The 72089-nt window shown below is 44.8% G+C and overlaps 1 protein-coding gene across 1 annotated transcript; it reads left to right on the forward strand.

The window, feature by feature from the left end:
• Positions 1–6494: 6494 nt before the first annotated feature.
• On the forward strand, positions 6495–35796 carry LOC120055011 (desmocollin-2-like). The gene is made up of 16 exons (XM_039002842.1): positions 6495–6759; positions 9956–10046; positions 19177–19376; positions 19647–19811; positions 20080–20235; positions 20394–20538; positions 20626–20780; positions 21190–21324; positions 22635–22820; positions 23776–24023; positions 24514–24656; positions 27428–27655; positions 33554–33775; positions 34035–34144; positions 34315–34653; positions 34898–35796. The coding sequence occupies exons 1-16, from the start codon at positions 6721–6723 to the stop codon at positions 35105–35107; spliced, it is 2772 nt and encodes a 923-aa protein (XP_038858770.1). The 5' UTR covers positions 6495–6720; the 3' UTR covers positions 35108–35796.
• The last annotated feature ends 36293 nt before the right edge of the window (positions 35797–72089 follow it).

Consider the following 72089-nt stretch of genomic DNA (forward strand, 5'->3'; position numbering starts at 1 on the left):
TCGTTGTACATTTCAAAAGTGCTGAACAAATAGTTATATTGACAACGTCCGTTCTAGCTTGCTCATTAATGTCTTAATCGGAATTACGGATTGCCTCTTATCCGCTTGTCGTCCCCTTATGCCATAGTTTGTACATCTCAATTGTCAGTAGAAACCACATTTGTTTAAGCAAGTCAGCCATATCAGCTATGTTTTTTTTAAGGGAGTAAATGAGGTCTAAGGAACTGTTTTGCTGCCAGACAAGGCTCCGCTGATAGCCAGGTGTAGCAGTGGTAAGGTGTTGGGACTGCTGTTGGGACTCTGCTGTTGGAACAGCTTTATGTAATTAATGTATTGTTTAGGGTTGTGTTGTGTAGTGGCTTTGCTGGCATGCATCCCACATAGTTTATTTTTTCCCCCACCAAGATGTACATGCTAAAATCGCCACTGGTCATACGGGGATGATAGCTGGTCTGTTGATCCCTAGCCTAGTTTCGTGGTCCCAAATAGCACCCTATTCCCTACATAGTGCACTACTTTTGACCACAGCCCTATAGGAAATAGGCTGTAATTTGGGACGCAGACAAAGTTTCTCTGATCTGCTGGATGAAGTGGACTTTCCCTTTCAGCAGATCAGCGGTTGCGTTTCAAATGGAACCCTTTCCCCTACACTATAAATGGAACATAGTGCCATTTGGGACAGACCAGTAGTTGAGGTTTTCTTTCAGTTTCCTCCTTCTTTCTGCTAATGTAATTGGACACCACTGTGGGAGGTTGTCCTCTCGTTGCCACTGGTTACAAGCTACAAGTCAGAAGGGTGGAGGCCCGGGGGTGGGAAGCTAAGGATTGAGTTGGACCTGAGGGAAGGACGGGGGAGAGAGAAGGGAGAGGAGGGAGGAGGGAGACACTCCCCAAATATCAGAGTAGTGCTACATTTCAGGCTCTGCTGGAGCCGCACCCTGTGAATCCTGCGGCTCTGCCCTGGCAAATCTCTCTGTGTGTGTGTGTGTGTGTTTACCGGCACATTTATTGTGTATCTGTGTGTGTTCTCTTTCGCGGTGTGATGATATATGCTTCAGAATGACTGGAATAAAGTGTTGTTGGGAAACAAATTGGATTTGCAGGCGCAGTGCCAGGATTCACACACACACACAATCTCCTCGACCTCGACCTCAACTGAAAACCCGTCAATCTCTCAGTTATAATTTTCGCAAACAATCATCTGGTTAGATAATATGTTCCAGACAGTTATTTGGACCAGGCTGCTGTGATGATTGTCATGCAGATTGCTGTTTTTGTGTTTATGCTTTTTCATAATGAAAGGACAACTTTTTTGCCGGACAACAACGATAGAATGTTAAAGAGCGACTGCCCCAAAAAGCAACAAATCCCTTTGAAAACGGCTTATGTGGCATCTATATGAGTCAGAAACATTTTGACTACAAAGTGTAAATAGGATCATTTTGGTCATAAGTTCAGCCTCGTCTGAAACAAAGTTTGGAACCTCAGTTCATCACAAGAGTAAATGAAGGTTGGGTTTGGATTAAAATTATGTCAACAAATCATGCCCCCTTTTGCTAAGCTCCACTTTCAAATCGCCCCTCCGCCCACTTTGCTTCCCTGCATTTAATGGGGCTCCGTTGTTTCATGGCCCCCAACGCATTCAAAGGACGGCAGACTGAAAAGCCCTAAACGGATTGACCATGCCTCCACAGCCAAAGTTCTATTTTCTGCATGCCATGCCGAAGGACCCTAGTATGCAGAATAGGTGGTTGGAGTTGGTCAGCCCCCAAGTCTGCACCAGTAACGGTAGCTTTGTGTGCAATGACCGGTGGTGGTGAGTATAATCAGGGATACTGGAATATAATGACCTCTCTGGTATAATTTAGGTAACGACGTTAGATAATGTTATTGCTGGTTATGTAGGTAGCTATCTTTTGATAAAGCAGGCAGGCTAGCTAACGTTAGCTAGCGAGGCAGGCTAGCTAATGTTTTAGTTAACGTTAGCTACCTAGCTACCTCATTACAACTTAGTTAGGTCGTAGCTCATACGAGTTTATTGTGTATTGTCTAGATACTGCTGGTTATGTAACGTTATCATTTGATAATGCTAGCGATGCATACTAGCTAGCTAGCTACAAGGTAGTTTGTTGCTCATAAAGTGTATTCTGTATTGTCTAGGGCAAAACAAAATAATAGATGCAGCTATGGCGGCAGCTAACTCATGTCTGAGTCTGACTAATACACCCAACTAGCCAAAAGCCCCAAAACGAGGCCAAATCACCGGGTGCAGTTCCCCTTTAATAATTGAATGCGTGCTAACGACGGTAATATGAAAGTTGACATTTATACATTACCGCAATCATGACTAGGCCAGATGGTGGAAATAGAAGTACAGGCTTTGTGGCGGGCAATACCTTTCACATATAAAGAAAAGTTGGTGGAATGTTAAAGTTGGCAGGTTTTCGTCTCTGTTTGAAAGGAATATTAGTTTGCTCTCTCTCTCTGCTCCCTCCAGTGTCATGCACCCTGATCAGCTCTTCATAAAGAGGTGGGAGTGAGGTCACCATTCTGCTTTCTCACTCCCTCTCAACTCCCCTGTCTGTGCACCTCACTTAGCCTACCACACACATTGACACACAAACACACACACTTATCACACACACATATGAATGTAGATACGCACACATATTCCTCACACACACTCCTCAAGGGCCTGGAGTGGTGGATGTGCATTCCTGGAGTCTGGGCTATGAGGGCTAGGTGGTTTATTTTCTCTGTGGAAAAGTGTGCGGTACATGAATAAGAGGCTAGAGCAGTAGTCTTTGTATAGACACCTTAATGCACAACCACAAACAAAGATTAACATGTTTTACTGTTGTAACAGTATAGCTTCTGTCCCTCTCCTCGCCTCGAACCAGGGACCCTCTGCACACATCAACAACTGCCTCCCACGAAGCATCGTTACCCATCGCTCCACAAAAGCCGCAGCCCTTGCAGAGCAAGGGTCACAACTACTTCAACGTCTCAGAGCAAGTGACGTCACCGATTGAAACGCTATTAGCGCGCACCCCACTAACTAGCTAGCCATTTCACATCGGTTACACTGTAATGACACATAATAATGAATTATAATAATTGATTGGAATAACTTTTCCACCTAGGTGCTCAAAGCGCTTTACATAGTAATGGGGAAACTCGCGTCATCCACCACCAATGTGTGGCACCCACTTGGGTGATTCATGGCAACCATTTGTGCCAGGATGCTCAGCACACATCACATTTGTACTCTCCCTCAGCAGGCTTCTTTCTGTATGTCTGTATTTCAAGGTGTAGACTAGACTGTGACTCATGTACTATTGTTCTGTCTGATACACCTGTATGAATGAATTAAGTAAAGTTCAACCTGTTTATGTCTGGAGATAATGTAACGCATAACAACATAACTAAGGTCAGAACGTGACAGTACCCCCCCCCCCCCCAAAGGTGCGGACCCCGGCCGCAAAACCTGAACCTATAGGGGAGGGTCTGGGTGGGCATCTGTCCGCGGGGCGGCTCTGGCGCGGGACCCCACTCCACCAATGTCTTAGCCCGCTTAAGTGGCGTCTTTGGAGCGGCAACCCTTGCCACCGACCTTGGACTGGGGACCCTAATAAAGGTCCCCACTGGACTGAGGAGCGCCTCAGGACTGAGGGGCAGCTCCGGACTGAGGGGCAGCTCCGGACTGAAGGGCGGCTCAGGCGCCTCTGGACTGAAGGGCGGCTCAGGCGCCTCTGGACTGAAGGGCGGCTCAGGCGGCTCCTGACTGAAGGGCGGCTCAGGCGGCTCCTGACTGAAGGGCGGCTCAGGACAGACGGGCGGTTCAGGCGGCGCTGGACAGGAGGGCGGCTCCTGAGAAGGGCGGCTCAGGCGGCTCAGGACAGGAGGGCGGCTCAGGCGGCGCTGGACATGAGGAAGACTCTGGCAGCACTGAACAGGCGGGAGCACCTGTAGGGAGGAGACGGAGAGACAGCCTGGTGCGTGGAGGCGGCACCGGATAGACCGGACCGTGGAGGCGCACTGCAGGTCTCAAGCACCGAGCCTGCCCAACCCTACCTGGCTGAATGCTCCCCGTAGCCAGGCCAGTGCAGCGAGGTGGAATAGCCCGCACTGGGCTGGGCTGGCGAACCGGGGACACCATGCGTAGGGCTGGTGCCATGTACCCCGGCCAGAGGAGACGCACTGGAGACCAGATGCGCTGAGCCGGCTTCATGGCACCAGGCTCGATGCCCACTCTAGCCCGGCCGATACGAGGCGCTGCTATGTACCGCACCGGGCTATGCCTGCGCACCGGGGACACCGTGCGCCTCACGGCATAACACGGTGCCTGCCCGGTCCCTCTCTCTCCATTGTAAGCACGGGGAGTTGGCTCAGGTCTCCTACCTGACTTAGCCACACTCCCCGTGTGCCACCCCCCCAATACATTTTTGGGACTGCCTCTCGGGCTTCCAACCGCGCTGCCGTGCTGCCTCCTCATACCACCACCGCTCAGCTTTCGCTGCCTCCAGCTCTGCTTTGGGGCGGCGATATTCTCCAGCCTGAGCCCAGGGTCCCTCTCCGTTCAAAATCTCCTCCCATGTCCAGGAGTCTTGAGATTTCGGCTGCTGCTGCTGCTGCTGCCCGTTACCACGCTGCTTGGTCCTTTGGTGGTGGGTGATTCTGTAACGCTCGTCTTCCTCCTCTTCTGAGGAGGAGTAGTAAGAAGGATCGGAGGACCAATGCGCAGCGTGGTAAGTGTCCATATTTTAATAAAGAAATAGAACACAGAACAAAAACAACAAAGTGAACGAACGAAAACGAAACAGTCCCGTATGGTGAAAACACAGACACAGGAACAATCACCCGCAACACACAATGACAAACAGGCTACCTAAATATGGCTCCCAATCAGAGACAACGACTGACACCTGCCTCTGATTGAGAACCATATTAGGCCAAACACATAGAAACAGAATAACATAGAAAAAGGAACATAGACTACCCACCCAACTCATGCCCTGACCATACTAAAACAAAGACATAACAACATAACTAAGGTCAGAACGTGACAGATAAAGGTTTTATTATGACTGATTACTTCACTCTCTCTTTCTCACACACGCATACCACACGAACGCACACACACAGACGTTATGTTATTTTATCCTCGTGGGGACCTAAAATTCATTCAAATCCTAGTTTCCCTAACCCCTAACCTTAACCCTCCCGAGTGGCGCAGCGGTCTAAGGCACTGCATCTCAATGCAAGAGGTGTCACTACAGTCCCTGGTTCAAATCCAGGCTGTTTCACATCTGGCCGTGATTGGGAGTCGCATAGGGTGGTGCCCAGCGTCATCCGGGTTTGGCCGGAGTAGGCTGTCATTGTGAATATGAATTTGTTCTTAACTGACTTGCCTAAAGGTTAAACAAATAAACCTAACCCCTTAAGGTGTCCGCATGCTTGCCAGCCGAAACATTTTGGTAGAGTTTTGATGATGATGACCTTTTGTTTGTTTTGGACTTCGGTGAGGGTTTTTTCGGTTGTTCGGGCACACACATTTTTTTCAGGAGTCAAGCCGAAGTTCGGAGCGGAAGTCTATGCCCTTCGTCTGTGATTGGTCAACAGTACGAATTCTTCAATTCTTCAATACGAATTCTTCAATAAAGACTTTATCATTCAATGAGAGACAACTCATTTTCATGCACATTTTTTCATTGAAAAATACTTCACCAAACATTTTAGTTAGATGTAAAATTGCACGATTACGATCTCTTTGGCAAAAACATCAGAATTAATGCCTGATTTCTTGAGTTATCTTAGATTAATTTGGACTTTTGAGGAACTGTATACTGGCTACGGCGTCTCAAAATGGAAAAACAGCACTATTGCGCTTTTTCAAACTGTTCAAGTGCAGGTCGGCTAGCCGAGGTTGGCTAGGCGCCTGCTGAACTGAAGCATGCTGATGCCTTTACCCTTACCCTAACCTTTATTCTAACCCTAATTGTAACCCTAAATCTAACCCCTAAGCCTTTGTCCTCATAGGGTGTGGGAAATGTTCCCACGAGGGAGAATATTCCTTGTTTTCCTATCTTTGTGGGGACTTTTGGGGATTTTAGGTCCCCACAAGGATAGAATAACCAACACACACACCTAACAAGGGAATGATACTATACATGGCTGTCAGACTTCTTACCTGCAAAGAGATAAAATCACACCTCTGGTCTACACTGAAGCCTCTGGTTCCTTTTTGGTTGGTTTGGTCAATGACTCACTATGAATCCATTAAAAACATAGGCCTAATATACAGGGTGACACTTTTATTACAATAGCACATTTTGAAATGTTGGATAATAACTTAGATAAACACTTATAGTCAACATAGACAGTAAAACACACACAGTTGGGAAGGTTTGGCGTGGGTGGAGTCCAGACCCGAGATAAGACAGGACAGGAGGCGGGACAGTCCCTCCCGGTAAACCTGTAGGTGGTGATCGTTACGGCCAACCCCAGAGCGGACTCCGTACCCCCTCACAGCCTGTCTCTCTCAGTCTCAATTCTTCCCGACACACCCTTGGAATTAATGTGTGAGCTAAAATAATTACAAAGGCTCTAGAGCCAAAACCTCACCCATCCCTCGCTGCACCCGGGACTTCACCGAACGACTTCAGTCATTTTACGTAGGGCGCGATTCTCCAGACTTCTGTTTATTCATCCCGCCGCGCCATGGCCCCGGGCGTCTTTTGCGTCAGCCTGCTCACTGTGGTAAGTGACGGAAACCGCAAACAATACTTTTGTCTTGAAAGTTGCAATAGCTGTCTTGGAGAATAGCTCTGATGTAGACAATTTAACACACAAGGCACACACTGGTTGAATCAATTTTGTTTCCACGTCATTTCAATGGAATAGACGTTGAATTGACGTCTGTGCCCAGTGGAAAGGTATTCAATCAATCAAGTTTATTTTATATAGCCCTTCGTACATCAGCTAATATCTCGAAGTGCTGTACAGAAACCCAGCCTAAAACCCCAAACAGCAAGCAATGCAGGTGTAGAAGCACGCTGGCTAGGAAAAACTCCCTAGAAAGGCCAAAACCTAGGGATCCGTTTTTTTCGGTATTTTCGGTATTTTCCCTGATAAAAGTGTTGAGGGACTTAAGTTCAGCTTTAAAAGTAGGTGGGCAGTCCAGTCCTCAATGTCTGACCACTGCGCTTATCTCATGCAGAAGTTTCGTAAGCAAATCGTTGTGGAATTTAGCACAGAAATGACAGACGTATGTTGTTGAGCTGAAACTGTGTATAAAATGAGCATGATCCGTGTTCTCTAGTCTCCTGTCCTAGTATCTTTCTCTGACGTGTGTTTAGGCTATAGGCTACTTATTTGTCAAACTGAGTAGGCCTGGGTAGATCTTTTGCAAATGCATTCATTAGTTCTACATTTCACTGATACAGCACTCTCGCTGCGAATGGGGTTAATGATTATCGAAGGCACTACGGGTTATAAATGAAACGAAGGCCTGGGAAAGCAGAATCCAGATAAGACTTTTTTGATAAACTCCTGTAAAGCTAAACTATTTTCAAATAGCCAAGTGAGTGGCGGCCCATGTTGACATATTGTTTTGAGCCATAATGACCAGGCTACTCCATATAGGAAAATAATAAGGTCATTTGGGGGCTTCATACAAACAGCATTAGGCCTACTTACTCATTTCTCAACAATGACCCACCAAAACATCTTATACAGTTTCAGAGACCTATATTAGAAATATTGCTTAAAATAACCCATATCCCAATCTGGGATTAAAAAAACAAAGCAGTCACCTCACCACTTGTTTTGATAAACAGTTGATGTGAGAAAAAAAATTGATGTACCAATCTCACATTGAAGATGAAACTTGAATATGTAGTATTGCCTTTGACTCGGGCTACATTTATCATTGTATGTTATTCACACGTCTACTGGTTTCCTCACACTTGCTAGAATTAGTCAGGCACTCTTCAGCAGTAGTATTACTATAGGCTTATTAGTTCAAACACATTTCAATGATGTGAACAGAGTGTGATTGGAAAACTGATCTGTCCAACATGAGTGTCTTTTTCCTAGCCACAGTGCTTCTACATCTGCTTTGTTTGGGGTTTTAGGCTGGGTTTCTGCATAGCTGCTGATGTAAAAAGGGCTTTATAAATACATTTGATTGGTTAATAATTTTTTTAAACTAGGCAAGTCAGTTAAGAACAAATTCTTATTTACAATAACAGCCTAGGAACAATGGGTTAACTGCCTTGTTCAGAACGACAGATTTTTACCTTGTCAGCTGTGGGATTTGATCTTGTAACCTTTCGGTAACTGACCCAGAGCTCTAACCACTAGCCTACCTGCCACTCTAAAGGTTAGGTATTTTCAGTGAAGCTAGAATCCCTAGTTTCTACATCCATTTTTGGACTTATAAATAAATGGTATATAACAGGGGTATTCAACTCTTACCCTACAAGGTCCGGAGCCTGCTGGTTTTCTGTTCTACCTTATAATTAATTGCACCCACCTGTTGTTCCAGTTATAAAACAGTCCCTGATTAGAGGGGAACAATAAACGCAGTGGAACTGGTTTCGAGGTCCAGAGTTGCGTTTGAGGGAAATATACCCTTTGATTCTTGAAGAATATAGATAAATGCCTCATGAGCTAAGTTCAACTGTCATACCCCATCAGAATCCAAAATATAAGCTTATTTTACTTCAATGTTTGTAAACAACATAAATGTGAACAAACACTGTACAGCCTCAAAACTAGTGATGGGGAAGAAATTGATACAGTTACATATCAAAATATTATTTGGGATGATATTATATTGATACTTTGACTCCAAATATAGATTTGTAGATTATTATGTTTTGGCTTGGTAGCATTAGCAAGCGCTAGTCGGATGTATCTATGCCAAAACGGAAGTATTTTTCATCCTATAGCTTTTTAAATAGTGAGCCAACAAGTTTTCAGCACTTATATTTCCATGACTGATCAATACAAATTTGTATTATGGGTCTCACTTGTCTCTCTGCAGTAGACATACACTGAGTGTACAAAACATTACAAAAACAAATATTGAGTTGCACCCCTTTTGGTCTTGGAACAGCCTCAATTCATCAGGGCATGGACTCTACAAGGTGTCAAAAGCTTTCCACAGGGATGGTGGCCCATGTTGACGCCAATGCTTCCCACAGGTGTGTCAAGTTGGCTGGATGTCTTTTGGGTGGTGGACCATTGTTAATAAACACGGGAAACTGTTCAGCATGAAACTCAGCAGCATTGCAGTTCTTTACACACTTAAATCTTTTGTCTTGCCCATTCAACCTCTGAATGGCACAAGTACACAATCAATATCTCAAGGCTTAAAAATCCTTCTTTAACCTGTCTTTTCCCTTTCATCTGCCATGAGTGACATCAATAAGGGATCATAGCTTTCACCTAGATTCATCTGGTCAGTCTATGTTATGGAAAGAGCAGGTGTTCCTACTGTTTTGTACACTGTGTACAATGAGCAATACATATCGTATCGGCACCTGCGTATTGTGATAATATCGTATCGTGAGTTCCCTGGCTATTCCCAGCCCTGATGCATGGTTAAAACTATAATTGTATGGTCAGTCCATGCATCCATAGATCTGTCTGAATTTGAGTGGTTACATTTCTCCCGGCCAATCCCTAATCTATTTAGGAAAACAGAGGCAAGGTGCCTGCTTTGTTATTGTTTTAATTAAGGATTATATCTTAAAGGTTAGTGTTAGAAGACATGCATCTGTAGCCAGTCTGTCTGCTCTCGTGACAAGGAGTTGGCAGATAGCAGAAATGGATTTGGGGGTTAATGCATCACTGCCAATAAAGAATTGAAAATATGGACTGTAGGAGGAGAGTGACAAAGACAGGATGAAAGACACACGTAAACCCTGTTCTCTCTGTTCTCTCTCAGATCATAGCTCAGTCTGTTGAGTGCTGTGTTCCTCATTCCATCCAAGCCCAGGTCCCAGTGGAGGTCAGGCCTGGCTATGTCATCTCTCAAGGTAGGCCTATAACACCTACCTATCTGTGTGTAGCCTAGTCAATGTAAACTCCAAAAAATAAATGTCCTCTCACTGTCAACTGTGTTTATTTTCAGCAAACTTAACATGTGTAAATATTTGTATGAACATAACAAGATTCAACAACTGAGACATAAACTGAACAAGTTCCACAGACATGTGACTAACAGAAATTGAATAATGTCTCTGAACAAAGGGAGGGTCAAAATCAAAAGTAACAGTCAGTATCTGGTGTAGCCACCAGCTGCATTAAGTACTGCGGTGCATCTCCTCCTCATGGACTGCACCAGTTCTTGCTGTAAGATGTTACCCCACTTTTCCACCAAGGCACCTGCAAGTTCCCAGACATTTTTGGAGGTAATGTCCCTAGCCCTCACCCTCCGATCCAACAGGTCCCAGACATGCTCAATGGGTTTGAGATCCGGGCTCTTCACTGGCCACGGCAGAACACTGGCATTCCTGTCTTGCAGGAAATCACGCGCAGAACGAGCAGTATAGCTGGTGGCATTGTCATGCTGGAGGGTCATGTCAGGATGAGCCTGCAGGAAGGGTACCACATGAGGGAGGAGGATGTCTCCCTGTAACGCACAGCGTTGAGATTGCCTTCAATGACAACAAGCTCAGTAGGATGATGCTATGACGGACACTCCACCTCCAAATCGATCTCGCTCCAGAGTACAGGCCTCGGTGTAACGCTCATTCCTTTGACGATAAACGCAAATCTGACCATCACCCCTGGTGAGACAAAACCACGACTTAAGTGAAGAGCACATTTTGCCAGTACTGTCTGGTCCAGCGTCAATGGGTTTGTGCCCATAGGGGGCGTTGTTGCCAGTGATGTCTGGTCTCTTTTTATTATTTTTTTATTTTACATTTATTTAACTAGGCAAATCAGTTAAGAACAAATTCTTATTTACAATGACAGCCTAGGAACAGTGGGTTAACTGCCTTGTTCAGGGGCAGAACAACAGCTTTTTACCTTGTCAGTTCAGGGATTTGAGCTTGCAACCTTTTGGTTACTAGTCCAACGCTCTAACCACTAGGCTACCTGCCACCCCTCACTCAGCCTATTGCGGACAGTCTGAGCACTGATGGATGGATTGTGCCTTCCTTTGTGTAACTCAGGCAGTTGTTGTTGCCATCCTGTACCTGTTCCGCAAGTGTGATGTTCGGATGTACCGATCCAGTGCAGGTGTTGTTACACGTGGTCTGCCACTCCGAGGACGATCAGCTGTTCGTCCTGTCTCCCTGTAGCACTGTCTTAGGCGTCTCACAGTACGGACATTGCAATTTATTGCCCTGGCCACATCTGCAGTCCTCATGCCTCTTTGCAGTATGCCTAAAGCACGTTCACGCAGATGAGCAGGGACCCTGGGCATCTTTCTTTTGGTGTTTTTCAGAGTCGGTAGAAAGGCCTCTTTAGTGTCCTAAGTTTTCATAACTGTGCCCTTAATTGCCTACCGTCTGTAAGCTGTTAGTGTCTTAACGACCGTTCCACATGTGCATGTTCATTAATTGTTTATGGTTCATTGAAAAGCATGGGAAACAGTGTTTAAACCCTTTACAATGAAGATCTGTGAAGTTATTTGGATTTTTACGAATTATCTTTGAAAGACAGGGTCCTGAAAAAGGGGTACGAGTTTAGTTAGTGACAGTGTTTTATGTGTGTGTGAGTTATGTCTGCCTCACTGCCTGTAGTTACCGTGGCCCGTATTCACAAAGAGTTTCAGAGTAGGATATAGGATCAGATTTCCCTTTTAGATCATACTGAATAAGTTTATATGGATAGAGAAGACCTGATCCTAGATCAGCACTTCTACTCTGAAACTATTTGTGAATACGAGCTTGAGTGTTCTGTCCAAAGTTCTGTGTTTTGTTCTGACTGTGTGTGTGTGTGTGTTGCCCAGTGTGTCAACTGTCACGATGTGCCCTGGGGGGAGGATCATAGCCCCCCCCCCCCCTCTCTCTCCCAATTCAATTCATGGGGCTTTATTTGCATGGGAAACATATGTTAACAATGCCAAAGCAAGTGAAGTAGATCATATACAAAAGGGAAATAAATAATTAAAAGGAACAGTAATCATTACACTCACAGAAGTTCCAAAAGAATAAAGACATTACAAATGTCATATTATGTATATATACAGTGTTGTAACGATGTACAAAAGGGGAAATAAATAAACATATATGGCTTGTATTTACAATGGTGTTTGTTCTTCTCTGGTTGCCCTTTTCCTGTGGCAACAGGTCACAAATCTTGCTGCTGTGATTGCACACTGTGGTATTTCACCCAGTAGATATGGGAGTTTATCAAAATCGGGTTTGTTTTCGAATTCTTTGTGGGATCTGTGTAATCTGAGGGAAATATGTGTCTCTAATATGGTCATTCATTTGGCAGGAGGTTAGGAAGTGCAGCTCAGTTTCCACCTCATTTTGTGGGCAGTGTGCACATAGCCTGTCTTCTCTTGAGAGCCAGGTCTGCCTACGGCGGCCTTTCTCAATAGCAAGGCAATGCTCACTGTGTCTGTACATAGTCAAAGCTTTCCTTAAATTTGGCTCAGTTAGTGGTCAGGTATTCTGCCACTGTGTACTCTCTGTTTAGGGCCAAATAGCATTATAGTTTGCCTAGTTTTTTTTTTGTTAATTACTTGACACGTTGGAAAGAATTATCTTTTTGTTTTCTCATGATTTGGTTGGGTCTAATTGTGTTGCTGTCCTGGGGCTCTGTGGGGTCTGTTTGTGTTTGTGAACAGAGCCCCTGGACCAGCTTGCTTAGGGGACTCTTCTCCAGGTTCATCTCTCTGTAGGTGATGGCTTTGTTATGGAAGGTTTGGGAATTGCTTCCTTTTTAGGTGGTTGTAGAAATTAACTCTTTTTTGGATTTTGAACATTAGCGGGTATCAGCCTAATCCTGCTCTGCATGCATTATTTGGTGTTTTACATTGTACACGGAGGATATTTTTGCAGAATTCTGCATGCAGAGTCTCAATTTGGTGTTTGTCCCATTTTGTGAATTCTTGGTTGGTGAGCGGACCCCAGACCTCACAACCATGAAGGGCAATGGGTTCTATATCTGATTCAATTATTTTTAGCCAGATCCTAATTCGTTTGTCGAATTTTATGTTCCTTTTGATGGTATAGAATGCCCTTCTTGCCTTGTCTCTCAGATCGTTAACAGCTTTGTGGAAGTTACCTGTGGCGCTGATGTTTAGGCCAAGGTATGTATCGTTTTTTGTGTGCTCTAGGGCAACGGTGTCTAGATGGAATTTGTATTTGTGGTCCTGGCGACTGGACCTTTTTTGGAACACCATTATTTTGGTCTTACTGAGATTTACTGTCAGGGCCCAGGTCTGACAGAATCTGTGCAGAAGATCTAGGTGCTGCTGTAGCCCCTCCTTGGTTGGTGACAAAAGCACCAGATCATCAGCAAACAGTAGACATTTGACTTGAGATTCTTGTAAGGTAAGGCTGCAGGTTGTTCAAGTGCCCTTGCCAATTCTTTGATATATATGTTGAAGAGGGTGAGGCTTAAGCTGCATCCCTGTCTCACCCCACGGCCCTGGGGGAAGAATCCTGTGTTTTTTTTTGCCTATTTTAACCGCACACTTGTCTGTGTGCATGGATTTTATAATGTTGTATGTTTTTTCCCCCAACACCACTTTCCATCAATTTGTATAGTAGCCCCTAATGCCAAATTGAGTCGAATGCTTTGTTGATTTCAAAAAAGCCTGAGAAGATTTTGTCTTTGTTTTGGTTTGTTTGTTTGTCAATTAGGGTGTGCAGGGTGAATGTGTGTCTGTCGTACGATAATTTGGTAAAAAGCCAAGTTGACATTTGTCAGAGGAAAACCAGTGGGTCCGTCTCCTCTACCATTTTTCTGTAGGATGACAATGTCTGTATTTCCGATTTCTTTGATGAAGTCCAGGTTCCTGCTCTTTTGGCCAAAGGCAGATGACCTCAGGCCTTGGATATTCCAGGATGAGATAGTGAAGGCTTTGTGTTACATAAAGTGTCCAATGTTGTTGGTCGTGTGGTTTGGCCTCAGGCCAGTAAGTGTGAGCAGAGCCGGCTGAGCATCTGGTACATGCCATTGGCTTGGGTTAGTGTAAGAATGGGGGTTGGACCTGTTTGCTTGCTCACGGTCTGAGCGTATGTGTGCCATCCATGTTGAGGCCCTCTTTGTGGGGGTGGGGTGCATGGGGTGGGCAGGGTGGGCATAGGTCTGATCTGAGGGGGCCTAAATGGGGTGTGGGTATGGTTGACTTGGGGGTGTGGATGTGGTTGGTGGTGTTGTGTTCTGGATGTAGCTCCTCTCGGCGTTGGTCCTCTGTGTAGGTCCGGGGGGTGGGGTTCCACAGGTCTGGGAGAGTGTCTCGCTGGTCTGGGCGGGGTGTCAATTGATCTGTTGCTCCTGTGTGAAGTATTGGGGCTGTGTTTGAGAGCGATGTCCTTTTGGGTCCGGGCGAAGGTGGGCACTGCTGCCTTGTATTGGTGGAACTGGTCATAAAGGCTGTTCAAGTCCAGGGAGGAGTGGTGGGCCAGGTAAACATTTGGTTTTGAGGCACAGTCACGGGAAATACTTGTTTACCCGCTGTATGGTAGCAGGGTGGAAGTATTTTCATGGTATCAGGGTGGATATAACCACTTGTGCATTGGGGAAAGTAAAAGAAGCTTTTTCAATCACTCCCTTGAGTGCTGTGCCCACCCTTTCCTGCTGTGCTCTCAGGTCGTTTGTGCCTGTGTGTATTATTAAGTCCCTAGGTGAACCTAGTTGGTCCTCAGACAGAAGGTCTAGGGTGCGCTGGGTGTTTGGACACACTGTGTTTGGGAAAATGTTTTTTTATCTTGTATATACATTTCCCGTTTGAGTCCATAGGGAGTACAATCAGTGTCGTGTGTATGTCCTCAGTGCGTGTGGGGGGGTTGTCAGGAGGACTATCAGGGTGGCTGACAGGGGGCTTGCTCAGAGTGGGTGAGATCCCCTGGGCTTGGGGTTCTTTATTTGTCTGTCCCGCTGTGATCATGGTCTGGGGTGGACTGTTCTGCTGTGGTGTCAAGACTTTTTTCGGGAGCTGAGGTGGGCTGTTCTGCTGGCTTCTCTGCGGGGGTGGCCACTTCTCTAGTTGGTTGTTCTGTCACACGCCATCCCAATTACCCTCTCCTCCAGCAGTCTGATCCTTTCCTCTAGTGCTCTGTTCTTCTCCTGCTCCTGCTTTTTCTCCTGTTGAAGTTGTCTCACCACAGTTCAGAGTGTAGATATGTCTCTCTCCACCTCCAGCTCTCCGGGTCTGGTTAAGGGGGTGTTGTTGTGCTGGACTGTTGTCTGGGTCTGTGCTGACTGGAGTGTAATCACCTGCTATTCCAGCTCCACCTGCCTTACCTCCACTTAGGTGAATTTATCCTTCATTTCAATGAGGGAGTAGTACTCTGTGCTGGGAGGTTGACTTTCCGCTTGGGGTTGCTCGTTTGTGGGGTTATATAATGAGGTCTGACCCGCTCGGGTGGGGGTATCTTTCTCAAGGTAGAGCTTCTCCTGCTGAGCTAATTATTTGATTAGGTGAAAGTCCAGCTGAAACTGTTTGGGGTTACCCTTTACCTATACTGTTCCAGACTTATAGAGATTATTATTAGCTGACTCAGAGTCCTCATTGTCTAGTATCCTGAGTTTCCACCCCTCGGTAACACCCCCCCCCCCCCCCCCCCCCCCTCTCTTAACTTCACTAGGGTAGGTGGCAGCATTTGGAATTTTGGATGAAAAGCGTGCCCAAATTAAACTGCCTGCTACTCAGGCCCAGAACCTAGGATATGCATATAATTAGTAGATCTGGATGGAAACACTCTAAAGTTTCCAAAACTGTTAAAATGATGTCTGTGAGTATAAAATAACTGATATGGCAGGCGAAAACCTGAGGAAATCCATCCAGGAAGTACTCTTATTTTGAAAGGCTGTTTTTCCATTGAAAGCCTATCCACCATACAAAGACTTCACAATCTCTATGGCTTCCTCTACATGTGGCCAGTCTTTAGGCATTGTTGCAGGCTTTTACTCTGAAAAATGAGGGAGATACAGCACTTTCAATGAGTGGACAGTGGACATTTCCAGACATGAGTCCAGCGCGTGATCGGGAGCGCGCATTTCTTGTTTCTCCTTTTCTATTGACGAAGCTTTTGTCCGGTTGAAATATTGACTGTTTATGACAAAAACAACCTAAGGATTGATATTAAACATCGTTTGACATGTTTCTACGAACTTTTATTGTACTATTTTTGACTTTTCGTCTGGATGTTGAGAGCGCGCGTTGTTGTGCCTTTGGATTACTGAACTAAACGCACCAACAAAACGGAGGTTTTTGGACATAAAGAGGGACATTATCGAACAAAACAAACATTTATTGTCTATCATGGAGACCTGGGAGTGCCACCAGATGAAGATCATCAAAGGTAAGCGATTCATTTTAACGCTATTTCTGACTTTTGTGACACCTCTCCTTGGTTGGAAAATGGCTGTATGGTTTTCTGTGACTAGGCGCTGACCTAACATAATCACATGGTGTGCTTTCGCCGTAAAGCCTTTTTGAAATCGGACACTGTGGTTGGATTTACAAGAAGTTTACCTTTAAAATGGTGTATAATACTTGTATGTTTGAGGAATTTTAATTTTGGGATTTCTGTTGTTTTGAATTTGGCGCCCTGCAATTTCACTTGTTGTTGTCGAGGTGGGACGCTACCGTGCCACTGGTGCCAGAGAGGTTAACTGAGGGGTAGTGTGTTAATATAGCACTGTGCCATGCCAGGGGATGGTCTGTGTGGAAGATGAGGTTGCTGATGTTCCCATTTTTTTAATAGTCAGCAAAAAGTGTCTCTTGATTTTCCATAAGGAGCTTCATTTTGTGCTCTTTTCGTGTCTTATCATTCTTTACATACACAGGGTACTGTATTTTAACTACCTCTGAACAGCGGGAGGCAGCATCTAAGGCCTCTCCATTTGGTTGGAGTAGACTGTGTGACTCTCCTGCCATTGTTGGGCGAAAGGGCTTTGACACCTCTCACTTGACATGTCAGTGCTAATTTAAGTTGTATCAAGCTTGGCAGCCTTAATTCTTGCATTCAGTCCTTATAAAGTAAAGTAATATATTTTTCTTCTTGGCTTTTAGAAATAAAATACAGCTTCAGACTAAACATTACTCACTCAGTTCCAGGTTGGATGGTGTTTTCAGCATTCTGTTGTTATCCAGAGCATTTGCTGTATAGCTTTGGAATAATAATCTTTGGTAGTTGTACACCTTCCAGGTGATTCCGTAATTCCGTCCAAAATCAGGTTGTAGGTTTTGATTTGGAGTTAAGGTTATGTTGTAGAGGGTAGCATACAGTATATGTCCCTGACACAAAACATTTACTTTTTTCTAACTCTAAATCCATCTTTTTTAAGAACATGCTGAAAAATGCAGAAGCTCATGTGCTCATGACTGCTCCTCTCAATTTCAATTTAAGGGCTTTATTGGCATGGGAAACATATGTTAACATTGCCAAAGCAAGAGAAGTAGATAATATACAAAAGTGAAATAAACAATAAAAATGAACAGTAAACATTACACTCACAGAAGTGCCAAAAGAATACAGACATTACAAATGTCATATTATGTATATATACAGTGTTGTAACGATGTCCTCTCTCTTCTCTTCTTTCTCTCAAGTTTTATGACTTTACGACAGGTCATACATACCTGGTAGAAACTGCCATGCAGTATTTAGAGAGTCTAAGAGAACAAAGAACCTCTTGGCCAAATTAAGCAATATTTCTACTTTTGAGAATGTGGGAATGCTCCGTGGACACTTAGGGGACAGTTATGACAAGTGTGTTTCAATTGGTGATCCCATGAAGGACAGGAAACACACATAACTCCCAGCTATCAGGTTTGCATCTAAATTTTGTGAAACGTATGTGATTAAACATTAAACTATTTGTGAAAGATGTAATGTGATGTTAACCTTATAAATGAGTGGGTTTTTCATATAAAGTTACACGTACGTGAGCATAGACATTACGTCGGTGTCATGGACCGCCCTTTTCTCTGAAGTGTATAAAACCCACTCGTGACGCAATTCACACCAGACCACGCAAACCACAGTGTAAGCTGAGGTTGCAAATGGTTGAACTACATTACTACCTAACGAAATTGACATGAGACTAGAAAACATGCAGCTGATGCGACATGTTGAAATAGTTGGCACTACAACTCTACCAAAGGACAAGACCATATCACGTGGAGCATTGGCTACACGGCTGGAAATGGTTAAACTCTGAGACCATTGATCACTACAGAATAAGAGCAAATGTTAGACGTATAATTACTAGTCTGCAGCTAGAAATTAAGTCTAGAACGAGAATACCGACAACCGCCGAAACATCTATTCTAAAAACATTTCTGAATGATACTCTGAAGTATCCATTCTAACAACCTACAACTTTGATCTCTGGTGGACAAACCAGAGGCTTTCTGTCGACTCTCTCCAGCAGATGGACCGGCTACCATAGAGAGACAACAAGACATACATTCGTAAATATGTAAATTGCAATTTCCTTTCAAATTAAAGGTTGTTCATGTAAGGTATTATCAATTTCTATGAGTGTAGTTATCAGCTATCGGTTTTGTCCGCCAGCGACACTTTTTTTGTATCATGTAATACCCCATGTATTAACTAATTGTGTGTATTTTCATGTATTTCTGTGACTTGATTAGTTATTTAGTAAATAAATAATTAAACCAATTTGTATATCACTGATTCATAATTTATGCTAGGGTTCGCGCAGATAACCAAGAATTTTATGACGTTTGGAATGAGACTAACGGAAGGTAAAGATTAATAGAAGACTGTACTTGATAAGATATGAAAATATCTGAAGAGTCGATTCGGGAAATAGAGACTCTATTAAAAACATTCCGTGGTGCTCCGACTTCCTAGTTAATTAAAGTTTACATGATTAGTTAAATCGCATAATAATAATTACACCTAGAAAATTGATTTGATAAAATGTCTTCACTTTTAATGATAGTTCAATCGACATAACAGTGTGTGTTCTCTCTGTGTGTGTCTGTTCTCTGTTGTCCAGTACCAGTGACAGGGTGTCACATACAGGGTCAGTGGCTGACCTCCAGTGACCCCCACTTCGCCATGCGGAGCGACGGCACCATAGTCACGGTGGACGTCACCACGGTTACAGCGGAGGGCAGGTCCTTCTGGGTGAGGGGGAGGGACGGGGGAGGACGGCGCTGGAGGATGGAGGTCCATCTGTCCCCAGACCTTGAACAGGTGAGGAATGCCTGGGAGGGAGGGAGGGAGGGAGAGAGAGATGCTTCTGAATGACTTTACTGAATCATGCAATGAATCATACATGCAACATGCAGTATTGAATCACAAACAGAAGACACACCCAGTACTCCCCACCAACCCTTCCACTCAAACTGCACTCTACAACAGAAATGCAATAACAGAGTTACAGTAGATATGTGAGTCTTCTGGTAAGGTTTAGAAAGTAGACTGCTTGTATCTTTACTTATCACTGTGACACTGTCCTTGTAGGAGCATATTCAAGTACCCATGAGGGTGCCCTTCAATGTGCCCGCGCATAAAGGGGTTCCGAAGGGTCCGTCTGAGGTCCTGAGGCGCTCTAAAAGGAGATGGAGTCCTCTCCCTTTCAGCATCATAGAGCAGGACATCCCTCCTTTCCCCAAAGATGTAGAACTGGTGAGGACATGCATTCATCGTTATCACCGTCCTCACATCCTCTCTTCTGTTTCCTTATGTATCCCATCAGTCTTACTCTCCTATCCCTCTTCTGTAATCCCCCCCCCCCCCCCATCTCAATCACCTTCCTCCAATCTCAAACTCCCCCCTTTTGTTATCATCATTCACCTCTCTCCTTGGCTCTTGTTTTATGTGTCAGTGTGTTAGAACTGTACTGGTGTTATTTTAGGCTATTTCTGTAAGTTTGTCTCTCTCTCCCTCTCTGTAGGTTGGGTCAGATTCAACAGTGAATTTCACAGTGTACTATATAATCAGTGGTTCAGGGGTGACCATGCCCCCGGAGAAGCTTTTCTCTGTGGATCGGGACACAGGCATGGTGCGTGTGCACTACCCTGTTGACCGGGAACAGTACCCCAAGTTTGTGGTAAGTGTGACAGACCTTCAGTACAGGCCATAAAGTTGGTCTAAATGAACGCACAACGATTATAGGCAAGATAATAGCGGTGGTCATCTTGTCTGTCTGCTGTCTGTACCTCAGACCAGATGTGTTCAGTATGTGTGTTCTTAATGAGTGGTGTGTAGTTCACAGCCCAGGTGTTTGACAGGCGGTCAGGGAAGGAGACAGATCGACCTCTGGACATCACTGTTCTGGTGGAAGATATCAATGACAACGCACCGACCTTCTTTGGACCACTCACCTTCTCTGTTTTAGAGCAGTGCAAACCTGGTGAGTGTGTGTGTGTGTGTGTGCGTCTGATAGTTTAAATACAATATTGATCTTTCTTTCTCTCTCCCCCTCCATCCCTCTCTCCAGGTACTGAGGTAGGAGAAGTGAAATCCACTGATAAGGATGAAGCAGACACCCCCCACACTAAGATCAGATACACCCTTCTGACTGGTGGTCAGTTCTTCACCATCGGGTCTCACAGTGGGCTGATCACAGCCAAGACCAGCACTCTTGACAGAGAGGTACCATAGGCAGGGCTTCCTTCCTTATTCAACACCCACCTGTTTCCCTCTAAATAGACCAGCATCACTGTAAGATAGAGTTAGCCTATTATATTGTTGGGCTATGTTAATATTGTGTAACAAGTGATTGTTAGTCTCTGACATTCTAGCTAACTGAATGGTGTACTGAATTTGAGGTATAAACCAGTATAAACCAGAGCAGACTTGAGTACTCTTGAATGATGATACTTCACTGAGGTTTTCTGTGGTGGAAATGTTGTGGCTCAATTGATAGAGCATTGAGCTTGCAATGCCAGGGTTGTGAGAGACCAGTACGAAAAAATGTATGCACTCTCGATAAGAGCGTCTGCTAAATGACTAAAATGTATATGTAGTAGAAATGTCTCTCTGTGTGTTTGGGTCTTTCCAGACGCAGGTTGTCAATGCTGTTACCGTGGAGATCCGGGACATGGACGGAGCTAAGAACGGCCTGTTTAACACTGCTACGGCCACCATTACGCTACTGGACATCAACGACAACCCTCCCACCTTTAGGGAGACCACCGTACGTCACTCATCCCACTTGTGTTTAAGATGACAACTCTGGCTTGCATCCCAAATGGCACCCTATTCCCTATATAGTGCATTACTTTTGACCGGAGTCCGTCGGGATATAGGGAATAGGGTGCCATTTGGAATGCTGTCAATAAATCACTCATCTTTGACGCAAACTCAACGATATTGCACACAAATAATAGCCATAGAGTGAATATGTGGAAAACGTTACATTTTGATATCCCAACCCCTCGCCACAATGCATTAGCCTACAGCATTTGAAAATGTTAAATAGATTTTCACTTTTCTCAAACATGCTGAGATATTTAGGTAACATCAGAGCTGTAGAGAGTGAATGCCTGGACAGGTTACCAGTTCTTTAACCTGAGGTCCTATTCTAACCTCTCAACCCTTCTGCCATGAGACAGCACTGTTCTGTGTTCCAAATAGCACCCTATTCCCTGCATAGTGCCCTATGGGCCCTGGTCAAAAGTCATGCACTATAAAGGAAATTATTTACATTAAATTGGCTGTTGGAAAATAACACTGCTGGCTAATCTCTGCGTGACAGGCCATTTAGAGTGTATTATTATTAACACATTATTTTGATTGGAAGCAGACCTGCAAAATGTGTTTTAATGTAAAGAGAATAACACATAGTAAGGTTGTAAGATTCTGGAAATGTTTCCTAAATTACCAGATTTTCTAGAAATCCTGGATGAAAGATTCCCGAAATCGAAAGGGAGTAAGCAAAAAACCTGGGAATTTGGGGAAAGTTAACAAGTTGTGCAATCCTTCACAGAAGTGGTATTGTCTGATATTGTGGTATAAAAATACCATAACCTTGGTATCCTCAATTAAAACGATCAGAGGTGTTAGTGATTTAGTCATGTGTGTGTGCTTCTGGGGTCATTAAATGGATGATCTGGAAGGCTGTGTCCACAAGACCTTTAATTTGGACTTTTTGCAGACCTCTTTTTAACACCTCTTTTTGCCCTATTTTACCCTTTTGACCTTTCGTACCATTCAGTCAATATGTGTCTAAACAAAACAGGTATGTGGTGTTAATAATGCAGTCAACAAATCACCTCAGGGTGTTTTCGGTAGGTGCTAAGTGGTCATTATTGACACGCTACTTAAATAGTCAAATATACTCAGGCGACGCTATTTATTTAATGTATTCATTTGCACTTAAAAGGAAACATTATACATAAAAAATTTGGTGAAATATAACCAGGCAAGGGCAAAAACAACAACGACAACAAAAAACGAGGGATCCACTTATTTTACAAAATGATTTAGTTTGTTTCTGCCTGACAGTACAAGGCCACTGTAAAGGAGAACCAAGCAGACGTGCTGGTCCTGAGGATTCCTGTGGATGACAAGGATGAGGAGAAGACTCCAAACTGGAATGCCAGGTTTGTCATCACCCAGGGCAACGAGAATGGGAATTTCCGGATCGACACGGACCCTGAAACCAACGAGGGCCTGCTCTATGTCATCAAGGTGACAGAGATAACAACAACCACAGACGAAAGCACTGACACAAACAATGATAGTCACGTACTTGAAATATGTTCCAAATACTTTTATGGGTATACTACTATGATTTCATAACTTTACTATTCCATTAGTCAGCACATGTCCATCTCGTTTGGGTGTGTCAACACTTGCTTTTTACTTGACTGACACAAATAAAAAGACTGCTACAGAGAGAGACTGACATACTGACAAAGACAGAGCGACACTGACTAAAAGATGAATGATGAAATTAATCTGCTCACACTGTTATAATTCAGAGGCAGCTCTCTGGAGTGTTGAGCGTGGAATTTGTCTTGGCAGACTTGTCTCTCTCTGTGTGTGTCACATAGAGTGTCACACAGAGACACTCACAAGCTGTTTTTCTTAGTAAAGTGACAGTGCAGTCAAAAACATGATTTCCCTGTGTTTTATTTATATTTCCACAATATGAGGTTGGATGGGTGGACTTTTGGCCTGCCTGGCGGTATAAGTTAATAGCTCCCTGGAGAGCTGAGTGTGGATTAGTCTTGTCAGACTTGTGTGTGTGGGGGTATGTGTGTAAGTTGCAGCAGTGATAAGAAGTGAGCGTGGATGTTATTATTAGCAGGTCACAGTGCGTCTCTGCTCTCTGGTAGGTGGGTGTTAAATGTGTCCGAGGATGGATACTTCAGCTTGACCTGAGTCGTAACAGGAACATTTTGCACAGGTTATGTCCCAAATGGAACCCTATTCCCTATATAGTGTGCTACTTTTGACCAGGGGCCATAGGGCTCATTGGGCTCTGGTCAAAAGTTGTGCACTTGGTAGGGAATAGGGAGCCATTGGGGATGCAGCCACAGAGCTCAGGCTAATGCTGACAGAATGACAGCCAGGCTAGTCTCAGTTAGTCATGAGCTTAACCTGTTTTTTTCCCCTCTTCTCTCCTCTCCCACCCCTCCAGCCTCTTGATTATGAGAAGGGGAAGACAGTGAAGCTGATGATCTCTGCCCAGAACGAGGCTCCCCTGGTGGGCATGGCAGGGACCTGGCTGTCCATCCCTGTGGATGTCAGTGTGGGTGATGAGGACGAGGGGCCAGAGTTTACCCCTCCTAACATGGTGATCAGGATTAAAGAGAACACTCCCAACGGGACCCTCCTCTCCACCTACACCGCACTGGACCCAGAGACCAAGAGTAGCAAGGGGATCAAGTACGACCCACTGTCCCTAGTGCACGCTAACGACCCACTGTCCCTAGTGCACACTAACGACCCACTGTCCCTACACATCCAGTAACAGTAAAGGAAGAATAAAGACCAATGACTACCCTAAAGCTGGTTATATTAGAGTAGATTGGCAGTAAATGATATTTTCCTTTAGATTAAATTAGATGTTATGAGATGTTTTCTAGTGTCTTTCATACATTCTTCTATTCATGTTTCTACATGCATATCGTGTTGCACTTGTCACCTATAGTTTGGAATGCATCAATAGCTCTATGCTATCTGTTAAACCTGTTCTCTCTCTCTGTCTCTCTCTGTCTCTCTCTGTGTGTGTGTAAGATGGTGCTGACAGACATGGCAGGTCTGCTTCTAGCTCCTAAGCAACTTTGCACTATTTTTTTTTTTTGCGCAACATCAGCAATAACATCTGCTAAAAATGTGTATGTGACCAATACAAATGTTGATTTGTGTGTTGTAGGTACTACACAAAATTTGACCCTGGCTCATGGATAGCTGTGGGAGAGACCACGGGAGAGCTGAGGGTAGCTAACACCATCGACCTGGAGTCTCCTCTAGTTACCAACGGAGCCTACACCATCACTATCAAAGCTGTGGACGAGAGTGAGTGTGGTTTTCACCCAAACTGTTATTACACATGGGCAACCGCACTGGAGAGTGTATGAAGGATATTTCATACATGTATTAGTATGAAATGACACATCTGCCTTTTGCGGTTTAATAACATTTCCCTGTGAGGTTTACAGCTTTACTCATAGTGTAGGTGAACATGCAGTGATACAGTAAAACATGACTTTATTGGTGTTCATAAAGGACCACGTCCTTACAGTATAACAGACTTGCTATGCTGTTGTGAGGCGTTGGTGAGAACACCTGGAGTAGCTGAACTGGGGTGTGGCTGATCAGTGTTGTTGGGTTGTCAATCAGGGTGCGGTAGGCGGAAACTCTCCTTTGTGCTCAGTGTACTTTACCTATTTGCACATTGTTACAACACTGTATATAGCTGTAATATAACATTTGAAATGTCTCTGTTTGGAACTTTTGTGAGTAATGTTTACTCTTAATTTTTTATTGTTTAGTTCACTTTGGGTTATTCTCTATTTCACTTGCTTTGGCAATGTAAACATGTGGACACCCCTTAAAATTTGTCAATTCGGCTATTTCAGCCGTTTCAACCCGTTGCTGACAGGTGTATAAAATCGAACACACAGCCATGCAATCTCAATAGACAAACATTGGCAGAGAATGGCCTATTGAAGAGCTCAGTGACTTTCAACGTGGCACCGTCATAGGATGCCACCTTTCCAACAAGTCAGTTCTTCAAATTTCTGCCCGGTCAACTGTAAGTGCTGTTATTGTGAAGTGGAAACGTTTAGGAGGAGCAACGGCTCAGCCGCGAAGTAGTAGGCCACACAAGCTCACAGAACGGGACCGCCTAGTGCTGAAGTGCGTAAAAATCTCATGTCCTCGTTTACAACACTCTCTACCGACTTCCAAACTGCCTCTGGAAGCAATGTCAGCACAATAACTGTTTCTTGGGAGCTTCATGAAATGGGTTTCCATGGCTGAGCACCCGCACACAAGCCTAAGATCATGATGCACAATGCCAAGCGTCGGCTGGAGTGTTGTTTTAAGCTCGCCGCCATTGGAAACTAGAGCAGTGGAAACGTGTTCTCTTCACTATCTGGCAGTCCGACGGACAGATGCCAGGAGAACGCTACCTGCCCCAATGCATAGTGTCAACTGTAATGTTTGGTAGAGGAGGAATAATGGTCTGGGGCTGTTTTACATGGTTTGGGCTAGGCCCCTTAGTTCCAGTGAAGGGAAATCATAACTCTACAGCATACAATGACATTCTAGACGATTCTGTGCTTCCAGCTTTGTGGCAACAATTTGGGGAAGGCCCTTTCCTGTTTCAGCATGACAATGCCCCCGTGCACAAAGTGAGGTCCATAGAGAAATGGTTTGTTGAGATCGGTGTGGAAGAGCTTGACTGGCCTGCACAGAGCCCTGACCTCAACCCCATTGAACACCTTTGGAATTAATTGGATGGCTGACTTCGAGCCAGGGCTATGTGCCCGACATCAATAATGCCCATCTGGCTGAATGGAAGCAAGTCTCCACAGAAATATTCCAACCTCTAGTGGAAAGCCTTCCCAGAAGAGTGGAGGCTGTTATAGCAGCAAATGGGGGACCAACTCCATATTAATGCCCATGATTTTGGAATGAGATCTTCGACGAGTAGGTGTCCACATACTTTTGGTCATGTAGTGTATGTTTCCCATGCCAATAAAGCCCATTGAATTGAAAGGGTTAAACTAATCTGTATAATCTGAATGTCTACCATTCCTGAGAGTGATATGTGTGAAAGGGTCACGCAACACCATAGTGTAAATTAGATCAAAGCCGTTGGTTGCTATCTGTCTCTATCTAGTCTTGCTTTAAGTACAGTCACATAGAATGTGGCAGGAGGACATTCATGCAAGACACTTGAACTGTTTAATCTTCATTAGGGCTGAACTGTTCTAAACCCCCAAAGGAAATCTACACAACAGAACACTCACAAGCTGTTTTTCTAATTAAAGGAGCAGTGCAGTCAAAAACGGGATTTAACTGTTTTTTGAATATATATTTCACAATATGAGGTTGGAATAATACTGTGAAATTTAGAAAATTATGATAATACCTTTTTTATTATAAGAGCTGTTTGAAAAGACAGCCTGCAATTCTAACTCTTTTTTCCATGGGTGGAGTTTTGGCGTGTCTGGCGACATCACCTGGCAGTGTAAGTTAATAGACCAATAACAAAGTTTGGTCAAACCTCTCCACCCATAACTGCTAGTTTTCAGGTTACATATCCCTCCCATTAGGCCCCTCACTCAGGCCACTCCCAGGCAGTCCTAGCAAAATTCTTGCTTGAGAAATAGATGCTATTTTTGGTTGACCTTTTTAATTTAAATCAATCACAGTAAGGTACTTACTTAATTGCTACCCATAAATGATTTCATATTTAGATAAAAATGGCTACATTTGACCTTAACATAACTGTGCATGTGTGTGTACAGCACTTCAACTGTTATTACATATTCCACTCAAAGTATTGTACTTTTGTTATGTGGCACTATTGTATAATACAATGGATTTTAGATGTAACAAAATAGTTGAATGGATTACTGAATGAATAGACAAATTAATTCAGGTTACAGATGACATCATGTTTGAATGAATGGATGAGCGAATCCAGGTTTGAATGAACGAATGGATGAATAAGTTCAGTTTTGAATGAGTGAAACCTGAAAAGTTACCCAACAGGGACTGTCGCTCAGAGCTTGACCTTGTTCACCTGACCCCTCCACCTTCTTTCTGTCTCTTAGGTAAGAAGTCTGGCAATGGCAATATAACGCTGCTGATCGAGGACGTCAATGACAACGTCCCGATGATCGTCCCGGGGACATACCTGACGCTGTGTGAGGGGGAGGATGGGCAGATGGGCTCCGTAACCATAGAAGCAGAGGATGCTGACCTATCACCTTATGCCAGACCCTTCAACTTCATGCTGCCAGAGGGGCATGATGGGAAATGGAGGCTGAGAGACATTCAAAGTGAGTAGAGTGGGTTGGGTTTGAAATATGGTTGTGGTTGAATTGTGGGTATAGTATGTCTACATCCAGAGCAGTGGCAGTCTGTGACGTTTAAGATGAGGGAGGAAGATATATTTTTGAATGAGCTTGGCCTTATTTCTATTACAGCATATTGGATGACTGTCATTCATATTCTATTCACCCAGCTCAATGTAACATTGATAGGTTTAGGCTATTTTCCCTATACCCAACATGAGGTTGCTACAATCTAACCTATGAATTAAAGTTTACAACGTATGTGCACAGGTCAAGATCATTTTTAGTAATCAGTGACAGAGAGTGACAGTACCGCCTTGCACACTCTTGCCTGCATCTAGCTGATCTAGGGTGTAATCGTTAGTCCAACAGTTGCAAACGAGAGTTTAGGTATGTTTATCCCTGTTTGATTCCATTTGCTTCTGCTTTAAGAAACATTTTTCAACAGAATTAGTGGAATGAATACACCCCTGATCGCAAACACAGTTCACTTTCATAACAGCCACATACAAACAGCATGATCACTTTGTTGTAATTCCTTCTCGCATCTACGCGCTCTCCTCCTCTTTCACCTTTTCCCTTCACGTGGACTTCAGTATCCAACATATCTACTGTCTGTGACCAGGCAAAATAAACTTTCCAAGCCAAACCTTCCTATCATAATCGCTACACACAGCCTACCTACATCGTTGTCACCATATTATCTAATGTCATAGTCAACATAGCTAATAGAACTAACACATTAGTAAACCCGCTACAATTATGTAGTACAGTCAGCAAGTTTCAATATTTTTGTATTTTTATGACCAGGGGTTGTGGTCTGTGTCTATTTGTCTATAACAGCTGGTTCGCTAAATCTAATATTAAAGAAGTCCCAAGGTTTTGCTCGCCTGATGTAGAGTATCTCATGATAAGCTGAAGAACCACACTATTTACCAAGAGAGTTTACGGCTACATTTTTCGTAGCAGTCTATTTAAGATGAGAAAAAATAAAGCTGTCTATTTACCACCACAAACCGATGCTGGCACTAAGCCCGCACTCAATGAGCTGCATAAGTCCATAAGCAAACACGAAAATGCTCATCCAGAGGTGGCGCTCCTAGTGGCCGGGAACTTTAATGCAGGAAAACTTAAATCCATTTGACCAAATTTTTACCAGGATGTCACATTTGCAACCAGAGGAAAAAAAACTCTAGACTACCTTTACTCCACACACAGAGACGCATACAACGCTCTCCCTTGGACTCCATTTGTGAAATCTTACCATAATTCTATCCTCATGATTCCTGCTTACAAGTAAAACCTGAAGTGGAAGTGATTTGATCATTACGGAAGTGGTCAGATGGCGCAGATACTAAGCTACAGGACTGTTTTGCTAGCACAGACTGGCATATGTTCTGGGATTCATCCGATGGCATTGAGGTGTATACCACATCAGGCACCGGCTTCATCAATAAGTGCATCGATGACGTCGTCCCCACAGTGACCATACGTACATACCCCAACCAGAAGCAATGGATTACAAGCAACATCTGTACTGAGCTAAAGGGTAGAGCTGCCCCTTTTCAAGGAGCGGGACTCTAACCCGGTAGCTTATAAGAAATGCCCTCCGTCAAACCATCAAACAGGCAAAGCTTCAATACAGGACTAAGATTAAATCCTACTACACCGGCTCTGAGGCTCTTCGGATGTGTCAGGGCTTGCAAACTATTATGGAGCGAGCTGCCCAGTAACACGAGCCTACCAGACTAGCTAAATTACTTCTATGTGCACTTCGAGGCAAGCAACACTGAGGCATGCATGAGAGCACCAGTTGTTCTGGATGACTGTGTGATCACTCTCTCCGTAGCCGATGTGAGTAAGACCTTTAAACTGGTCAACATTCACAAGGCCGCAGGGCCAGACGGATTACCAGGACTTGTACTCAAAGCAAGCACTGACCAACTGGAAAGTGTCTTCACTGACATTTTCAACCTGTCCCTGACTGATTCTGTAATACCTACGTTTCGAGCAGACCACCATAGTATAGTCCATGTGCCCAAGAACACCTAGGTAACCTGCCTAAATGACTACCGACCCGTAGCACTCACATTTGTAGCCATGAAGTGCTTTGAAAGGCTGGTCATGGCTCACATCAACACCATCATCCCAGAAACCCTAGACCCACTCCAATTTGCATACCGCCCCAACAGATTCACAGATGATGCAATCTCTATTGCACTCCACACTGCCCTTTCCCACCTGGACAAAAGGAACACCTTTGTGAGAATGCTGTTCATTGACTACAGCTCAGCGTTCAACACCATAGTGCCCTCAAACTCATCACTAAGCTATGGACAGTGGGACTAAACACCTCCCTCTGCCACTGGATCCTGAATTTCTTGACGGGCCTCCCCCAGGTGGTAAGGGTAGGCAACAACACATCTGCCAGGCTGATCCTCAACATGGGGGCCCCTCAGGGGTGTGTGTTTGTAGTCCCCTCCTGTACTCCCTGTTCACCCACGAATGCGTGGCCAAGCATGACTCCAACACCATCATTAAGTTTGCTGACGACACAAGGGTGATAGGCCTGATCACCGACAACGATGAGACAGCCTATAGGGAGGAGGTCAGAAACCTGGCAGTGTGGTACCAGGACAACAACCTCTCCCTCAATGTAAGCAAGGCAAAGGAGATTATCATGGACTATGACAGGGCTGTAGTGGAGCAGGTTGAGAGCTTCAAGTTCTTTGGTGTCCACATCGCCAACAAACTATCATGGTCCAAACACATCAAGACAGTCGTGAAGAGGGCACGACAACGCCTGTTCTACCTCAGGTGACTGAAAAGATTTGGCATGGGTCTTTAGATCCTCAAAAAGTTATACAGCTGCACCATCAAGAGCATCCTGACTGGTTGCATCACCGTCTGGTATGGCAACTGTTCGGCCTCCGACCGCAAGGCGCTACAGAGGGTAATGCGTTCGGCCCAGTATGTACATCACTGGGGCCAAGCTTCCTGCCATCCAGGACCTCTATACCAGGCGGTGTCAGAGGAAGACCCAAAAAAGTGTCAAAGAATCCAGCCACCCTAGTCATAGACTGTTCTCTCTGCTACCCCATGGAAACCATACCGGAGCGCCGAGTCTAGGTCTTAATGGCTTCTTAACAGCTTCTACCCCCAAGCCATAAAACTGCTGAGCAGATAATCAAATGGCTATCTGGATTTACCAGATTTGCACTATTTGCATTGACCCTCCCCCCTTTTTTTATGCTGCTAACTTTTATTTTTCTTAACTGCATTGTTGGTTATGGGCTTGTAAGTAAGTATTTCGTTAAGGTCAGCGCGTGTGACAAGTAACATTTGATTTGAAGACTATATCTAGAATTTAAATGACCATAGAACAGATTACTAGATCCCAGATTGCCACTTTAAGCCCAGTGGAACAGACAGAAGGCAGTGATTGTTCAGAGGCCTGTGTGTCCTGTGTCCTAAATGGCACCCTATTCCCTTTTATAGGGCACTACCATGTGTGACCTGGTCAAAAGTAGTTTGCTATATATATATATATATATATATAGGAAACAGGGTACAATTTGAGATGGAGCCTTAGTGTATGTTAGACAGAGCCAGACCTCTGTTTGTGGGAAGGGGGGGGGGGGGTGTATTGTGTGTGTATCAGCCCTAGCCAGACCTCTGCAGCCTCACAGGGGAGAAAGGTCCAACTAAATGCCAGGCAGCACAGAGGAAATGTCACCCTCCATTTAGTGTGTGTGTGTCTGTCACCTTCTATTTAGTGGCAGAGTAAATACATCTGTGGATAAGTTCCAAAACAACCACCACAGGCTGCCATAGGCCCAGCACACAGTGGGCACATAGACACACGTGCATGCAGGCACGCACACACCACACACCACACACACGCACACAGTGACCATAGTGAGATGCCGGAGGGGATAGGGATTGAGATAAATACACAGGTTACACTCCAGGGGACCCTCGCGCTGCAGGACCCTCGCACTGCAGGACACTCACATGACGCCATGGCGCACAGCCACACGCTGCAAAGCACATACAGTGCATTCGGAAGTATTCAGACCTCTTGAATTTTCCCCACATCTTGTTACAGCCTTATTCCAAAATTGATTAAATAAATAAAAAAAGTCGTGATCAATCTACGCACAATACCACATAATGACAAAGCAAAAACTGATTAGAATTATTAGCAAAATTATTAAAAATTAAAAACGGAAATACCTATTCAGACCCTTTGCTATGAGACACGAAATTGAGTTTAGGTGCATCCTGTTTCCATTGATCATCCTTGATGTTTCTACAACTTGATTGGAGTCCACCTGTGGTAAAATCAATTGATTGGACATTATTTGGAAAGGTACACACCTGTCTATATTAGGTCCCACAGTTGACCGTGCATATCAGAGCAAAAACCAAGTCATGAGGTCGAAGGAATTGTCCGTAGAGCTCTGAGACAGGATTGTGTTGAGGCACAGATCTGGGGAAGGGTACCAAAACATTTCTGCAGCATTGAAGTTCCCCAAGAACAAAGTGGCCTACATCATTCTTAAATGGAAGAAGTTTGGAACCACCAAGACTTCCTAGAGTTGGCTGCCTGTCCAAACTGAGCAATCAGGAGAGAAGGACCTTGGTCAGGGAGGTGACCAAGAAACCGATGGTCACTCTGACAGAGCTCCAGAGTTCCTTTGTGGAGATGGGAGAACCTTCCAGAAGGACAACCATCTCTGCATCACTCCACAAATAAGGCCTTTATGGTAGAGTGGCCAGACGGAAGCCACTCCGCAGTAAAAGGCACATGACAGCCCGCTTGGAGTTTGCCAAAAGGAACCTAAAGGACTCAGAACAGGAGAAACAAGATTCTTTGGTCAGATGAGACCAAGATTGAACTCTTTGGCCTGAATGTCAAGTGTCACGTCTGGAGGAAACCTGGCTCCACCCCTACGGTGAAGCATGGTGGTGGCCGCATCATGCTGTGGGGGATGTTTTTCAGTGGCAGGGACTGGGAGACTAGTCAGGATCGCGGGAAAGATTAACAGAGCAAAGTACAGAGATCATTGATGAAAACCTGCTCCAGAGCGCTCAGGACCTCAGACTGGGATGAATGTTCACCTTCCAACAGGACAACGACCCTAAGCACACAGCCAAGACACGACAGGAGTGGCTTTGGGACAAGTCTCTGAATGTCCTTGAGGGGCCATGCCAGAGCCCGGACTTGAACCTGATCCAACATCTCTGGAGAGACCTGAAAATAGCTGTGCAGTGACGCTCCTGATCCAACCTGAAAGAGCTTGAGAGGATCTGCAGAGAATGGGAGAAATTCCCCAAATACAGGTGTGCCAAGCTTGTAGCATCATACCCAAGAAGACTTGAGGCTTTAATTGCTGCCAATGTTGCCTCAACAAAGTACTGAGTAAAGGGTCTGAATACTTAAGTAAATGTAATAATTCTGTTTTTTCTTTCTCGTAATGGGGTATTGTGTGTTGATTGATTTAATATTTTTTTTCCCCCATCAATCTTAGAATAAGGCTGTCACAAAATGTGGAGAAAGTCAAGGGGTCTGAATACTTTCCGAATGCACAAACACACACACACACACACTGTGAGGGGCACAGCCACCACAGGAGACTACCAAATATGGAGGGAAACTCTCTGAACGCTGAACATTCCAAAGGTTATCTCCTCACGAGGCATTTATACCCTGGTTAGAGTAATCTATCTCTAGCTCGCTCTGTCTCTCTTATTTTTTTTCTCTCCCCCCTTTCTCTTTTTCTCTCTAACTCTCTAAATCCCCTTCCTCTATTCTTCTATCCCTCATATTGTCAATCACCTCCTAACTCCCTTCCTTCTTACACCCCGCCCCTTCTGTAGATGGGTCAGCTGTGCTGGAGCAGGTGGTGGAGATGGCCCGGGGTGTGTATACGGTCCCTGTGCATGTGACTGACCTCCAGAATAAGGGCGGGGTCCAGGTGTTGTCTGTAAGGGTGTGTCAGTGCCTGGGGGGAGAGTGTGTGGCCAAGAGGAGTTCTGTCTCTGTGGGGATCTGGGGCGTCCTAGCCATGCTGCTAGCCTTCCTGCTGCTCCTACTGCTCTGTGAGTAGGAATGATGGATACACACTAGCACATGCCCGCACTTGTACATTCATCACATATCTTATCCTGCATCACTTAGTCACATCGGATACTTTGTCAGTTTATTCCTGTATTAAATCAAGTACCACTCAGAGTACACATACCATTTTCTCAGGCATGAATATGACATATCCTACATTATACTTCACATCTATCATTTCAGTCAATTCTCCATTTATTTGGATTTATGTAACTAAGATATTTGCTCTCTCATATGCAGGTCTATTATTTGTGTTTTACTGCACCACTAAGGGAGAGAAGATCTACATGGAAGACTGTAGTGGTGGCATGCTGCTGAAGTCTAACACAGAGGCTCCTGGAGATGAAGTGGTGAGATCAGCTTTCCTCTGGACTAGGTCCTCTATCATTGATGAGTGTGTGTGTCGTGTGTGTGTGTACTGTTTGCCTGTGTGTTTTGTGTGTGTATGCGTGTGTGTGTGCACGCATGTTTGTGTGTGTGTGTGAATGGGACTTTGTCATTGTCTCTTATCTCTGGTCAGAAATCTGCGGCCCTGCTGATTGTACCTTCCACCGGTGTTGCCGTGGACACAGTGGATGGCTCCGTGAAGGGGGCAGGGCTGGTGGGGCTTCTGGATCAGAATGGGGCGGGGTGTCCGGCTCCAGGTCCTCCTCTGATTGGTCAGAAGACGATCAATCTGAATCGGGAGAGCAGTAGGCGGGACTTCCTGACAGCTCAGGGACAGAGTAGCTTTTACTCCACTGGACAGTACGGGGGCGGTAACTTCTACACAGACACTACCTTCCTCAAACAGTCCCAGGCTTCCTCCACTCTCTCCGCCTTGCACACCTGGAAGACCAATGGACTCTACCTGGGCAAGGTAAACCATAGCCAAAGCAACATGTGGTTTTTTATTTTTGTGATGGTATTCAGATTAATGTATTGCATTTGTAGATTTAGTCAATATGGGCTGTTTCAAAAGAATGTAATTTCAGCACTCAATTTGTCATTCCTGTCAAGTGTTTTTGCAATAAATATCTGGGTTGGTGTGACAACAGTCGGGACCTGGTTGTATTCCTAAGCCGTTCTGTAACCTGTTGACACCTCTTTTCTCTGTCCTGCAGAAGCTGGTGTATTTTGCAGATGAGTCAGAGGAGCGTTTTGCGGACGACCTGGCCCGAGCGTACGGGTACGAGGGTGAAGGGTCACCGGCCGGGTCGGTGGGTTGCTGCAGTGACTTTGGTGACCAGGATAACCTGGACTTCCTGGACTCACTGGGGTCAAAGTTCAAAACACTGGCCAACATCTGCATGGACAAGGAGGAGGAGATCTGAGACGGAGATGAGAACACGAATAAAGAACACAACTAACGGGAACACAAAGCAACTAATAAGATCAGAACCTTTGAGAGAAAGACAATCACTAAAGTCAATGGAAGGTGAATGCCAAAGGCGTGTCGTCAGTATGTGAGACTGTCAGTGAGTGAGACTCATGATAGATCTGTTGTTTTGGATGGGAGACAAAGATATGGCAGGTATTCTCTCTTTCCTCAGCCTTCTACATTGCCTGTAGAAGAGTGAAGAAGCGAGACATCACCCAGACTATTCTCACTCTGAGGTACACATGCTACTGACTGTTAGTGCTCTGATCTGGTTTCTGTTATGCTCTACTTTGACACGTGGGGGCGTATGTCCCGGTTTTTACTGTAATACAACACTGGCCAGGATCAGTGTGTTTGTGTGTGTGTCTATGTGTGTGATAGAGATCGTATTGCTGGAGTTGTCATTGCTGAATGTGTAACATAATCTCGGAGTCAATTGGTTTCTGTAGGAGACGAGATAATGCTTCATAATTGCTGCCGTTTGTCAAGAGCTCTCACTATCTTGTCTTTTTCTAATGAGAAAATAAATAGCAAATTTAAGCAGAAAGAGAAGAGCTTTGTTTTGTACATTTGTGCTTGAAGATGTTAATGCAGAGTATTTTTCTATTGTACTGTATACATTAAAACGGTCTGCTTCTTGAATGTTTGTTTCTCTTAAATTAAACCCAAAGGTATTTTGAAAGAGGTAATAGAGGGGGAGAAGTGTGTGCTGCCAGCTGAGAAAATAAAACGGTAAAGAACGATGATTGCTCTTTCTAACACAGCGGGTTGAGAGCTTCAAGTTCCTCTGTGTCCACATCATTAAGAAATGATCATGGCCCACACACACCAACACAGTCGTGAAGAAGGCACGACAACACCTCTTCCTCCTTAGGAGGCTGAAAAGATTCGGTATGGGCTGAGATCCTGAAAAGGTTTACAGCTGCACGATTGAGAGCATCTTGACTGGCTGCATCACCGCTTAGTATGGCACCTGCTTGGCATCTGACCGCAAGACGCTACAGAGGGTAGTGCGTATGGTCCAGTACATCACAGGGGCCGAGCTCCTTGCCATCCAGGTGTTGGGAGGACGGCCCTAAAAATGGTAAAAGACTCAATACCCAAGACATAGACTGGAACCAACAGGTGGGGTAGTGGGCGTGTAAAATGGCGCGGTCTCCGACCAAGATTTTTAAAGGCCCTCCTGTTGGGTGCAGAGAAAACATTTTGCTGTTTTATAGCTAATTTCTTGCAATTCTACACATTTTTCCATGGTTTATGCCATCCTCTTCTGCTATCTGAGTGACTCAAACATTATTAAAAAAATTATGGGGGGCCCATGCCATGACATCTTCAGAATTTTAGATGTTCCCTGAATGTCTAGTTTTTATTTTGTTTTTTAGTTCTCAAAGATCTTATTTAAAAGTAAAGTACCAGTCAAACGTTTGGACACACCTACTCATTCAAGGGTTTTTCTTTATTTTACTATGTTTTACATTGTAGAATAATAGTGAAGACATCAAAACTATGAAATAACACATGGAATCATGTGTTAACCAAAAAGTGTTATACAAATTGTACTTTTTATATTAGAAATTCTACAAAGTAGCCTTCCTTTGCCTTGATGACAGCTTTGCACACTCTTGGCATTCTCTCAACCAGCTTCATGAAGTAGTCACCTGGAATGCATTTCAATTAACAGATGTGCCTTGTTAAAAGTTAATTTGTGGAATTTCTTAACTTTTTTAATCCGTTTGAGCCAATCAGTTGTGTTGTGACAAGTTAGGGGTGGTATACAGAAGATAGTATGGACTTGGGCTTTTATCAAATAGGGCTGTGTCAAGAACAGCTCAAATAAGCAAAGAGAAATGACAGTCCATCATTACTTTAAGACATGAAGGTCAGTCAATGCGGAAAATTTCAAGAACTTTGAAAGTTTCTTCAAGTTCAGTCGCAAAAACCATCAAGTGCTATGATGAAACTGGCTCTCATGAGGACCGCCACAGGGATGGAGACCTAGATTTACCTCTGCTGCAGAGGATAAGTTCATCAGAGTTACCAGCCTCAGAAATTGCAGCCCAAATAAATGCTTCACAGAGTTCAAGTAACAGACAAATCTCAACATAAACTGTTCAGAGGAAACAGCGTGAATCAGGCCTTCATGGTCGAATTGCTGCAAAGAAACCACAACTAAAGGACACCAATAAGAAGTGACTTGCTTTGGCCAAGAAACACGAGCAATGGACATTAGACCGGTGGAAATCTGTCCTTTGGTCTGATGAGTCCAAATTTGAGATTATTGGTTCCAACCGTTGTGTCTTTGTGAGACGCAGAGTAGGTGAACGGATGAACTCTGCATGTGCACCGCGAAGCATGGAGGAGGTGTGACGGTATGGGGGTGATTTGCTGGTGACATTGTCAGTGAGTTATTTAGAATTCAAGGCACACTTAACCAGCATGGCTACCACAGCATTCTGCAGCAATACGCTATCCCATTTGGTTTGCGCATAGTGGGACTATCATTTGTTTTTCAACAGGACAATGACCCAAAACACACCTCCAGGCTGTGTAAGGGCTATTTGACCAAGGAGAGTAATGGAATGCTGCATTAGATGACCTGGCCTCCACAATCACCCGACCTCAACCCAATTGAGATGGTTTGGGACGAGTTGGACCGCTGAGTGAAGGAAAAGCAGCCAACAAGTGCTCAGCATATGTGGGAACTCTTTTAAGACTGTTGGAAAAGCATTCCTCATGAAGCTGGTTGAGAGAATGCCAAGAGTGTGCAAAGCTGTCATCAAGGCAAAGGTTGGCTACTTTGAAGAATCTAAAATTTAAAATATACTTTATTGGTTACTACATGATTCCATATGTGTTATTTCATAGTTTTTATGTCTTCACTATTATTCTACAATGTAAAAATAAAAGAAAAACCCTTGAATGAGTAGGTGTGTCCAAACGTTTGACTGGTACTGTTTATAGCTCCATTATCTTTTCTACATACTTCATATCTAGTTTTAGTCAGTTAAGTTTACACTGAAAACGTTTTACCAACTGGATTTTTTTGTTGTTGAAAAATCATTCAATCATATTTTTGGGAGTGGCGGCAACAAATGAATATAGGCGAAACACTGGTGTATGTGTAAGTTTGTGTCTTAGTTCCTCCAGGATGGAGAATTTGGGATATTGTGGAGATGGGAGTGATAACCTATTAATACAGTAGGTGCTATCTGACATTTATGGATAATGTTGAACATTTTTAGATTAGATTTTTCCATAGAAAATATTGTGTTGATGAATTCAGCTACCAGTAATTGGAAGCAAGCCAATTTTGACAACACATAAAATATGTTTAAAATAAATATTAAATAATAATAATTAAATAATGTGGGTCATTATTTAGTTTGCAGTAAACAATGTGGTAATGGTGTCATGAGAGTTGTTGAAATGTTAATTTGTGTTCTAAATGTTTCACTTACCAGATAAACATTCATTACTATTAGATAGCAGAGGAGATAGAGGCAGACCGGCACCGACATCTCAGAGCAAATGTGACTCTTCCTATCAGGCTGAAACTCAGTACTGTCATGTTCCACTGTCACACTAAGACATGCTTAAATGTTAATGACCTAACCCACTGGGCACACACTGGTTGAATCAACGTTGTTTTCTATGTCATTTCAATGAAATGATGTTGAACCAACGTGGAATAGACGTCTCTGCCCAGTGGGAAAGATCACTACCGTTATGCAAATTCTGCCTTTGAAAATATGTTAATGACAGTAGAGGCGGTAGATATTTCTTACCGCACTCAAACCAAATGCACACTTATAATATACTCTGTCGTTAGGCTTAATAAACCACCCAAGAGCATGCTAGCTCTCATAGGCATGTTGATGTTATTCTGCTCATGCTCTATCTCTCATTTTGCACTTGTGTTCGTGTGTGTGTGTGCGACAGAGATGTTGACTCAAGATGGAGATAGCATGCTGCAAAATCATGAAAGAAGAAAGCCTTCAAGGATTATTTCAGGTCATTCCCAGTGGGTGCAATTAGGACGTTTTTAAGAGCTCAAACACCTCTCTAAATTCACCAGAGCTTCTGGGCTAACACTGGCCCTGAGCACTCATTTTGCGTCCGAGTAGGCAGTGGCCAGGGGCGGGATACAGGCAGTGGACGTCTCCTCTATAATGTAGAGGGGGGAATGTGTGTGCGTGTGTGAGAGAGAGAGACCCACATACAGTGAGACACAGAGATAGAGAGGGCGAGAGAAAGAGAGAAATAGAAACAAAGAGATGTTGACTCAAGAGGGAGATAGCAGGCTGAACAGTTAGTCAGAGGGAGAGTTGTTCATGAGGTACCAGCTGATGTGAGTCAGCAGCATTAGGGATGAGGGAGTCATTCCTTGATAGCCACCCGTTATTCATTCAGCTGCTCTGCCACTGGGGAACCGAGTGGAGGAAGAAAGCTATTACAAAACTCAGAACGTGCTATGTATACAAACACAAGGCACAATAAGGAACACAGACATAGTATAGCCATACAGAAATGCGTTTCTTTAATGTTAAAAAAATGCATTTAAAGACACTTCCACATAACCACCATTAGCCATTATGTATTATGTAGGAAAATGAACGTAAACTGCTCACAAAACTGTTCTTCACTCGCTGCAAAGTCATGAAACAAGAAAGCCTTCAAGGATTATTTCAGATCATTCTCAGCGGGTGCAATTAGGAAGTTTTGAAGAGCTCAAACGCCTCTCTAAATTCACTGGAGCATCTTGCCTGAGACTGTAACACTGGCCCTGAGCACTCATTTTGGGTTTCAAGTAGGCAGTGGCCAGGGGCGGGATACAGGCACTGGACGTCTCCTCTATAGTGTGTGTGTGTGTGTGTGTGTACGTGCGTGCGTGCGTGCGTTCGTGCGTGCGTGCGTGCGTGCGTGCGTGAGTTACGTGTATTTATGTTGAGTAATACTTTTTGTGGAAGGTATGAGAGCCTTCAGACAGGTTTAAATGAGTTGCTTATGCGGCAGCCTTTGCTGTAAAATATAACACGTTGTGGATGTTCTGGTGTGTGTGTGTGTCTGTGTCTGTGTGTGTGGTTGGCAAGGCCAGGGCTGGGTCTACATCAGTACAGAGGAAAGAGGATGGTTGGCCAGGGTATAGGGGCTGGGCAAGGGGCTTCTGTCCAGTGGTTATTGTTGCATAACTAATCAGACAGTTTTGCTCTCTTCCGGCACCACTGATCTATAATAAGCCTTGGAGTGTCAGCCTTCTGGGCTGGATTAGGTTTGGTTGGGCTGGACTGGACTGGACTGGACTGGACTGGTTTGGGCTGGGTTAGGCTGGACTGGACTGAGCCTATCTGGGCTGCCAAACAACATGATTCAGATTTAGTGGAATTCAGGTCTAGTGGAAAGATCTAGTGGAATTCAAGTCTAGTGGAACAGGGTAGTTGGACTGAGTTGAGGGTGTTGGATTTGATATAGGGGTGACTTGGCCTGGTGTTGCTCTCCTTACTGTCAGTGTTACTGGGGTTGTTATTGAGTGTTGGCTCGTTTATAACCGAGTCATAGAATAGGCATTACCTGTCTCCTCCATGCTACTCCCTCCTGCTGTTGTAGAATGTCACACACAGGCTGTATGAATTATCTCAGGGACTAGAGAAGACAGGTGTGTCCCAAATGGCACTATATTCCATACATGGCACACTACTTTTGACCAGAGCCCTATGGTCAAAAGTAGTGCACTATAAATGGAATAGGCAGAAATTTGAGACACCACTGAAGACTTGGGGGGCAGGGAGATTCTGCTTCCATGTGCAATTATTCCATATGCTGATGAGGTGTCAGAGGAGGGCTATGTTGGGGGTTAGGGTGGGGTGGGTTGGGAGGGGTGGTGAGGGTTCAGGGGGAGGTGTGTGTCCGTGTGTGTGATTTTGTGTGTGCGTGCATGCGGTTGTGTGTGCGTGTTCATGTGTGTGTGTGTCTGTGGATGAGGTTGACTGACACAGTATGACAGGATAACAGAGTGACAGGATACGGTTTGTATATTATTAGATCCATACCATCACTGTAGAGTTATAGTCCACCTGTATAATGTATATTAGATCCATACCATCACTGTAGAGTTATCGTCCACCTGTATACTGTATATTAGATCCATACATCACTGTAGAGTTATAGTCCACCTGTATAATGTATATTAGATCCATACCATCACTGTAGAGTTATAGTCCACCTGTATACTGTATATTAGATCCATACATCACTGTAGAGTTATAGTCCACCTGTATAATGTATATTAGATCCATACATCACTGTAGAGTTATAGTCCACCTGTATAATGTATATTAGATCCATACATCACTGTAGAGTTATAGTCCACCTGTATAATGTATATTAGATCCATACCATCACTGTAGAGTTATAGTCCACCTGTATACTGTATATTAGATCCATACCATCACTATAGAGTTATAGTCCACATGTATACTGTATATTAGATCCATACATCACTGTAGAGCTTGTGGCAGACCAGGGGGTTGGGTCAAAACGTTTACACAGATCAGACACGGACAGAGTAGGATTATCTCAGTTTAAAATGTGTTTATTAAAATAATAATTCAAAAGAAAAGAATAGGTCTCCCCCATTAAACCCTCTCCGGGATACTATCTTCTTGGCTCCGGGTCTTGCTGTATCCTGTGGGGATCAAAAACTGAACTCACTCCTGTTACCTCTGCAACCGTTCCCAACTATACGGGAGTCCTTTCTTCCCCCACTCTCTCCCCTGTGTGCTGCCCTTCTGGCAGCTTTATGGGACTTGTACAGCTGGTGAGCAATCAGCCCTTGATTACTCACCAACCCCCAATCAGCCCCAATTAGTCCTGGCCGGAGAGCCCATCGAGACCCGGCACGTCCAGCAGATGGAGCCATCGCCTCATGATGTATACTCCGTCTGACCTGCTGTACGTCCCCTCCCCCTTAGCTCTGTCGGGGAGGGGACTGGCATCAGTGCGACGTATGTCTCCCTTCTCAATAGGGCATCCGCGTTTCCATGCTTCGCCCCTGACCTGTGCACAACAGCAAAAGAGAAGCGTTGAAGGGACAAGAACCACCTGGTGACTTGATTGTTTGTGTCTTTTCCCCTGGCCATCCAGACCAGGGGAGCATGGTCCGTGACCATGAAGTGGGTACCGAACAGGTAATACTTGAGAGTGTCTAGCACCCACTTCACCGCTAGACACTTTCTCATGATGGGAGCACAGCACTTCCTTCAGACGGCTGAACGCCGCTTCTGTCTCGTCCTTCCATTTCACTGTTTTCGGGAGGTGGGCCCTAGTTAGATCGGTGAGGGGGGAAGCTATAGCCGCAAAGTTGGGGATAAACCGGCTATAGTATCCTGCCAGTCCCAGGAAGGACTTGACCTGTGTCTTGGTGCGTGGAACGGGCCAGTCACGTACCGCGTGAACCATCCTCTCCTGGGGCTTGACGTTCCCCCGTCCGATCAAATACCCCAGGTACTCCACCTCCTCGAACACTAGTTTTCATTTATTGGGGTTCGCGGTCAACCCGGCTTGTCTGAGCGCGTCCAGCACCGCCTGGAGGCGTGTCAGGTGCTCTTCCCAACCTTGGCTGTGGATGATGATATCATCCAGATAGGCCACTGCGTACTGCTGGTGGGGTCGAAGCACTCTGTTCATCAGTCGCTGGAATGTGGGCGGGGCTCCGTGGAGACCAAACGGGAGCACCCGGTACTGATACAAACCGTCTGGTGTCGAGGACACCGTCTTCTCCCGGGAGGAGGCTGCCAACGGTACCTGCCAATAACCTTTGGTCAGGTCAAGGGTGCTGATGTACCGGGCCTTTCCCAATCGGTCAATGAGCTCGTCCACCCTTGGCATGGGGTATGCGTTGAATAAGCTCATGTCGTTCACACCCTGGAAATCATTACAGAAGCGGAGGTTACCGTCCGGTTTGGGCACCAACCTGATGGGGCTGCACCATGCACTGTGGGACACTTCAATGACCCCCATCCTCAGCATAGCCTCCACTTCCTGTTTCACGGCCTTCCTTCTGGCCTCCGGAATCCGATATGGCCTCTTTCGTACCGTTTCCCCAGACCGGGTACGGATGTGGTGTTCAATGAGGGTCGTGCGGCCCGGCTTCTCGGAGAACACCGCCGTGTTCTTATCGACGAGCTCCCTGAGCTCTTGCTTCTGGTCCGGGTCCGGGTTGAGGTCCTCATTGCTCGGGACCACCACTGGTACCGTTGGCGTCCTGGGTCCCGACCATAACACGGCCAAGGCTGTCCTCTCGTGCCACTTCTTCAACAGGCTCACATGGTAAATCTTTTGGGGTTTCCATCTCCCCGGTTGCCGTATGCAGTAATTGACAGGTCCCAGCTTCTCGATCACCTCGTATGACCCATGCCATGTTGCCAGGAACTTACTTTCGGCCGTGGGGATTAAGACCAACACCCTGTCTCCCACCTGGAATTCTCGGGGCTGGGCTCCCCGATTGTAGACCTGGGCTTGGGCGCGTTGGGCCTTCTCCATATGTTCCCTCACGACTGGCCATATGGCTTTCATCCGCTCCCTCATTGTCGCCACGTGCTCTACCACACTGCGTAAGGGGGTCAGTTGGGCTTCCCACACCTCCTTGGGGAGGTCCAGTAGGCCGCGTGGCCTCCTCCCATAGAGGAGTTCGAAAGGGGAAAACCCAGTGGAGGACTAGGGTACTTCTCGGATTGAGAACATTAGGTGGGGTAGTAGCTGGTCCCAGTTCATCCCGTCCTGCTTGATGACCGTCCGCAGCATTTGTTTGAGCGTTTTATTGAAGCGCTCGACGAGCCCATCCGTCTGCGGGTGAAAGATGGAGGTCCGGATCTGCTTGATCTGCAGGAGAGCACACAACTCTTTCATTAGGCAGGACATAAACTCAGTACCTTGGTCTGTCAGGATCTCGTTCGGGATGCCTACCCGGCTAAAGAGGTGGAACAGCTCCCGGGCGATTCCCTTGGATACCGCTGGCCGTAGGGGAATGACCTCGGGATACCGGGTGGCATAATCTACTATCACCAGGATGTACCGGTGTCCTCCTGCTGTTTTTACCAGGGGTCCAACTATATCCATGGCGATGCGTTCAAAGGGCACCCCGATGATCGGTAGGGGGACCAGTGGGTTTCGGAAGTGTGCTTTTGGGGCAGTGAGTTGACACTCCGGGCAGCTGCGACTGTAGTCTTCCACGGCCCTCCTCATCCCGGGCCAGTGGAACCGGGCGGCGATCCATTCCCGGGTCTTCTCCATTCCCAGTTGCACCCCCAACAGGTTGGTGTGGGCCAGCTGAAGAACGGTTCCCACGTACTGTCGGGGCAGTAACAATACCTCTCGAAGTTCCCCCTGTTGGCGCGACACCTGATACAAAAGATTATTCTTGATTTGGAAATGGGGGTATCGCCAGTCACTCACCCCCGGAAGTAGCTGTCCATCCACCGCTATCACTTGGGCTGCGAAGGCTTTCAAGTTCGGATCCTCCCACTGGGCCGTCCCGAATTGTCCCCTCAGTTGGCCCCCAGCGAGTGTCTCGACTGGCCCCTCGAAATCGAGGAGAGGGAGGCTGGGCTCCTCCTCCAGTGGTTCCCCGGGGTGGGAGGGGGGGGGGTCAGGTTCCGGCGCCCCCTCTGACTCCGACTCCGGACCCGTAGATACAGGTTGGTCAACTGGTTGCTTCCGGGTTGCACAGGTGATGGGTCGTCCCCGCTCTCTTCTTCGGCCGGCTAGTATCTTTTTCTTCAGCTCGTGACCCCATGGGGCCATGAACAGCGGACAATCCCGTCCCACTAGGAGAGATACCGGCAACTCTGGTACTGCACCCACCATCATCTGGCAGCTCCCTTGTGGTGTCATGATGTTGGTCCGTACGGTTGGATACCGCTTTGTGTCACCGTGAACACAGGAAATTGACATCTCCCTACCCCGTTCGGTCTCCTGGTTCAGCAGGCTCGTGGTTACGAGCGTAACCATACTTCCGGAGTCTAATAGCTTCCGTGTCGTGTCCGTCAACCTTCACCAGGACCATGGGTGCAGTTGATTCGTGGTGCGCCCAACAGGAGGTGACAGAGTTCACGGCATCACCCACCTCGCCTCCGGGGCTTGCTGATGGCATCAACTCCTCTCGAGCGGGGCAATTCCAGGCAATGTGCCCCCGGGCGCCACACTCAAAACACCTCCTTTGGTCTCCATCTACCTGGGGTCGTCGGTGGCGGGTCGGCCCTACCCCAGCCGTCTCTCCATGGGTTTGCGGTCCTCTGGCCCTGCCGACTGTCGGTTTGGGGTACACAGCGGTGGGGCTGTCCTTCCGTCCCCTCGAACGGGTCGCCGACTCGGCCTGGCTCCCACTCAGCAGGGCCTGAGTGTTCTGATGCGTCTTCACTGCTTCCAGGAGGCGCTCCAAGGTCTGGGGCGCACATAGACTCGCTGCCCTCCACATGTCGTGGGGTAGCACCCATAATAAGCGATCCAGGACCACTTTATCGAGGATGGAGAGGGTGGATACGTTGGTTAGGAGTCATGCCCTGGTGACGAGCAGTAGGTCACTCATCTGGGCTCGGGGGGATGCGTTGGGTACGAACATCCAGTCGTTGAACATTTGAGCCCGATGGGCCAGGCTGTACCCGTAGCGGCTGACTATCTCCCGTTTGAGTCCGTCGTAGTTAGCCGCCTGTTCGTCGTTCAGGTCCCAATAGGCCTTTTGGGCATTCCCAGAGAGGAACGGGGCCAGCATACTTGCCACTTTGGCCTTGGCCATCCTTCCCGTAGCGCTGTCCGTTCAAGCGTACAGAGGTATGTTTCGATGTCATCGTCTTCCGTTAGCTTGATTAAAAACTGGTTGGGATGTGATTCAGGAGACGCTCATCCTTGCAGCTTCCTGATGTCCTCAACGACGCAGACGTTCTGTAGTCGCTGTTCCGCCAGCGTTCGTTCCTGAACAGCCTGTTGTGCTTGGTGGGCCCGGACGAACTAAGCTATCAACTCGTCCATGCTGATGCTGTGTAAACGTCAACCCTGATCTGACCACGTTATCAGAATGCCCGCATTCTCCACCACTTGTGGCAGACCAGGGGGTTGGGTCAAAACGTTTACACAGATCAGACACGGACAGAGTAGGATTAACTCAGTTTCAAATGTGTTTATTAAAATAATAGTTCAAAAGAAAAGAATAGGTCTCCCCCATGAGACCCTCTCCAGGATACTATCTTCTTGGCTCCGGGTCTTGCTGTATCCTGTGGGGATCAAAAACTGAACTCACTCCTGTTACCTCTGCAACCGTCCCCAACTATACGGGAGTCCTTTCTTCCCCCACTCTCTCCCCTGTGTGCTGCCCTTCTGGCAGCTTTATGGGACTTTATGGTACAGCTGGTGAGCAATCATCCCTTGATTACTCACCAACAACCAATCAGCCCCAATTAGTCCTGGCCGGAGAGCCCGTCGAGACCCGGCACGTCCAGCAGATGGAGCCATCGCCTCATAATGTATACTCCGTCTGTCACCAAGCCTCGACGAGTCTCCCCCTGGTGGTTGACCTGCTGTACGCCACAAGCTATAGTCCACCTGTATAATGTATGTTAGATCCATACCATCACTGTAGAGTTATAGTCCACCTGTATACTGAATATTAGATCCATACATCACTGTAGATTTATAGTCCACCTGTATACTGTATATTAGATCCATACATCACTGTAGATTTATAGTCCACCTGTATACTGTATATTAGATCCATACATCACTGTAGAGTTATAGTCCACCTGTATACTGTATATTAGATCCATACCATCACTATAGAGTTATAGTCCACCTGTATACTGTATATTAGATCCATACATCACTGTAGAGTTATAGTCCACCTGTATACTGTATATTAGATCCATACCATCACTGTAGAGTTATAGTCCACCTGTGTACTGTATATTAGATCCATACATCACTGTAGAGTTATAGTCCACCTGTATACTGTATATTAGATCCATACCATCACTGTAGAGCTATAGTCCACCTGTCACAAGTTGTATGTTGTTAAACGGTTACACACAGTATTTAAATTGACAAGATGAATAGGCTGGGGTAGATGCAGTGTGTGTGTGTGTGTGTGTGTGTGTGTGTGTGTGTGTGTGTGTGTGTGTGTGTGTGTGTGTGTGTGTGTGTGTGTGTGTGTGTGTGTGTGTGTGTGTGTGAGTGTGTGTGTGTGTGTGTTTGTGTGTGTGTGTGTGTGTGTGTGTGTGTGTGTGTTGCTGAGGGTGGAGAGGTGGTTCGTTCAGTATGCAGGCAGTTAGCTAACTGCCATCCTCAGCAGGATGCTATCGTAACCCTAAGTGAACCATGGTGATCATGAATTTAATTTTCGTCCTCCCTCCTCCCCCCTAACTCCCTATATTCCGCCATGGCTCCAGTTCTTATCAGAGTGAGTCAGAGCTCTCTCTACAGTCGCTGCCTCTCTCTCTTTCTCTCGCTCTCTCTTTCTCTCGCTCTCTCTCCCTCTCCCCATCTCTCCCTCTCTGTTCTCTCTCTCTCTCTCGAAGAGAAGAGGAGCCTCACAGACGCCACAACACAGCGCCTCCCCTGACTATGTACTGGGAGGAGATAATCACGCCATGCGGCTGTGTGTGTGTGTGACTGTATGTGTGTGTGTTGTCTATGTACAGGGAGGAGATAACTATGTAGCTGTCTGTGTTCTGCATAGCAGATAAGATTGACTGAAATGCTGGAATTGTATTTTGTGCTTTCCGCTTAATACAATACAGCACAATCTTAATTCAATCACCATTATCCCTCGATGGAGCATCTAAGTAATGAGTTGGATTAAGGGACTCGGCACACTAGCAAAGCAGACTGTGTGTGTTTGTGTTGTGTAGGCTCATCAAAGAAAAGTGTCTTTAAATGCCTAGAAAGGGAGGGAGGGGGGGAATAATCATTAATCATAAAGTTATCAAAACTTGTGATGCTCTCCGTTGTCGTGTGGAGCCTGATTTGTTGGGGGACTAGGCTCTACTTCTCATCTTATTTCTCCATAGGCCTCCATTATTTATTCATTTCACATATACATGTGGAAAATATGCCTGTGGGCTACTGAACATGTGTTTGTACAAAATGTAAGATCACTGATATTATTACTTCTGCACTTCTAACAGCATTACTAGAGATGGTCACAGACACATTTATTAGGTACTCGGGATTCAATTGGGATTTTTAGGTGGTGGGATTGTGGTGTGAACAAAAATCTGTTCCAATTCCCCCAACGAAACTACTTTGAAACAAAAGTATGCACCTCACACACAGGGTTATAGGCTTAAAAAAAAGAAGACACCTGTACCATGTTGAAATGTATTACATTTAAAGTTTGCATCCCAATATAACACTTTATCTACATCACAGAAGACTGAAATACAACTAAAGTGGATTTTCTGCGTACATTTTTTTGTTGTTGTGTTGATTAATTATGAAATTATGAAAAATATGAATAGCATTCCACCCATGAGGCCACTAGGTCATTTGACTGCGGGAAAGGGCTACATCTCATTGTGACTGCGTGTTTGCAACTGGTGGAAAATGCAGGTATCTTCCCCGCTCAGCTTCTACCCCAAGCTATAAGACTGCTAAATAGTTAGTTAAATAGTTAACGAATAGCTACCCAGAATGTCTGCATTGACCCTTTTCACACTAATCAGTGGTGTAAAGTACTTAAGTAAAAATACTTTAAAGTACTACTTAAGTAGTTTTTTGAGGGGCATCTGTACTTTACTTTTCTATTTATATTTTTGACAACTTATACTTTTACTTCACTACATTCCTCAAGAAAAGAATGTACTTTTTACTCCATGCATTTTCCCTGACACCCAAAAGTACTCGTGGCATTTTGAATGCTTAGCAGGACAGGAAAAGGGTCCAATTCACACGCTTATCAAGAGAACATCCCTGGTCATACCTACTGCCTCTGATCTGGCAGAATCACTATCAAGAGAACATCCCTGGTCATACCTACTGCCTCTGATCTGGCAGACTCACTATCAAGAGAACATCCCTGGTCATACCTACTGCCTCTGATCTGGCAGACTCACTAAACACACATGCTTCGTTTGTAAATGATGTCATTGAGTTGGAGTGTGGGGGGGAATAAAGAAAAATATAAGGAATTTGATACTTAAGTATATTTAAAAAAAATACTTTTAGACTTTTACTCAAGTAGTATTTTACTGGGTGACTTTCACTTTTACTTAAGACATTTCCTATTATGTTATCTTAACTTTTACTCAAGTATGACAATTGGGTACTTTTTCCACTACTGGCACTAATTTCTTTTGACTCATCACATACGCTGCTGCTACTGTTTACCATCTATCCCGTTGCCTAGTCACTTTATCCCTACTTATATGTACATACAGTATCTACCTCAATTACCTTGTACCCCCGCACATCGACTTGGTGCTGGTAAACAGTGTATATAGTCAAGTTATCATTACTCATTGTGTATTTATTCCTTGTGTTATTATCTTTCAAAAGTTTATACTATTTCTTTTTTTTCTTCTCTCTGCATTGTTGGGAAGGGCCCAAAGTAAGCATTTCACTGTTAGCCTACACCTGTTTTTTACTAAGCATGTGACAAATACAATTATTTTTCTTTCTTTTCTCTCATGAGTGTAGGACCCAGTATCACCACTAGATGACATTGTGTCCTCTTCTGACTACTTTCAGATCAGACAGAATGAAATACCTCCTTATATGGAACTTGTCCAAGAGGACGCAGCTTTAGGAAGATCTGACAGAGGGAATAGATGTGTATGTGGGCGTGGGTTGACATGAGGTACGTAGTGCATACATTGCATCAGTACACATATGTAATGTAGTTCCATACAGCATGTGGCACATCAGGGTCCTTATTAGGATTATTGTCTTCTTGAGACATATTGTGCCACCATTTAATTCCTAACTTCCTTAGTGTATAACCCCCCACGTGTTTGACTCATTTGAGGCCATAGATGCAGCCATATGGCATAAAGGAACTATACCTTTGCAGTACCAGATACTTTTCATATCTCTGACTGTGTCACTGATAGCTTTGTAGACTGGTACCTTGCAGTGCGCTCTGCACAGCATCTCTGACTCTGTGTCACTGATAGCTTTGTAGACTGGTACCTTGCAGTGCGCTCTGCACAGCATCTCTGACTCTGTGTCACTGATAGCTTTGTAGACTGGTACCTTGCAGTGCGCTCTGCACAGCATCTCTGACTCTGTGTCACTGATAGCTTTGTAGACTGGTACCTTGCAGTGCGCTCTGCACAGCATCTCTGACTCTGTGTCACTGTTGATCAAGAGTGAGAGAGTGCATGAGTGCGAGAGAGAAAAAGGGAGAGCAAGAGTGAGAGAAAGAGAGCGACCTCCACAATAGACTCAACAGTGAAACATTTCACTCTTTTACTTTTCTGTACCTCTCAGTCTGCCCTGCTGTTCTTTCTGACAGTGTTCAATTGGAACAAGCAACACACATGAACCATCTCTCTATGACTGAGATGAGCTCTATCGGACCAACTTCTCTGAAGCCTCTCACTGTGTTGATCCTCCATCAGTCAATAGGAAAGTTTACTGTATGTGTTCCAGGCCTGGTTGTCAGAGGAGAGTTGTGAGGCAAAGTGGGTTTCTCACTAAAGTCAATAACTGGTGGGACTTTACTCCAGGGTACATCAGCTACCATTTGGACCAGTTGTCAAGGGTCCCCTTTCAAAATGGAGACAGGCTTTCCTATCAAAGTAAAGGGCATTTGTCTTTTCAAAACCTGGAATAGGCGGTTTGGTTTCACATGAGTTGCAGGGACGGGAGAATAAAGATATATACAGGTTTTAGAATCATTATGAAAGTATTAGAACGTGTTTGGCAGTGTGTGACATTTTCATTCTCAGGAGACTTTGTCATTAAATGCAAGGTGTATTTTCTCTGTGTGTGTGTTTGTTTACATTAAAATGCATTAGAAAACCCTGTCCTCAAAGACACTGTATAACGCAAATACAGCCTACTTTGTAGGGTTTCTGATCTATTTCCTTACTAACACAAAAAGAAAAAGGATAATCAAAGGTATCTTACTGTAAGCATCGTATAAACATACTGTATATATATATAAACTCAGCAAAAAAAGAAACGTCCCTTTTTCAGGACCCTGTCTTTCAAAGATAATTCGTAAATATCCAAATAACTTCACAGATCTTCATTGTAAAGGGTTTAAACACTGAAGATGAACTATAAACCAATGAACCATAAACAATTAATGAACATGCACCTGTTGAACAGTCGTTAAGACACTAATAGCTTACAGACGGTAGGCAATTAAGGGCACAGTTATGAAAACTTAGGACACTAAAGAGGCCTTTCTACTGACTCTGAAAAACACCAAAAGAAAGATGCACAGGGTCCCTGCACATCTGCGTGAACATGCCTTAGACATGCTGCAAGGAGGCATGAGGACTGCAGATGTGGCCAGGGCAATGAATTGCAATGTCCGTATTGTGAGATGCCTAAGACAGCGCTACAGGGAGACAGGACAGACAACTGATCATCCTCGCAGTGGCAGACCACGTGTAACAACATCTGCACAGGATTGGTATATCCGAACATCACACCTGCGGGACAGGTACAGGATGGCAACAACAACTGCACAATCTCTCCATCAGTGCTCAGACTGTCCGCAATAGGCTGAGAGAGGCAGGACTGAGGGCTTGTAGGCCTGTTGTAAGGCAGGTCCTCACCAGACATCACCGGCAACAACATTGCCTATGGGCACAAACCCACCGTCGCTGGACCAGACAGGACTGGCAAAAAGTGCTCTTCACTGACGAGTCACGGTTTTGTCTCACCAGGGGTGATTGTCGGATTCGCATTTATGGTCGAAAGAATGAGTGTTACACCGAGGCCTGTACTCTGGAGCGGGATCGATTTGGCGGTGGAGGGTCCGTCATGGTCTGGGGCGGTGTGTCACATCATCAGACTGAGCTTGTTGTCATTGCAGGCAATCTCAATGCTGTGCGTTACAGGGAAGACATCCTCCTCCCTCGTGTGGTAGCCTTCCTGAAGGCTCATCCTGACATGACCCTCCAGCATGACAATGCCACCAGCCATACTGCTCGTTCTGTGCGTGATTTCCTGCAAGACAGGAATGTCAGTGTTCTGCCACGGCCAGCGAAGAGCCTGGATCTCATTGAGCACGTCTGGGACCTGTAGGATCGGAGGGTGAGGGCTAGAGCCATTCCCCCCAGAAATGTCCGGGAACTTGCAGGTGCCTTGGTGGAAGAGTGGGGTAACATCTCACAACAAGAACTGGAAAATCTAGTGCAGTCCATGAGGAGGAGATGCACTGCAGTACTTAATGCACCAGATACTGACTGTTGACCCCCCCTTTGTTCAGACACACATTATTAAATTTCTGTTAGTCACATGTCTGAGGAACTTCAGTTTATGTCTCAGTTGTTGAATCTTGTTATGTTCATACACATTTTTACACATGTTAAGTTTGATGAAAATAAACACAGTTGACAGAGAGAAAAAAATTTTGTTGCTGAGTTTATGTATATATATACACAGTTGAAGTCGGAAGTTTACATACACCTTAGCCAAACAATTCCCTGTCTTAGGTCAATTAGGAACACCACTTTATTTTAAGATTGTGAAATGTCAGAATAATAGAAGAGAGAATGATTTATTTCAGCTTTTATTTCTATCATCACATTCCCAGTGGGTCAGAAGTTTACATACACTCAATTAGTATTTGGTAGCATTGCCTTTAAATTATTTAACTTGGGTCAAACGTTTATGATAGCCTTCCACAAGCTTCCCACAATAAGTTGGGTGAATGGGTGAATTGTGGCCCATTCCTCCTGACAGAGCTGGTGTAACTGAGTCAGGTTTGAATGCCTCCTTGCTTGCATACACTTTTTCAGTTCTGGCCACAAATTTTCTATAGAATTGAGATCAGGGCTTTGTGATGGCCACTCCAATACCTTGACTTTGTTGTCCTTAAGACATTTTGCCACAACTTTGGAAATATGCTTGGGATCATTGTCCATTTGGAAGACCCATTTGCGACCAAGCTTTAACTTCCTGACTGATGTCTTGAGATGTTGCTTCAATATGTTGTTACATTACAACCTAAAATGTTATAAATAGTTTTTTTCCCTCATCAATCTACACAAAATACCCCATAATGACAAAGCAAAAACTGTTTTTTTCCCACATTTTTGCAAATTTATTACAAACCCCCCCCTGAAATATCAGATTTACATAAGTATTCAGACCCTTTACTCAGTACTTTGGTGAAGCACCTTTGGCAGTCGTTACAGCATCGAGTCTTCTTGGGTATGACGCTACAAGCTTGGCACACCTGCATTTGGGGAGTTTCTCCCATTTTTCTTTGCAGATCCTCTCAAGTTTTGTCAGGTAGATGTTCGGTCGGATTCAAGTCTGCGCTCTTGCTGGGCCACTCAAGGACATTCAGAGACTTGTCCCAAAGCCACTCCTGTGTTGTCTTGGCTGTGTGCTTAGGGTCGTTGTCCTGTTAGAAGGTGAACCTTTGCCACAGTCTGAGGTCCTGAGCACTCTGGAGTAGGTTTTCATCAAGAATCTCTGTGTACTTTGTTCTGTTCCTCTTTGCCTCGATCCTGACTAGTCTCCCAGTCCCTTCCGCTGAAAAACATCCCCACAGCATGATGCTGCCACCACCATGCTTCACCGAAGGGATGGTGACAGGTTTCCTCCAGATGTGATGCTTGGCACAGAGGGCAAAGAGTTCCATCTTGGTTTCATCAGACCAGAGAATATTGTTTCTCATGGTCTGAGAGTCTTGAGGTGCCTTCTGGCAAACTCCAAGCAGGCTATCATGTGCCTTTTACTGAAGAGTGGCTTCCGTCTCGCCAATCTACCATAAAGGCTTAATTTGGTGGAGTGCTGCAGAGATGGTTGTCCTTCTGGAAGTTTTTCCCATCTCCACAGAGGAACTCTAGAGCTCTGTCAGAGTGACCTCCCTGAGTGACCTCCCTGACCAAGACCCTTCTCCCCCGATTGCTCAGTTTGGCAGGGCTGCCAGCTCTAGGAAAAGTCTTGGTGGTTCCAAACTTCTTCCATTTAAGAATGATAGAGGCCACTGTGTTCTTGGGTACATTCAATGATGCAGACATTTTTTGGTACCCTTCCCCAGATCTATGCCTCGACGCAATCCTGTCTTGGAGCTCTACGGACAATTCCTTCAACCTCATGGCTTGGGTTTTGCTCTGACATGCACTGTCAACTGTGGGACCTTATATAGACAGGTGTGTACCTTTCCAAATAATGTCCAATCAACTGAATTTACCACAGATGAACTCAAGTTGTAGAAACATCTCAAGGATGATCAATGGAAACAGGATGCGCCTGAGCTCATTTTCGAGTCTCATAGCAAAGGGTCTGAATACTTATGTAAATAAGGTATTTCTGTTTTTTATTCTTAATACATTTGCCAACATTTCTAAAAAACGGTTTTCACTTTCTCATTATGGGTTAGTGTGTGTAGATTGCTGAGTTTTTTTATTTTTATTAAATCCATTTTAGAATAAGGCTGTATTGTAACAAAATCTGGAAAAAGTCAACGTGACTGAATACTTTCCGAGGGGCACTGTATATCTCTCTCTCACCCAGGCCTGTACAGTTCCTGAGCGGTGACTCTAGGACAAACATAAGGATAATCAACTTTATTTTAGTGACTAAGGCCATATTCTATACAGATATCTTTCTCGCCCATGTTTGTAGAGTTCCTGAGCCGAGCCCTGTACTGTGAAAGACTCTGCATGCCTGTCTTTGTGGCTGCCTCCTTCTCTTGCATAACAATGGTGTCTCAGATGGAATGGGTTGTAAACAAGTGAACTTAATGAAATCGGTTATCGCAAGAGCTGCACTCGCCGCTGGGGACGCGTAGTGCCTAATATTGCAATTCATTCTGCAAATGAGTTATGAGTGAGTTATGCAAGGCAATATTCCCCATTACAGCAGAGATGATTGCATTATGACTGGGGAATAATAGAAATATGTTGCTCCCGTAACAGACCCCCTGGTACAGGCCTCTGTGAGGCTTTGCATGCTCCACCAGAGCTTACACTATTATACAGGGAGTCATCAAAAAAAACAATAATCTGGGAATCAACTAACAGATTCCCAATTTTACAGGGAATCATATGGAAATCAACTCACTGATTCCCCTTTAATACAGGGAAGCATTTGATAATCAACTCATTGATTCCCCATTATACAGGGAGTTCTCTGGAAATCAACTCACAGAATCAACTCATACTCATGAACTGACTTACGATTTATGAGTCATGATCCTGGGCAAACTGAAATCCATCCGATTGATACTTGTCTTTTAAATGTATTATTTTATTTAACTAGGAAAGTCAGTTAAGAACAAATTCTTATTTACAATGACGGCCTACACCGGCCAAACCCGGACAACGCTGGGCCAATTGTGCGCCGCCCTATGGGACTCCAAAACACGGCTGGTTGTGATACAGCCTTGATTCAAACCAGGGTGTCTGAATTGATGCAGTGCCTTAGACCGCTGCGCCACTCGGGAGCCCGTTTGTCTGAGCAAACTTACTCACAATCTGTTTCCAGGAAAATAGCTTCAACTCAACTAAAGGCCAAACGGAGCCATTATTAGTCATATCAGCTCAAAATGTTTGCTTTAAGTCTGTCTGCTAAACAGATGCAACATATCGGTTTTCTTCGAATAAGTAGACAAACAGAGATGCAACATAAGGTCAGAATCAGAGAGGATCACTAACTCCATCAGTGTTGTTTGTCATCAGAGAAATTTAGAGTACTGTGACCATCTATTGGAGATATTCCCAGATATACTGTAGGTTTAGGAATGTTGATAAATTCTTTAGGCAAGTCTTATAGTGTAGCCTATGTTTAGACCAGTTGATGCTTGTTGGTGAAATGTTTGTTAACAGCTGGTTTGTGTCTGTTGAGAGTTGGGTTTCTCAGTTGATGAGAGAGACAATGCTGGATGGGAGCCGAGTTGTTTTCGTCAGCTGAGATTTGAGAAGACTGTGATGTATGTTAACAGTTGGTTGTGTCAGTTGAGAGTTGAGTTTCTTTCCAGTCGATATAGAGTTGAGAAGACAATGCTGGATGGGAGCTGAGTTGATTTGGTCAGTTGTGAGTTGAGGAGATGAAAGAGGTTTAACGAGTTCATCCTCAGAGCTCTGAGGGCATCAGTTCCACCCACACACCACCAGTGTTATAGAACACTCCACGCCAGTTGATTTGCATGCCAGGTCACAGGGTCAAGCTGCCCACAGCTAAGTTATCACAGAGATCCAGGGCCCTGTCTTCTCCCAGGAAAAATACCTGTGGAAACCATGTTAACAATCGCCGAGGGGATTAGTCACTGCTTCGCGACAGAGGTGACAGGGACATGTGGTGCAAAAACCTATTTCTCCAATGGAAGACAGAATAAAGATTTGTAATATTACAGAGAGAAAGAGAGAGAGAGAGAGAGAGAGAGAGAAAATGAGCGAGGGAGAAAGTGAGCAACAGAGAGAGCAATAACGTGAGCAAGAGAGAGAGAACGTGAACAAGAGAAAGAGAGAAAGTATGGAATAGAGAGAGAGAGAAAGACAGAGAGATGATACAACCTTGTCAGTATTCGAAAAATATTACAGATAAAGGAGTGAAATGGAAATTAAATGAAACTGTAGAAAGTACTGCACTGCGGAACTGAAAGTAGCCTACTGTAAGGTACTCAAAGCTCTAAGCCAAGAAGCCAAAGTACAAACCAACTGTATCTAGAGAGGGTGAGAGGTGGTCTGGATTGGTCCAGTCAAACTCTGCTCCAGGGGTTCTGACCTATAGGAGGAGAGGGTGGGAAGAGAAGAGCTCTGGATTGGTCCAGTCATACTGCCACCGCAGTTCTGACCTATAGGAGCAGAGGGTGAGAAGAGGTCTGGATTTGTCCAGTCAAACCTTGTTCTTCGGGGTTCTAACCCATCCGATCAGAGCTGAGAGCTGACAGAGAGAGGCTCTGTAGCGCTATGGTCTTTGGCCAGACCTCTGTCTGCTTTAACAAGTCAGGCTCTCTGAGTGTCAGTCAACTCAATCAGCCATAGAGCCGGACTGTCCTCCTTTAGTTTAACATGTTTCATCTGTCAATCACATACAAACACAGAAAGAACGGAGGCTGGTCATAGTATTTTTTCTGTTCTGTTTCATCTGAGAATCAAACAGTGGGACACATTGTGGCACTGACACCCAGACTCATTTCTTTCTTTAGGGCTCAGTCTTTTGTTGTTCTTCTCCACCCCTTTATTCTTTCATCACACTCTCTTTCTATATTTTGGCACCCAAAGAAGGACTACGATGTGAGCCTGAAGCACTGACCAGACGCAAAGAAAGAGAGTCTTTGAATGGACTGTGTGTGTGTATTTAGTATTTTATTAGGATCCCCATTAGCTAGTGCTAAAGCAGCAGCTACTCTTCCTTGGGTCCACACAAAACATGAAACATAACATTAATACACAAGTACATCACGAGGACAGAACTACATACATTTAAAATAAGAATACACACTTTCAAACATTTATGCTTTCATAATCATGTGATTCATATATGCTACTGAGTGCAACACACACAAACAAAAATGGAAATGCAGTAACAAGGTGTTTTGCAAATAGGCTGACATTATTAGCTAAATTCCCCTGACGTGAACATGGCAACCTTGTTTCACTAAATTCCCCGCGGAGGTGAATAAAGCTACCTTGTTTCTATAGTTACTGCCTGTAATGGGTATCCTGGGGTAAAGTATAGACTTTTTACAAATGGGTTTCCTGCTGTAACCTGTGATCACGTTTTGTTACAGTTATGTACCAGTTTTATGGGTTTCCTTTGGTAAAATGCAACCTGAACATACATAAATAACCAGGACAGTGTTCAGTTCATATAACACGTGTGTGTGTGAGCTTACTAGATATTTCCTTTTGCAATATTGGTCTGTCTCTCGCTGCGTAGCTGTGTTTCTGTCCCCTTTCTCTTCCCCCCACCTGCTTTTCTACTTTAGTCTTAACATTTTCTCTCTCTCTCTAGTCTGCCAACATCCTTCTCTTCTCAGTTCAGGAAACAGCAACACTTGATTCAAGTTTCTCTGTTTCCAAAGAGGAAGTTCAATGGCTCCAGTGTCCTTAAAACCTTGTCTGACAAAACACATCAAACTGAAACGCAGTGCTGCATAAAGCCCTGTGTCTACAGAAAAGCACACACACATAGAACACTTTAAATAAAAGCAATACTTTCAGTATAAACAAAAATAACAGCAAAGGAGGAACTAGTGTTATAGATCACAAAGAAGCTCTGGTGTCAACTTCAAGATTAGGAAGACGCAAAGCATTCAAATCTCTTCCACTGCATGACAGTAAAGAACCTGCTGAGTTACCTTGGCAGTGTCCCAAATGGCACCCTATTACCCATATAGTGCACTACTTTTGACCAGAACCCTCTGGTCAAAATTAATGCACTATGTAGGGAATATGGTGCCATTTGGGATGCAGACACATAGTTATCCGAGTTCCTACTGTCTCCCTGTCCCCCTGGTCCAACACCCCATAGGTATATGCTATGGGGCTATTGGCCCTGGTCAAAAGTAGTGCACTATATAGGGAATTGGGTGCCATTTGGGGTGTAATCCATGGATCTCTGTTCTTGGGACCCTAAACCTGATTACTTCAGTCAATATGCCAGCGTTCAACTCTGTAACCACAAAAACAGTATTCGAATTAAAGGGAAATATTCTGTTACATTAGTCATCATGATGAAGGGCCCACCAAATACGTCATAAATAAATAATGCAGATTAATATTCCGGTAAGCATTCCACCGGGGAAAAGCGACACACATTAAGACAAATGTGACAGCCATCGATTGTTGCAGGATTTATGTGAATATGAGTCATGGCCCCGTAATGTAGAGAGCAGGCCATAGACGGTAGGGAAGCCTACACTACGGAACAGTACAACTCTATTGGACCTTGGAGGAACAGGTAGGTTTTTAATAATGGCAAAACAGTTGCATCAACTCCCCAATACCAAAACAGTCAAAGTTTACACAACAATACCAAAAGAGCTACACCAAGACATATATACACCAAACATTTCTGTAAAGACATTCCTACCCATAAGATACCATAAGGGCTTGTAAGTAAGCATTTCACGGTAAAGTCTACACCTGTCGTATTCAGCGAATGTGACAAATAAAAATGTATCTGATACCTGTAACATACTTAACCTAGGTCTATATCAAGACCTTCCTGCGTACCGAACACCCCAACATGGTCTCAGGGCAATTCGTAGGATTTGATACACACATTTGTTCTCTCCATTTAGGATGATATATTACGTTAGGTTACATTATCAATGAAATAGGACTCGTACAATATTATACGAATCAGAGGACATACAGTGCATTCGAAAAGAATTCAGACCCCTTCCCTTTTCCCACATTTTGTTACGTTACAGCCTTGTTCTAAAATTGATTAAATTTCCTCATCAATCTACACACAATACCCCAAAATGACAAAGTGAAAACAGGTTGGTAGAATTTTTTGCAAATGTATAAAATAATAAAACAGAAATACCTTATTTACATAAGTATTCAGACCCTTTGCTATAAGACTCGAAATTTAGCTCAGGTACATCCTGTTTTTATTGATCATCCATGAGATTTTTCTATCAATCAATCAATCAAGTTTATTTTATATAGCCCTTCGTACATCAGCTAATATCTCGAAGTGCTGTACAGAAACCCAGCCTAAAACCCCAAACAGCAAGCAATGCAGGTGTAGAAGCACGGTGGCTAGGAAAAACTCCCTAGAAAGGCCAAAACCTAGGAAGAAACCTTGAGAGGAACCAGGCTATGAGGGGTGGCCAGTCCTCTTCTGGCTGTGCCGGGTGGAGATTATAACAGAACATGGCCAAGATGTTCAAAATGTTCATAAATGACAAGCATGGTCAAATAATAATCAGGAATAAATGTCAGTTGGCTTTTCATAGCCGATAATTAAAAGTTCTACAACTTGATTGGAGTCTATCTATGGTAAATTCAATTGATTGGACATGATTTGGAAAGGCACACACCTGTCTATATAAGGTCCTACAGTTGACCGTGCGTGTCAGAGCAAAAACCAAGCCATGAGGTTGAAGGAATTGTCCGTAGAGCTCCAAGACAGGGTTGTGTCGAGGCACAGATCTGGGGAAGGTTACCCAAAAAATTCTGCAGCATTGAAGTTCCCCAAGAACAAAGTGGCCTCCATCATTCTTAAATGGAAGAAGTTTGGAACCACCAAGACTCTTCCTAGAGCTGGCCACCCGGCCAAACTGAGCAATCGGGGGAGAAGGGTCTTGGTCAGGGAGGTGACCAAGAACCCAATGGTCACTCTGACAGAGCTCCAGAGTTCCTCTGTGGAGATGGTTGAACCTTCCAGAAGGACAACCATCTCTGCAACACTCCACCAATCAGGCCTTTATGGTAGAGTGGCCAGATGGAAACCACTCCTCAGTAAAAGGCACAGCCCGCTTGGAGTTTGCCAAAAGGCACCTAAAGGACTCTCAGACCACGAAAAAACAATATTCTCTGGTCTGATGAAACGAAGATTGAACTCTTTGGCCTGAATGTCAAGTGTCACGTCTGGAGGAAACCTGGCAATATCCCTATGGTGAAGCATGGTGGTGGCAGCATCATGCTGTGGGAATGTTTTTCAGCAGCAGGGACTGGGAGACTAGTCAGGATCGAGGGAAAGATGAACGGAGCAAAGTACCGAGAGATCCTTGATGGAAACCTACTCCAGAGTGCTCAGCACCTCAGAATGGGAAGAAGGTTCACCTTCCAACAGGACAACGACCATACGCACACAGCCAAGACAATGCAGGAGTGGCTTTGGAACAAGTCTCTGAATGTCCTTGAGTGGCCCAGCCAGAGCCAGGACTTGAAACCGATCAAACATCTCTGGAGAGACCTGAAAATAGCTGTGCAGCGAGTAAAGGGTATGTGATATTTAAATTGTTTATTTTTAAGAAATTTGCTAAAATGTCTGAAAACCTCTTTTTGCTTTGTCATTATTTGGTATTGTGTGTAGATTGATGAGGAAAAAACCCAATTTAATGAATTTTAGATTAAGGCTGTAAAGTAACAAAATTTGGAAAAAGGCAACAGGTCTGAATGCACTGTACATATGGATTTACAGTATTCATTTATATTTGGTTAATGTACAGGGTCCACTTTGACCTAAGAGAACAATCCAGACTTACAATTTTCAAAAGGTAAGATCATCATGAATACTATTAAATGGACAGAGTGGACCTGATCCTAAATCTGATGGTGAATTATCTCTCTCCCTCATCCTTTCTATAACTTCAGATTGACCCCCTGATCTATGATTAGTAGATGAGGGTGAGTGGACATACAGATCTGGAATTAGCCTAGCAACAGAAGCTCTTCTCAACTATTGGCAAGGATTTATCTCGCATTCAATCACCATTAAAGATGCTTTATTCTGCATTTAACACTTCTATTGCAGGAGAGGTGAGTACCTATCAGTTCCCCCTACTGTCCTTCACCCTTCACTCTGTACTCAACCTTCACTCAACCTTCACTCTGTACAGTCTGCTGACCATAGCTGAGGCCAGGAAATGTCTGCCAGTCGAAGTAGGAGCCAAGTTCATTGCCATGCAACGCTCTACTGACCGAGGTAGACTATGCTTTGAGTAGCAACTGACTGACAGTCAGGCAGGCCGGCAGAGAGACACACACACCTACACACATTTCACTTGACCTTATATTGACAGCACTCTACTCACATATACACCCCTCTTGTTTTCCCACCCCTCATTTCCACCCAGGTGCCAGGTAATCTTCCATCTCCTTCATAGTAGCCTCAACTGGACCCCATTGCATAAGCTCTTGGTCAGCTGGGCCCTACCACATAACTTCTAGCCAGGTGAATCAAGAGCTTCACCAGAGACGGCAGAGGAAGTGAAACATTCCTCTCCATAATTTTTTTCTTTAATTTAAAGTCAATGGACTAAGTAGACCAGACCCAGCTGCTATCACATTGGTGTCTATGGGAGAGCCACCAACTTCTTATGGCTGCAGCCCGAGGCCGCCCACAATATGACAACAGCCACTTCAAGTGCAGGGCGCGAAATTCAAAATATATATTTTTTTAATATTTAACTTTCACACATTAACAAGTCCAATACAGCAAATGAAAGGTACACATCTTGTGAATCCAGCCAACATGTCCGATTTTTAAAATGTTTTACAGCGAAAACAGCACGTATATTTATGTTAGCTCACCACCAAATACAAAAAAGGACAGACATTTTTCACAGCACAGGTAGCATGCACAAAGCCAACCTAACTAACCAAGAACCAACCTAACTAACCAACAAACAACTTCATCAGATGACAGTCTTATAACATGTTATACAATAAATCTATGTTTTGTTCGAAAAATGTGCATATTTCAGGTATAAATCATAGTTTACATTGCAGCTACAATCAGAAATTGCACCGAAAGCAGCCATAATAATTACAGACACCAACGTCAAATACCTAATTACTCATCATAAAACATTTCTGAAAAATACATAGTGTACAGCAAATGAAAGACAGGCATCTTGTGATTCCAGCCAATATTTCCGATTTATTAAGTGTTTTACAGCGAAAACACAATATAGCGTTATATTAGCTTACCACAATAGCCAGAAACACATGCCATTTCCCAGTAGCAAAAGGTTAGCGATCGTAACAAACCAGTAAAAGATATATAATTTTTGACTAACCTTGATATTCTTCATCAGATGACAGTCCTATAACATCAGGTTATACATACACTTATGTTTTGTTCGAAAATGTCCATATTTAGAGCTGAAATCAGTGGTTATACATTGTGCTATCGTAGCTACTATTTCACACAACGTTCGGATATTTTTCTGACACTTTTTCTGACACACATATTCTGACCAAATAGCTATTCATAAACATAACTAAAAAATACATGTTGTATAGGAAATGATAGATCCATTAGTTCTTAATGAAATCGCAGTGTTAGAATTCTAAAAAATAACTTCATTACGACATCCAGCTTCGGTATAGCTAGAGTACCCAAACGTTGGGCGCCGACGACTAGTTCACATGCACGACAGATATATGAAATAGCATCATAAAATGTTTCTTACTTTTGCTGATCTTCCATCAGAATGTTGGACAAGGGGTCCTTTGTCCAGAACAGTCGTTGTTTGGATTTAGAACGTCCATTTTCCCTCTTGAATTAGCAAGCGCACTAGCCAAGTGGCGCGAATCTCTCCATCGTCAACAAAGTCAGAGAACGGAACACGGCAAAACTCCCGAAAAATTGCAATAATCTGATTAAACTATATTGAAAAAACATACTTTACGATGATATGGTCACATGTATCAAATAAAATCAAAGCCGGAGATAGTAGTCGCCTATAACGGCAGCTAAACAGAAGGCAAATCCAGGTACCACCTCGCGCTCTCCAGAAAACCGGAAATGGGGGACACGTCATACAAAGAGCTTGTATTCCACTTCAGACCAAGATAAACACTAAATTTCTTCTCTCACCGCCTCTTGACATCCAGGGGAAGGTCTATGAAGTGCATGTATACTAATACGTATCATGCCAATTTATAGGCAGGAAGTAGAACAGAGCCTCGATTTCAGACTTTCCACTTCCTGGTCAGGAAGTTTGTGCCAAATGAGTTCTGTTTGACTCACAGATATAATTCAAACGGTTTTAGAAACTAGAGAGTGTTTTCTATCCAATAGTAATAATAATATGCATATTGTACGAGCAAGAATTGAGTACGAGGCCGTTTGAAATGGGCACCTTTTATCTGGCTACTCAATACTGCCCCTGCAGCCCAAACAGGTTAAGTAAGTATACAATGGTAAATGGCGTGAATGGACTATCTTCATTTATCCACCATCTTTGGCTTCACCCTGGCCCAGCCGGGGACTCCAAAACTCCACCCTCAGTGCATCTTGGGTTCCCGAGTGGCGCAGAGTTCTAAGGCACTGCATCTCATTGCTAGAGGTGTCACTACAGACCCTGGTTCGATTCCAGGCTGTATCACAACCGGCCATGATTGGGAGTCGCATAGGGTGGTGCACAATTGGCCCAGTGTCATCTGGGTTAGTGTTTGGCTGGGGTAGGCCGTCATTGTAAATAAGAATTTGTTCTTAACTGACTTGCCTACTTAAATAAAGGTAAAATAAAGAAGATCCCCAAATATGCAGGAAGCCCACCTGCTTGCTCTGCCCCTCCAGTACTGGTTACATCATATTTGCTTGAACAATAAAATTGTTGCTTGAGTCAATACTTTTAAAGATACAGTTGAAGTCGGAGGTTTACATACACCTTAGCAAAATACATTTAAACTCCGTTTTTCACAATTCCTGACATTTAAAATTAATAAAAATTCCCTGTCTTAGGTCAGACAGGATCAGTACTTTATTTTAAGAATGTGAGATGTCAGAATAATAGTAGAGAGAATGATTTATTTCAGCTTTTATTTCTTTCATCACATTCCCAGTGGGTCAGACATTTACATACACTCAATTAGTATTTGGTAGCATTGCCTTTAAATTGTTTAACCTGAGTCAAACGTTTCGGGTAGCCTTACACAAGAGACTTCCGCCCAAACGCGTTGTGCACAATATTCTGGGGACGAGGTTACTAGCTAGCTAACTTCTTGCAAGGGAACGCAAAACATTTAGCAAGAGAACGCTTTTGCGAGGGAACCCAACTTTTTTTTGCCAAGGATTGCGAAATAATTATCTTCTTTATTTTCACATGTCCCTTCAGGGATTCTGTATTAGATTATAGGAGTAACTCTGGTAGGCCTAAAACATTCTTGCTCACCTCAAGTTCAACTGTCGGAGTCAGTTGGAGCGAAAACCAAACACTGCATTCCACATTAAGAACCTCATAACAAAGGTCAAGCATGTTGGTGGTAGTGTGATGGTTTGGGGATGCTTTCCTGCCTCATGACCTGGATGACTTGCCTTAATAGAAGGAAGCATGAATTCTGCTCTGTATCAGAGAATTCTACAGGAGAATGTCAGGGCATCCATCTGTGAGCTGAAGCACAGCTGGGTCATGGAACAAGACAATGACCCAAAAACACACAATCAAGTCTACATGAAAATGGCTAAAAAGCTAAACAATTGAAGTTTTGAAATGGCCTAGTCAAAGTCCAGACCTAATCACAATAGCCCTTATGCACATTCCATGATCGAATGTTCTAAACACACTTCCTACCGGCGTGTCAATTTCCGGAGGCGCACACTATAAAACGTGAGTCAGTCTAGTTGTTATCGACGATATAACGTTACTACCACTATGTCGCAGCTTTTTTACTAGGTGTCTTCAGGATTTAGGACTTCAGGACTTCAGGACTTCAGGACCAAATTAATATTAATGATGTACATCGAATTGTTAAATCATCCTCCGAGACTCCAGCTAGCAAGAACGAAAAGGGGTTCAAGATGTATGTAGGAAGCTACATAGACAACTATGAAGGTGAGTACCAAGGCAGTGACAGATATAACGTTAGCTAGCTACAATCATATCAGCTAGCTAATTTAACTATTAACTGTAGCTAGCTAGTTACTTCGTAAAATGATGAAACGTTGACAGAATCTACCTGAGAATGTGTGTATTTTTGTTAGCTTGGTTAAGTTATGCTTGCTAGCTAAAAATAATTGTTATTCATGTCTTCTACACAGTATCTAACAAAGATACATTGACAGGGGAGATCACCCTGAGGGCTGTCTGTCACAGGTCCACGAGGAAGAGTGAAACGCTGCACAGCATGAGAGTAGGGAAAGGTTATAGATAGCTACTAGGGACCTTGTTAAACATCTCCTGTGGGACACTGTCATCATGGTCAAAATGTGTTGGAGACAGTGACTACGTTTAATCTTAACAATAGATAGATATTGGGTGATGGGTCCCAATCCCAATTTAGAATTGCCCACTTAATAGGTTATTTGGTAAAGATCTGTTGATGCAGTGTTTGGTAATTGTGTTACTGAGACACAATGTATTCCTGTATAGTTAAATGAGCGCCTAGTTAAGAAGACTAGACACTACTATGTTTATTGTTATTTATGGGCCGCATCATTCTTGTTTCTCACTTCAGTCTTTCATAACACGTATCTTCACAGATGGTGTTAAAGCACTCTGTACCGGTGATAGTGGTTCAAAGCCACTGCTCCTGTGTTGCAGGAAGTGCTATGTGCAATCATCTGGTGGCCCTTCTTTACCAGGCAACGCACTACTCTCAACTAAACATTCCTGCTGCACCACCAGTTCACAGCTGCACAGACACAGAACAGCGTTGGCACAAGCCAAGAACACTTGTGAGTCCATCAATAACCATAAAAAAATGCACCTGAAAAGTATTCAGCCTATGTAACATTAAATCCTTGTTAATTAGGGTGTGAAGCCAGGTCCGGTTGATGGAATAGAGTTCCGTAAACCTACTAACTCGTGTGCTGATGGAATAAGGTAAGTTGCACGTTCCTAGAATGGAAACATTTTAGAAAACATTTTCTTGTGATTTTTTTTGTTGGTGTCCAGATGATGGACAGTGCTTGTGGTTACATACGTAACCTTTGTTATATTTCACTATATTGGATCACTCCAATATATTGGTATACCCGTACCAGATTAGTCGGTGCTAGAGGGACCTGGCCAGCCAGCGGCAAAGTCCCAGCCCTGTGACCGAGACGCAGGGGCCGTCAATGTGGAAGTGGGGTCCCGTCACAGTCCCCGGAAGGGGAGGTGACGCCCAGGAGCGCTGAACCCACCGCAGAGGGAGGTGCCACATTTACCTGATAGTACCTAGCAAAGGTGCAAGAGGAAGCCCAGCTGGCCGCAGCACAGATATCAGCGAGGGGCACTCCTCTCAGTAGAGCCCAGGACGCAGCCACACCTCATGTTGAATGTGCCACCACAGATCCCAGCACTGGCCTGCCAGCCAGGCGGTATGCTGTCGTAATCGTGTCCACGATCCAGTGAGACAAAGAGCTGGTCTGTTTTTCTCACTGACCATGTCCGCTCCACATAGGCAGCCAGTGCCCTCACAGGGCATAGCATGCCGGAGGGAAGCCCAGACTCCCCCATCACTGCCGGGGGGGGGGGTCGTAAGCCGACAGGATAAAAAGGGTGTTCACATGCCTGTCTGACAGAACCTTCGGGAGGAATGAAGGGTTGGGGCGGAGAGATATACTCCTCCCTCCAGGGTCCATCCGGTAGCACTCAGAACTTACAGAAAGAGCATGGAGCTCACCCACCCACTTCATGGAAGTAATCGCTACCAAGAAAACCACCTTCATAGAGAGGTGTTTTCAGGGAGGCAGACTCCAATTGTTCGAAAGGCGGCTTTGCCAAAGCTGCCAAGACCACATACAGATCCCAGCTCGCCATTGAGCGGGTCCTAGCTGGACGCAGGCGACAAACCCCCTTCATAAACCTGGAGACCAAGGGATGACGCCCCACTGGCCTGTCCATCTACCTCGCATGGCAGGCAGATATAGCGGCCAAATACGCTCTCAGTGTAGAGGCTGCCAAGCCCTCATCCAAGCGAGAATGCAGGTATTGGAGGACATACTGCACCCCGCATGACTCGGGCACAACCTCAATACCAGTGCACCAAGAGCAGAACAACCGCCAGCGCAACTGGTATGCTGCGGTTGAAACAAGCGTCCTTGCTCTCTGCATGGTGTTTATTACACCCTCCTGTAGTCCTAACATGAACGGTTGGTGCAGTTCAATGGCCAAGCCCACAGACTGAGGCGGTGCGGCCTCAGATGCCGCAGAGTTCCCCCGACCTGAGACAGCAGGTCCGGTCTCAGGGGAAGTTTCCAAGGTGTCCCAGACAACAGGGACAGGAGAAGGCTGAACCAGGGTCGTCTGGGCCAGTATGGGGCCACCAGAAGCAAACAATTCTCTGCCATCCTGGTCCTGGTCCATAAGCTCCAGCCCTGGCCAATCATGAGCCAGAGCATCCAAGCCCAGAGGCTCCATGTCGGTGGCTCCGACATGGAGTACCACAGGGGGCAGTGTGCCTTGTCCAGGGAGGCAAACAGGTCCACCTGCACCTACTGAGAATTTTCCAGAACATGTGTGTTCATTTCAGAGGAGACAGCAAGAATAGTGCACTCTGTATGTGCGTCTGGGTCATTAGACACCATTAGACATGCACCTGTCTGGGGAGTGGACATGACTGTTTATTTCTGTACCAGTGGTATGGCCTAATATTTACTGTTGCTATGGTTACGTCTATAAACTACATGCATGCACCTGTCTTAGGAACTATTGCTGTGGCGCTAAAGTTTCTATGCCTGAATATGAAACCAAACAAAAATTAGTGCAAGGCAAAAAGATAACGGTGGCTAAATGCCAGAGGGGATGAATCATAAAGAGGAGTTACTATGTGTGTGACGTAAGGATGTAACCTGTATAAAGAGTGTGTGCCAAGACTGGAAAGGTAGTTGTTTTTATGAACCAGCTCGGATTTTATTATATTATATTAAAAGTCTATTTGAACTTACAGGCTCCGGTTTTTGAGAAATATTATTGACTGAATATTTCCACGACACACCCTCCCGAACTTGTCCCACAGGTGCTGCACCACCTGGGGATGTAGGCTCCAGTCCCAAGGTGGCGGGCCCTCCTTCGAGAGCATATCCGCTGCTACATTTAGGATGCCAGGTACAGGGGCAGGGCAGACACTTTCATTACAGGAATCATAGTGCTAATGCACTTTACTGTTTGACCAAATCATGGTTTTAGCCGCCCCAAGAAATAGGATGTTTTGAGGGATGTGACAATGTAGAATGTGCTCTTTCTATATTTATAGGCATCCTTTCCATTTTTTTACGATCCATGATCTTGGATGTCAAACTGATGACAGAGTCGAAGCAGGTCTCTTTGCTGATTCCCGCAATTTGACTTTGAATGTGAGTTTGTGTGACCTCAACTCAGCCAGAAAACCGGGCCGGCCCGTCTTGGTAAGGGGGGGGGGGGGGGGGGGGCGACCGTTGCCCACTGATCAGTCAAAGGCTCATTATAAATTGTGAGAGAAATTGTGCAATTAAAACAAACAACAAATCCTGTGAGCCTTTGACTGAGCCGCCTGCAGCTCATCCAGCCCAAAATGGTCCAGCCCATCTGATTTGCCAAAATTGCCAGATGGCCAATCCACTCCTGAGCTGATCTAAACAAAAAACAAACAATCCCCCCACACACACACACTAACACTGAGCTAGGTAGAGGAGATCTAACAGCAGCAACAGCAGTAGGAGCAGGGAACAACCACTCATCCCCCATTAATGGAGCCCCAGGAGAATACATCAGAGATCAATAACGATACAGATAGGAAGAGGAAGAGAGACCCTTTGAGCTCCGACTGAGATGAGTGTTTCCTACTTATTTACCTACTGTATAATGCGCACACACACACACAGGTGCACACACACACTGAGTTTAGAGTCTCTGTCACTGTTTCATTTCGTCCTTCTCCTTTTTATTCCTGTCAGCATTTTTTCTGCAGACAGAGCTCAGCAAGAGACATTCAGCCCAGACTGGTACCGAGATAATGTACACCATCGATTTTGCATCACCACACGCACTAGTGGTGCGCCGCTTAGATGTTTGTTCAACCACACCCGCCCGCAATTGCTAATAACCCATCCGCAACCGCCCCACTATATGTGATAAAGTGAAAATCTGAGGCCCTCATCCAACCCTAACCTGCAAGTATAGAAAATGCGCTGTAGGGTACAGTCAGAGAAGGCTGATTTTTTTTGGACAGGGGGTGCTGGATTTTTTGTTTCTGCTTATTATTTCTGACATTTCGTTAGTGGACTTATCTGTAATTAGAAACATGCAGCTTCTCTTTTGTCATTATACATTATTTTGCACTAGAATACAAAATAAAACCCTTATTCACCAAAATAATGTCATAAATGATAGAATGAATGCTTCAATCTAGTTCTCTGTAATCTATGCTTCTTTCGTAGAGCAAATACCTTTAGGGACTGGGAGAAAATGCATTAACAAAAACAAAAAAAGGGAAATATTTTCTGTGCAACATTTCCAAATGACATCAGTTTGACCGGTTGTAAGGAAATAATAAATCTGTGAAAATAACCCAATATGTTTCTGATAAGATTTCAGTTCAGCTTGGAAGCATATTTTATATGGTTGAAATACTATCAGCTTTTAGGATGCTGATAAAGATAGCACCTCTACAGATGGTCCCTAACAGCGCATTCATATTCTCTCAAGATGCTGAAATAAAGAAATCCTATTTCTCCACTCCTGTTCCTGAGTCAAAATGTAGCCTACATTTGGTGTAGCCTATCATTTTATTGGTGTAGAATAATATTAAGGCTATGTGAGAGGTTACAGACCTACAGTCAGTGTCCAGATTTCAGTTTCCAATTATCCCATCTGAACAGTAGGCTACAGTTCCCTTGAGTTGCCATAGGCCTATTTGAAGTCCCCATATTGTGACTGTTGTCACGTTCTGACCATAGTTTGCTTTGTATGTTTCTATGTTTTATGTCTAGGTTGTCTATTTTCTGTGTCTGTGTTTCACCATACAGAACTGTTTTGGTTGTTTGTTCGTGTTTTTTTGTTATTTTTTTCCGTGTTAATGTTGACTTATTAAAAATCTAATTATGGACACTTACCACGCTGCACATTGGTCCGACTTTTCCTACTCCTCCTCAGACGAAGAGGAGAATCGTTACAGAACTACCCACCAAAAAAGGACCAAGCAGCGTGGTAGCCAGGAGCAGAGGGTTCTGGACTCCTGGACTTGGGAGGAGATACTAGACGGTAAGGGACCCTGGGCACAGGCTGGGGAATATCGCCGCCCCAAGGAAGAACTGGAGGCAGCGAAGCTGAGCGGCGGCGGTATGAGGTAAGGCAGCGCAACAGGCACGAGAGGCAGCCCCAAATTTCTTTTGGGGGGTGGGCACACGGGGAGATTGGCGGAGTCAGGTGATAGACCTGAGCCAACCCCCCGTGCTTACTGGAAGAAGCGCAGTACTGGTCAGGCACCGTGTTATGCAGTCAAGCGCACGGTGTCGCCAGTATGCGCTCGTAGCCCGGTGGGCTATAGGCCAGCCCCCCGCAAGTGCCATGCGAGTGTGGGCATCCAGCCAGGGCATATTGTGCCGGCCCAGCGTGTTTGGTCTCCGGTACGCCGTTTCGGCCCAGGGTATCCTGCGCCGGCTCTGCGCGCTGTGTCTCCGGGGCGCTGGGAGGGTGCAGTGCGTCTTATGCCTGCGCTCTGCCCGTGCCGGGCAAATGTGGGCATTGAGCCTAAGGGAGAGGTGCATGTGGTATGCACCAGATCTCCAGTGCTCACCCACAGCCCGGTTCAACCTGTTCCTGCAATCTGGAGAGTCCGGGCTAAAGTGGTCATCCAGCCTGGAGGAGTGGTGCCAAGGCTGCGCACCAGAGCTCCAGTGCTCCCCCACAGCCCGGTCCTTCCGGTGCCTCCTCTACGCACCAGGCCTCCTGTAGGTCTCCCCAGCCTGGTGGCTCCTGTGGCAGCCCCACGCACCAGGCTGTCTCTCCGTCTCCTCCCTCCAGGTCCGCTCGTCTGTCCTGAGCTGCCAGAGCCGCCCGTCTGTCCTGAGCTGCCAGAGCCGCCCGTCTGTCCTGAGCTGCCCGTCTGTTCTGAGCTGCCAGAGCCGCCCGTCAGTCAGGAGCTGCCAGAGAAACTTGACTTACCCAGTTGCGGCTCACTTTTTGGAGGCAGGCCACTCGATTTCGTCTCTGCGTTATATTG

Source organism: Salvelinus namaycush, chromosome 10 (genome assembly GCF_016432855.1).
Source record: "Salvelinus namaycush isolate Seneca chromosome 10, SaNama_1.0, whole genome shotgun sequence".
NCBI classification, from domain to species: Eukaryota; Metazoa; Chordata; class Actinopteri; order Salmoniformes; family Salmonidae; genus Salvelinus; species Salvelinus namaycush.

Excerpts from the sequence above, each read along its gene's own strand:
- LOC120055011 (XM_039002842.1), top strand. The coding sequence starts at position 6,721 with ATGGCCCCGGGCGTCTTTTGCGTCAGCCTGCTCACTGTG. Across the intron at positions 10,047-19,176 it reads TGGCTATGTCATCTCTCAAG|TACCAGTGACAGGGTGTCAC; the intron begins GTAGGCCTATAA and ends TCTGTTGTCCAG. Across the intron at positions 22,821-23,775 it reads GCCTGCTCTATGTCATCAAG|CCTCTTGATTATGAGAAGGG; the intron begins GTGACAGAGATA and ends CCACCCCTCCAG.